This window comes from Solea senegalensis, linkage group LG7, assembly GCF_019176455.1.
Source record: "Solea senegalensis isolate Sse05_10M linkage group LG7, IFAPA_SoseM_1, whole genome shotgun sequence".
NCBI classification, from domain to species: Eukaryota; Metazoa; Chordata; class Actinopteri; order Pleuronectiformes; family Soleidae; genus Solea; species Solea senegalensis.
Window position 1 is genome coordinate 17266388 of NC_058027.1, and position 72089 is coordinate 17338476.

The 72089-nt window shown below is 40.2% G+C and overlaps 1 protein-coding gene and 1 long non-coding RNA gene across 5 annotated transcripts; both read right to left on the reverse strand.

Annotated features, from left to right (window-relative positions):
- Nucleotides 1-3460: 3460 nt before the first annotated feature.
- LOC122772020 lies at nt 3461-31304 on the reverse strand. 3 transcript variants are annotated; one of them, XR_006360728.1, is made up of 4 exons: nt 31149-31304; nt 30278-30396; nt 6100-6286; nt 3461-3531 (listed from the first exon to the last, which is right to left on the reverse strand). It is a non-coding gene; the product is annotated as an uncharacterized LOC122772020 (long non-coding RNA). The 3 variants fall into 3 exon arrangements; XR_006360727.1 differs by having other exon boundaries at nt 6100-6339; XR_006360729.1 differs by lacking the exons at nt 3461-3531; nt 6100-6286 and adding an exon at nt 22250-22360.
- A 35401-nt stretch (nt 31305-66705) lies between these two features.
- On the reverse strand, nt 66706-71836 carry mrpl46 (mitochondrial ribosomal protein L46). Of its 2 annotated transcripts, none has more exons than XM_044029635.1 (4): nt 71550-71836; nt 70496-70697; nt 70105-70275; nt 66706-67103 (listed from the first exon to the last, which is right to left on the reverse strand). In XM_044029635.1, exons 1-4 carry the CDS (start codon nt 71808-71810, stop codon nt 66859-66861), a joined length of 879 nt encoding a protein of 292 aa, XP_043885570.1. In that variant the 5' UTR covers nt 71811-71836; the 3' UTR covers nt 66706-66858. The 2 variants fall into 2 exon arrangements, with proteins under 2 accessions (XP_043885570.1, XP_043885569.1); XM_044029634.1 differs by having other exon boundaries at nt 66706-67106.
- Nucleotides 71837-72089: the final 253 nt, after the last annotated feature.

The following is a 72089-nucleotide window of genomic DNA, read 5'->3' on the forward strand; positions in this document are numbered from 1 at the left end:
ATCCAGGCCAGTTCATTTTTTAAAATGAAAGAGGAGACCGAGTTCATGCTTTTCTGCCAGCTCAAAGAATTGAATATTTCATGTTCATAGATGGCAGGAAGACTAAGAACAACACTAAATAGGTTTACAATTAGTTGCCAGGAATCGCCTAAACCAGGAATCACCTAATGTGGAGGTGGACACACAGTTCAATAAATCAATTCCCCACCAGCAGTAGTCTTACCAAGCAGGTTCAAGCTTCAGCCATAGCTTGATTTAACTGTGTGTGGGTTAAACTCCGTGAGCAGAGTCCCGGTACAGACCCCTGCTGAACTCTGCTGTTGGTAAAATGGGGACAGCATTGTCCATAAACATGAAAAACAGCCATGCACACTAATGTAAGTATGTGTGCCTATGCTTGAAATAGCCCATCACCCAAAGATGGCAGCCATTTTCATTCTAATCTCGTTGTCACCGACTGGATAAACTAATCAGCTCTCGCCTCAGGGATTATATTCCTTATCATATCTCTGCCACCAGTCAGGTTAAGCATGCTGCCACATTGTAAGTCTTTTTAATAAAATTCATTTTGAATCAAGATTAGGGTAAAGCCACCCACTCACTTAATTGGTTTCTATTATTTTTGGAGGGATTGCATGGCAGTCAACTCCGTGTGGGACTGGTTTGGCCTAAAGTGTGTGCAGCACTGCTGACTCACATGAAGAGACCTTACACCTCTTATTTACACCATCATTGAAAAGTACTTGGAGACTACTTTAATGTGCATCTGATAAGTGCTGGGGAAAGTGTCGAGGGCTTGGATTTGTGTGTATGTCATTACTTGGGTCATGGTGACTGTGTTGATGGATGCTTTCAGCTCGGCTTCTAATATCTAGCCCAGAAGATTGCAGAACTATGTAATGGCATATGTCTCAAGGTGTCGGTGTCTCTAACAAGATGTTTTGTGGGTTCAGATTTTGAAGGACTGTTGAACGTAATGCAGGAATGAGCTCACAGACACACATCTGAGACCAGAAGTTCCTTCTACTCACTAAAATACAGTTGTAGAACTTTAGTGTTAATGGAGGGGACTGTCTGTGCATACACGCGCCTTGCAGAGCTAAGTTTAACTTCTGTTGCCCCCCTGAGGAATTCTGAGTAATTAGCAAAACACAGCAAAAACATCTCAATGTCTACATGTGATCCTGTACCATCTCCACCCGTCCCCTATCCAATCACAATAAGCCTTTATCCGTCAAACAGATTTTTCTCATTTCTAGCTAAAACAAATCACTTCCTGTGTGTCCCTGCATGGTGACCAGTGTTTGGAATAACGCTGTTTAAAAGAGCGGCGTTAGGTAACGGGGTAATCTAACTAATTATTTTTCCCGTCGTTACAGCGCCGTTAACGTTACTGGACGTAAAATGCGGTACGTTACTATGCATTGATTGAATAAAATGTGTAATCCCAACGCACCCCTGGCTCACAGCTAGTGAGGAGGCGGGTTAATAACGAGGTAAGCAATTATGATTAACCAAGGCAGAGTCACGTTTCAAGCATTCCAGCATACGCCGACACACACACACACCCACACCCACACCCCCACACCCACACCCACACACACCAGCTAAACAGAGAATCAATGAAGCAGCAGAGATGGCGAGTCAGGACTCCGATGTAAAGTTGGCATTTTCATTGTTTGTGGCGATATAATCACTTCTTCAAGTTCATTGTGATCAAAGGCAAGAACACACATGTAATGTGCACATTATGTCCCGCATCTACAAAGTTACTTGCCAAAAACACAGATTGAGAGTTTCATTTATTTAATTAAGAATAAGACGACAGAGCTAAACACACTTTTTTGTTGTTTAAAAGTTTACTTTTGTTGTCTCAGGTTGAGAGAGTTTGATTTAATTTGCTAGAGTTAAATGCACTTTATATGGTGTAACTGTTTACTTTTCTTACAAAGATAATACTTGCAGTGCAGGATAAACATCTTGCCGTCTGTCGACGTGCAATAAATATAGAAAGTTATGTACAAACATCTGTCTGTTCTACTCATTTCAACTGACTTGTGAAAACTACACAAAAAAATCCAAATTCTTTGACATATAGCAACTTTTTTTTAACAGTAACGCAAATAGTTACTTTCCCTGGTAACGAGTTACTTTTATTATAGAGTAATTCAGTTACTAACTCAGTTACTTTTTGGAACAAGTAGTGAGTAACTATTATAATTACTTTTTAAAAGTAAAGTTCCCAACACTGATGGTGACAAAGACAAAAACACTGCAACATTGAGAAAGAGTCTTGTGAACCACAAATTATATATTATATTTTCCATATTTCTATTTTCATGCATGACTTTTTTGTCACCTAAGGGACACACAATTATAGAATTATAAGCCTTAACATTTTCAATGAAATTATTAATAAAAAGTATTTAACACAAGTTTGTCAAAAAACATTATTTAAATACAGTATATCTTACTAGATTTGTGAAGTAATGCATATTTGTATTCATTTAATACAGCGTATGAAGTATAATATGCTTAACCAAGGTTTTGGCACGTTTTAGATTGGGACCATTTCATACTTCCCGTTCTAGCTTTGAGACAAGTTGCACCCTGGGAGTCCTTTAATCTTTTCATTTGGCTGTCTGAATGTGGGCTGTACCAAGAAACTTCAGAGTAAAGATCTGCATATGTTGCAATAAATCCATATATTCACATTCTTTGTCATTAATCGACAAAAAACAACAAGAAAGATTGTTCAAGTCTACCATTTCTTTTAGCAGCATGGCCTAATATCACTGTCGTGGGTATTCAGATTCTGCTGTAGCAAAGTTGGAACAAATGAACACATACTGAAAAGATACTGATAAGTCATACTTCTACTTTACATAAAACAGAAAAGGGATTTGTCCCCATCACGCAGAGTAAGTGTCTGGCACATTCATTAACTAAGTACTCTAGGAAATACAGTCTTCCATTTTCTACAGAAATTATGGCCACTATAAGAGATATATTTTATTAAATACAGCATTAAATCTGTGTTACTGTGTGCTACTTTTGTCAAGTGACACATTTCAAATCTAAAAAGTGGAATGCACCACTGCACTGACTCGAGATGCGGTTCTGCGTGTGCTGTGTGAACCGACTTGCTAGATTATTCTGTTCCTCTGAGGGGTGAAGTGGCAGGAATGATCCAATATTAAAGAGACTTCTACACAAATTAAAAGAGGCCCATCAATGAACGCTCCCTAAGTAGCTTTTGATGGTTTGGCGAGAAGAAAAGCAATGAAAAGAATAATCAGCATTATTACCACATGTACAGTACTCGCGCTAAACAAAAGTGCACAATTTCTGTGCAGTAAACACTTGTTTATGTGTCAGTCATGTTCAGTGTTTAAGGTGCCATTACTGTGGCTAGCTGCAGTTCTTTGAAGCAACCATGAAGATTAAAACTCACCCGATGACTCCCAGGAAATGAGTGCTCCACCTCCCACTCATCAGCGTCACCGTCCTTACCGGAGATTAACTGTTTGCCTGCAGTGAAAAAAATGAAATCAAAATCAAAACCTCTGAGCAAAACACACTCTTGTGTTGAGATGCAGTCATACAAGGCCAGATCTTGGCAGGGCCCTGACCCTGACACTGAACATGATAGTACCACCAACTATTGAACATTTCAGACATCATGAGCTCAGGGCATCAAAAGCGTTTTCTTCTTTCTTATCTTGTCAGTGTAAATGCTGCTCTAAGGCCCTTACAACATTTTTAGGAGCACTTCAGAAACCTGTGTCTGCTTTTACTTTTAAATCCAACATACTGGATTAGAAATGTCAAAATGGGTCTTTAAATTTTGTAAAAAAAAAAAAACACGAAACAATGGGTTTAGACTTGAGACATATGGACCTGCTGCTAAAAACTATTTTAGCAGTCCCAACCACACCTTCCCAAATGTCAGTAAAGAGGGTGGTAACAAAAGACAGGTCTCAGTCCCATCACCGGTCTTTAGGCCCACTCTGAACAGCTGAGACATGTCGGGTGCCAGGAAAACAAGCTGTTGGTGCTTTTATCTCAGTCTACAGCTCCTGCTGTCTGTGGATGCTCTGTGCAGGAGCCATCTGCTACAAACAAAGTGGAGTATTGGAGTAACGCAACTTGAAGCAAAAGTGGACAACATCATTTTCACTGAGCCAGATGAGTCGTATACACATTATTATCTTTGTAAGCAGGGTTGAAGTGCTCGACCCGACGTCATCTTTTGACCCACTGTCATTCATGGTGTTGTGAGGGCAGCTCCGGGGAGCAAACAAAATATCTAACAATAGCTGTACCTCTCTGCAGAAAGAACGCTCTGGCTTGTCCCCTGCACACATCCTTGATACTGCGGCAGTGGAAGCGTCACTCGTGGGGATAAACAAATGCTGGGAGATCAGAGAACAACTAAATGGGGTTCAGACTAAGCCGTCTTTGGCTAAATTTGTTTTTCTGAAGAGTTGGTAATTGTCCGTATTTATATAGCACTTTTCTAGTCCTGACACTATAATTTTACCATTCACCTAATTAATACTTCGAAAAGTTTACATTTTGTATGAGAAAATTACTTTTGATACTTAAGTACAGTAACTGGCATATACTTTAAGTAACTTCAACCAAAGTGATATTCTGGTAAGATACTTGTACTTTTACTCAAGTAAAAGGTACTGGACTGGAAATCTGTCACATTACAAGCAAAATAAAAGGGGCCATACGGGAGGCACCTACAGAGAATTATTCCCCAAATCTGCAGTTCCCCTCAGCTCTGCTGAGCTTTATAGTTACTGTTATTTAAGTGTTAATTTCTATAGCTGGTAACCTCACTGTTTTGGTTCAGTTCCCTGCTCTCATTACTTCGAGGAGCAGCAGGCAGATGTTTCCAGCAGAAAAACTCTGATAAACCAACTGTGCGCTACCTGCCTAAGCCCCCGCACAGCAGACAAAATGGCACATTTAGCTGCTAAAAGCCAGATATGTCCCTCAGCAGAGACCAACGCGGCTTAAAATAGATTGAACATTTAACTAAATATTCACCAGGAATGCTAATTACTCAAAACTTTGCAAGTTTTCAAAATGAGATATGAAGAGAGATTTTTTTTTAAATGACAAAACAGCAATGCATCCATATAAATACAATCATTTTAGCTTTGGCTTAGTTAAAAAGAGAATTATATCCATGACATGAGGCGCCGCAGGTTTACCCTGTTGCATGTGATTTTATAATTCAGAAAAGCACTGGGCTGGTTTTACAAATTTTTTTTTGCAGGGTTTTCAGGCCAGACCATCTGGTCACCAAAATGCTGGGAAGGTGATTCATGAAAAATGCCATCTGCCCCTCTGGCACTTCAGTCAGACAGTGTATCATTGCATTTTCTGAAAGCAGCACAAAACATGACAGATTCCTGAGGAAACGTGCGAGTTAGTTCTCCACCACCTCCTCACTTGAGCTCTGCTCATGATAATTCTGACAGTTCAGTGAACTTATGGGCCAGCACGGAAACCAATATGGTATGCGTTATAAATGCTGGCTATGAAGAAATAATTTGATAAGTATTCATTTAGAAGCAAAGAAATCTGCGCCAAGGCAGGCTCCTGACCAACAAGGCAACTTTTGAGTTTATGTTTCATGTTTTTAGAGCATGATCAAATTGTCTTAATGAGAGCCACGTCTTCCCTTCCTCTTCATCTTTTAAAGAGTGTTTCATCTTTTTCATCAGCTCAATGTTATTTTGTCCTTGAGACCATTACATTCCCTTTATTGTGCCTGATTCCTCACTGTGCTTAATCTGTTACATACAGTTCCTGTAGTCTCTCTTTTATGGACCTACATGTGCACTTTTCTTCCTTTTCTTTATTCTAATTAAACTCATGCTGGGTCTTTAAATGTCTGCTCAGAGCCATAAATGTAACAGCAAAAATTAATCAAATTTGAGAACTAGTTCAGTGGGTATGGTCCTATTTGATACCTGCCGAGTTGACGCTTCCTCCACAACAGAGACATGTTTCAGTTTTGTTTCGTTTTCATCATACAGAAGGCACTAGTTTACAACATCTAAAGAAACATTTGCATACCGTGGCTTATCGTGGCTCAGGTCATCTCCACCATCAGTAAGGACACTGAGCTGAGGAACTCCATGGTGGTGTAGCCTGAGGTTGAGATGGAATAACGGAGTGGTAGACCCAGTCTTCTCCACAGCAACTGTCAAGGTTCCCCATAAGTTCTTTGATGTGGGCCGCTCTGAATAAGCGTGTGGGTGGACTGGAAAAATGTTCATTAAACAGTGGCATGATCACTACAGCAACTACTTTGATCTGGAAAGAGAGAAAAGTGCACAGAAAGAGGGGGACAGTGGGAAGAGGATCTTCTCGATCATTAAAAAAAAAAAAAAGTTCACTTTGTTGTGGTTTAGATAGTTTTAGTTATTACTTTTATTTTTATTTTTTTTGCTGCGTTACTTTGATTGATTTTAATGCTTTAAATGTCACACACTCATTGCACTTTATATCGCTCGCATTATCAACGTGGAAGTCCTTTTTATGTAATATTCTGAAATCGTGACATGGAATTAAAAGTGACTTTGATATAAGCTTGGTGGACTGGACTGCACATCCCTGTACTTCAAACAGTGACAATAATACTGCTATGCAGGATGCCAAAAAGAAAAAGTCTTTGTTTAAACAAACTAAACACAAAAAGCGGAAATAATAAAAAAAAAGTACAGAAAAATTACTTACAATACAAGTAGATGAAAACAAGGTAAACAGAATGTAAGGAAGCAGCAACCAGACTGAGACTAAATAGACTCAGCAATAATCAAACACAGATGAAACTAAAAATGACCCAGGTGTATCCAATCAGGGCAATCAGGCCAGAAGACAGGACAGGAAGTAAAACTAAACATCTTCTGCAAAAAGGTGCAGAAGTACAAAATAAAACAGGAAACAAGGGAAAACGGAAAACCAGACACAAACATCTAAAAACCCATGGTTAAGTAAGCAGAGAGAACGCCACAATAACAAAAGTCCAAACTCAATAACAGTTCAATATTAACAAAATAAAAAAAAACACCTGGAGAACCCACAGGGGTCATGGAGGGTTTAAGGGTTTAACACACATTGAAACTTGAATCATTAGTGAGCCCTGGCTCACTGCACATTGCAATTCAACATAGATGGCTGGCCAAGTGATTAAATTGCCCACTTACATGGCTGTCCCTAATTGGTGCTGCTGAACAAGACACTAAACTCTTGCTGATCACTAATTTAATTGAGATAGCGTTTGTGAAACTGAGGACTGCGATATGACCTTCAACAAAGCGCCGACTAAGTTTGGAAAGATGCAGTATGTCTCAGTTTAATTATGCACCTAGATAGGGCATTATCTTCGTCTTCCCCTGAGTTACCTTGTAGTCTAAAAAACATTGTATTTGTATCTTTTGTACAAAATGAGACATTGAAGTGTTCTACCAATTCTATGTGCAGTGGTTGAGCAGTTTTCCTTTTTGAATCTTTGTTGTAGGGGCCAAAATGCATATTTGGTCTGTTTGTTTATTGTTTATTTTGAAAGGTCACTCATACTGTGTTTTGGTCATGTCACTTCCGTTTTTGATTGACACATGGGTGTGGTTTAATCTATACACCTGGGCACTCGGATCGGCGGTGGGTAAGGGAGAAAGGGGGTTAGTGGCGTTCCTGATTTATATTTTCTGTTTACCGTCAAATCGTCAAATAACCAAGAATAAATCGTCAAACAATAAACATCACTGGACTTGGATTCATTTGAATGACGCGTAACTGCCTGGAGCCCACCTAAGCCTCTTAGCGACCTTTTATAGGAAAACTGTCGCTACATTTGTATTTCATCTATTTTACTGTATGTCTTCCAAGTGCGGTTTATAGCTCACCCTCACGTGTGCGTTTAATTTGCTTAATGTTTAATTTCTGGATCATGACTGCAAAGCAAACAATTAAGTACAGGAAACGTGTCACTCATAGAAAAGAATGTGTGGGATCAATAATAGGTCTACTGTATTTATTTCTTCTGAATTTAGCACACCAGACTTGCAGCTTCCTGGTCTTCAGATAAGGGGAGACTTAAGGGAAACTAAACTTGATGGATGATCACAAAATTAACTTTGTCAAATAAATAAAGGTTTTACTGATTTCATTGTGAGTATCAAAATAAAGTGGTGCTTTACATACATGCACTTTAACATTAGTAAGAAATGTAAAAATATGATGATCATTGTAAATTTCTCCTCCGTTCTGGTGAAATTCTCTTAAATTCGCCTGTCTCTGACTGCTTCCACACACTGGTGCACAACAGCTATCCACCATCTTCGTTCTTTACGAAAACAGCCGGTGAAGAGACAAATTGCCTGACACATTGCCAGGTATATGGTGCCAGTTATATACTGTAATGTCTACGGATGTGAACGCCAACATCATTGCCTACCAAAATGACAATGCCTTAGTTGCATGACATCAGCTACCAGAGCCCTATTACATTATCGATCCCTTTAAATAGACCAATATCCTATTAACGGCACCTAAATGCATGTATTTGGTCATAATTTTATAGTATTTAACACGTGTATGTTTTCATTAACACATGTATAAAATGAAGTTGTAATTTATTTATGGAACACACATAGTTAGCACTGTTGCCTTTTCAGCAAAAAAGTCTGGGGTTCATAAACCATGTTCTTCCCATGTACAGAGGATACTTTGACATTCTAAATTGCCCGGAGGTGTAGTTGTTTGTATCTATGTGTTGGACCTGTGATGGACTGGCAACCTGTACAGGGTGAACCCCACCTTTTGCTCTACGTCAGCTGGCATTAGCCTCAGCAGCCCCCCGAACCTCATGTGGTAGAAGATGAATGGACGGATACGTCTCCTCAAAATGGCTGGTTCATATTATTAAGTGTTACAGAAATGGCACTATCATATATTAAGTGTTAGACATACTAAGAAATGTAAGTCTCAGACTTAACAGCACACATTTTCTTTTGAACTGAATTTGAAATTCTTTTGTGAATTGGGTCATGACAGTTTGTCATCCTTTTTAAAGTGGGTTGCCACATCCCATATAAAAAAACTGAAAAACGCTGCTATACCAGTGTGCACACTTTCCTAATTTGGCTGTCTATAAACTGTGAGATTTCCCATCTCTCCCTCTGCTGTCACTGCCTTTGCTGCCCTGCAGCAGTGTTTTAAAGGTATAGTGTGTAAAATATAGCAACATTTAGTGGTGAATTTGTATGTTACAGCACCGTTCCCTGTCAAATGCGTTGGAGAACTTGTGTATAGCAGTCAGTTATCAAAAATTCAAATGATATTTGGTTTGTCCATTGTGGGCATTTATAAAAACCTGGTGTTCCAAAATGGTGGCCTGCATAGAGCAGACCTGGCTCCTTATATAAATACAAAAGGCTCATTCTGGGCTAATGAAAAACAACAATTCATACAACTATAGGTGATTTTACACCTTGAACAAAATAACTGTTTGATTTGCAATTCCTGCTAAATGAAATTAATTTCACTTAAGTTTTACACACTGGACCTTTAACTCTTACCTTGATTCAACCGTCCCAGCATCCATCCTAAGGCTCAGACAGTGGGTTAAGATATTTCTAATCACTCACACAGTATACGGCTGAGTGTTGACACTGGATACCCAGAGGCCAGATTCAAACTATGGTTTTCTGCAATAAACATTTCAATCATTTGTTGTCTGACTGAACATTTCTCCACATCCACAAAACACACATCAAACATTCATCGTACACACTGTCACAGATGGACCAGTACTATGAGCAGCATCAAACCTGAGAAGCAGGATTTCCATATGGAACTTTCCTCAGCATTATGTGTGTGGTGTCTGACAGAGGAAGCTATCATGTGACTAAGCTCGTCAACTACATGCTCCCCCTAGTAGACATTTAAAAAGAAAAAAAAAGTCTGAATAAAATGCTAGGAAACAAAGTGGTCTGACACTGGGTGTGAACTGCTTCTGTGACCTTGTGCTACTTCCTATTACCTTGTGCTAATTTCAGCTGATCTGTACCTGTGTCCCAAGGAGTATGTCACCTGCTCTGAAGAAGCAGAACTGCTGCTGAAGTTAAAGAAATGTTAAAAATCTTTGTGGGTATTTTTTGATTAATCATTAGGCAGCTGCAAACATAAACTCAATATAGTTTACAATACAGTTTCCATGTCATGATACTCACTCACTCATCTTCTACCGCTTTATCCTCCACATCAGGGCCGTGTGGGGGGGGTGCTCGTGCCAATCCCAGCTGACATAGGGCGAATGGTTTTAAGAGATTTTAAGAAAATCGGTTAATTCACAGCATAGGGGCCAGTGGGTGTTAATGTCTTTGTCTCTTTTTAATCATGCATGTTATGTTACTGCGGCATGAACTAGGGATTGCTTAATAAAAAGCTCTTGATTTAGTGTTGCATGAGAGAGAACTTGTGACCCTTTTCATTGCTTTCCAACTGCAAATGAGTGCTGTGCTGGAGCAAATTTTCAAAATGAACTTCAATGGCGTTTATGTCACTTAATAAATCTCACAGTGGGATAAGTATCCAGTAATTTCCATAAAAAACTGTTGTTGACAGTAGTTTCTACCGTGTTTGTAGAGTCTGCGGTGAAGGAACTGCCTTGGTGGGAAAGACTGTGCTCAGTAGGATGTGCATGCCTGAGTGCTGGAGGTCCCTGCTTGGTTGACTTTGATTTTCACAAATCAGTGATCAAGGGCACAGACAAAAAAGTGTTATAGGAAACATTTTATTACAGTTTGGGGGGTGGGGGGGATGGGGTATGTGGCAGATCTAGTTGACCTTCAGTGGAAAGGCATAATCTCCAGCTTGTGTGAGTCGTGAAGATTTGAGTCTTGAGTCTTGAAGAAATTCTACGCAAATACAGAACAAATTATAAGCAAAAGCAGCTTCGATTCAACTGAAAACTGCCAAACGTGATGAGACAGGGAGACAAAATGTGACTTTGACATGCAAGAAGGTAGAGGCAGTGATTTAGACACAGACAGAGGGAGAAGGGGGTGTTTGGCAGAGGCTGCATATTCTGAGCTCCAATTAGAGTAATGCAAAAGAGAGGAGGAGGTGGTGCAGTGTGTGTGTGTGTGTGTGTGTGTGTGTGTGTGTGTGTGTGTGTGTGTGTGTGTGTGTGGAAGATCAGGTAGAAAAGAGGTCACCCTCTCCTTCCTGAGATATTTACAACACAGCATGAATGCCTTGACCAAAAAATGAGCGAACATGAGCGGCATCTACCCATGATAAAAGAGAAAAGAAAAGAGAAAAAAGAAAAACATTCACCTGATTGATTTAGTGCTCCCTGACTTGACAAAATAAAAAGTGCCCCTCTGTCCACGCCCAATGTCAGAGAACATCATGGCATGTATCCATTATCGCCTGAGTGGGGGGAGATAATAAGTGTCACCTGCCCTCTCTTCATCCTCAAGACCATTATCATAATTCTGTATTAATTAGCACCACCTCCACTACTCAGCTGCAGAGATCTAAATATTACCCAAAACTCTCAGAGAGGGAGATGTGAAGGTTTGGGGGGTTGAAGGTGTAGGAAAAAAATCCCAAGGATTGTGATCCCACTCCTGGTAAAAAAAAAGGAAGCCTTTGATGTGTCTTTGAAATTGTGTCCTAATGAGTCTCGTTACACTGCGATCCGTCCCCACCAGACGAGAGGTGGCATCACAGAGCTGCAGCCAACCTTAAAGAAACCCACTCCTGCTGTTTCTGATTTGTTCGGCCGCGCTCTATCTCGGCCGTCCACTGCTACATTTTGTGGACGTGCATCCACAGTCTCAATTATTCATGGGCCTGCAGCACCTTCTAAACAGAGACGGGGTGCACGTCAGCCCTGGTTTGCACTCATCTTGTCTTTTCTTTTAAAACCAATTTTATTTCCAACCACAACAAAAACTGTGGACGTGCAAAAACTGCAATAAAAACCTTTAAATCCAGATGGTGACTTATCACGACAAGAAATATGCGCATTTTAATCTATTAGACAGTATATTTCCCAGTACAGCAAAGTAGCTGTGTCTCTACTGCAGACATCCAAGTACATTTATGTAATACAAACTGCAGCATTGATGCCTCATTAAAATGAACACTATCATGTATACACACAAATTTATACACATAGAATTTTAGGTTGTTTTACGGCCTAAAGCCAAGCTTTATGAAACTTAAAAGTAATCCCTTTTAGACCTCAGGAAGGCTTTTTTTTATTGGAAGATCCCATGTTGTAAGACTTTTGAGATATTAACATCAACTAAAAGCAGCAGAATCCCTTATTGAACCAAACAGTGACAAGTCAGGAGTGTTATTTATTGCGTGCCACATTTCAATTATATATGGATATGTTGGAGTGATAAGGCATGGTACATCTGTCACGCAATATCTTATGCAAATTGTCTTATGCAAATACCTGCTTATGGCTTCTTTTTTTTTTAGACATAGTATATGAGACACTACTGGCTTCATCTGTCTATGTGTCAATCTGAGGGCTTTTTGTCATTCAGGCTGTACGAATGTGTCTGTATAGTAAAATGTTTCTCGTCACATTATTAAGACATGACAGAACTGTCACAGGCATAGCTAAGAAATATTTAGTGAAATAACTTCATTGCTTATACGTTTGGGACTCTTAACCCTGAAACACACCTAGACACATTTTTGTGTTTTGGGCTTTTCATTTCTAGAATTTAGATTGTTTTTCATCCTTTTTTCATATTGTTAAAAAAAAAAAAGTGTGTTCTCAATTTTTTCTATTGTATACGGGGTCAACTAAAATACTCACACTAGCACACCGACGCACTTTTTTTTTTTTGATGCACCATGACAAAAAATTAGAGGTTAAAAACTTCAAAATTCAATAACAGTTGATACGTATGATGAAGACTGATGTTGGTTTAAAACAATGAAATAATTTTTTTTTATGAGCACATTTTGGTGCTCGTGGTGTGTTAACGTGATAATTTGGTTATAATTTCATTGTGTCTTTTAGAACATAAAATGAAGGTGCATTGTGACAAAAATACATGATATTGGTTTAAAAGAAAATTATCACATTTCGGTGTTTTAGGTGTGTAACATTTTTTACATATGTTGTTGCATGTGTTTTTACATAAACACATGCAACAAATATAAGTCAAAAGTCCTGTAGAATATTTCTATATTTTAGAATAAATATTTCTATATGTATATTTCATCGGATTCATATACATTTCATTTCTAAATGTACATCATATATTGACACATTATATACCATCTGTTTTACATAATTACTGTTTCCAGCACTGAGCCACTTACAGACACAACTTTCAGTACACCTTTTGTCATTGAAATAACACCATCCCAGAATGATGAATCAAGCATACACACCATCAAATGACTTGAGCCAGTTTTCGCTTGGACTATGCTGCTCTCCGTTTGTAGTGTTATTTTGTTGACATTTTGTGTTTTGTGTTGTGTGATTAACTGGCTGTCAGACACAATAAGGTGCAGTGATTTAAGTGGGTCTAGCGATTTAGTCTAAAGGAGACTGTTGTATACACTTCATCACACATGTCTATTGAGCAAAAGCATAATTCACACACACACTGGATGTACGGAATATAAAACAGGTGTTCAAATGCTGTGCCTGCTGTTTATGTAAACCTAAGTACATCTAGGTTATACATGTCTGGGTCTATGTAAGGGTGTTATTGGGTCGTGTTGTTTGTTCTGCTATCTGTGTGTGTATGGAGACACAACATGCAGCATGCATGACATTTTATTAGCACCGTCAACACATACATGTACACACTCAGCTTGAAGCTGAAAAGTGATGATATAGGTGGAAGCGAAAGGGTTATAGGGGACAGGATTTACCAGCAGGCTGACGACTACCTCCGCTATCACCTCTCTCACAAAACACACTCACGAAATCACTCCTACACGCCCATCTGTGGTGAGAATCCAGGACTGGATGCCAGCCCTGTGTGTGTGTGTTTAAGTGGGTATGTAGGCTGCAGTATTTTTGCATGTGCCCTCGTGTGGTGTGAACATGTGTGCGTCAAGCCTGCTACATGCTGCATGAGGAGACTCCAGATCTGTCATGCACCTCTTCAAAAATGTAACCGTCAGTCAGAGAAGTGTCAGTGGGGAACACTCCACATGACACTGTGACTGGTCAGTTCAGGCTGTTTGCGATGACACTATGGTGCCAGTTGGTGAAATACTGAGGGGCTGGTTACATTTTGGACGAATGCCGTATTCACACAGGACCACGTCTATCGCGCCCCAGAATCACTTCAGTGTATTTTTGTGCATCGTGTCACCAATGACGCCAGTCAGCGTATCTTGGCCAGAGGACATAAGGAACAGATGAGAACTTTTACCCTAACCCAAGATGAGGAGACACTTCATAGCTGGGATAAAAAGCCTGTAGTTGGTAAGTTTCTCATCCATTTTGAGCTGAGTCTAACCGCCAGGAAGTATGTGACATCATCCGGAGAATCTCAACACTGACTGGGCATTGCGTCAGCGATATTCTTCGTCAAAGTTGAAAAATTTGAAGCGATGGCATGATAGTCAACCCACTGAGGCCCAGCCGTCGCAAAAATCCCTTCTGCTCGCATCTGTGCAGTGACATTGTATGTAAACTCGTCGCACAACAAATTCATGTTGTGTCCTGCGTGAACACAGCATACGGTGATGTAAAAATCTCACCTCGATATGGCGTCTCTCGACAATGGTTACGCAGAGTGGTAATATGAATGACAAGAAATGCATTAGCAGTACAGTATTTCTATTGCAGGAAGACCAGCAGCAACAATGCTAGTTCTAACAAGCAGCTTGTTTCTCAAAACGAGCGTGTGCAGTCAGGTCCATGTTGTTGCTGCATTTCAAAGTTGAGGCCGGACGTGCTGTGAGCAATGTTGTTAACCAATAAAAACATGGTCTGAAGTCAATGACACACATTTATTGCCATCTAATTTTATAGGTAGTGATACTATATTAGCACCTGCACAATGTGCACACTGCATACTCTCACACCTGCTTCACCTTAAGGAGCTTTGGTGGAATCCTGCTGTTGCTGCAGATGGTTTGCTCTTGCTGGTTTGCTTTTATTTTGTGGATGGGTGAAAACCTTTTCCTCTGCAGAGCATTTATTCTTACTGCTGAGAAAATTAACCATTATAGTAGCAATCAGTCAAGGGGCAATTGCTTCTGGCTTTTAAAGGGAATAGGAGGTGGTACTCTGATTTGTTTGTTATATGTTACTCACCAGTGTTGTTAAGTAGCATATCAACAATAAAGCATGCTGGTGCATTTCAGACAGAGATGTACATTTATCGATGTGTTTTCTTGTGATTTTTTGCTGTTAAAAATGATGTGTTATGTGTTTTTTGCATTGATTATGTGATTGCCATTCCAACCACTAGATATCAAAGAGCCTATTTTTTCTTTGCATTGATGAAGCCCTTAATGGCTGAAATGTGTCAACGTGTTTTTACAGTTTCAATAGACATGAAATATTTAAAAAAAAAAAGATCACCCTCTTGAATGTTTGAGCTTTAGCTGTCTCAACTTTTGAACCAGGCATCTGGTGCTGTACCACGACCCTCATGTGGAGGATAAAGCAGTCAAAAATGAATGCCACTGCAACCTTCTTTTTTATTTCAACCAGTGTTAATCTAACATAAATGGATTTGACACATTGAAATTTCACTTGCACCATGCAAGCCATGAGTCCAATCTTTTTCTCTCCAGTTTTGAAAAAGATTCCCATACACACTGCATCATTTCAGGAAATGTATTCATCAACACGGGAATCTCCCAAAACAACTCAAAACACTGTAGTACATAAACCAGGCCTGTAAGTGGCGCTGTAATGCTACACGAAAACCAGAGGAGACAACGTTTTACATATTACAGATATAACAAGGCAATCGGAGATGGCAGACTTCACCCCATTCACGCAACAAGCCTCTGGCGCCCTTGGTTGGTCATAGTGGCAAGTGCAAGCAAATGCAGAAGCACACACAGACACACAGAACCACCAAAAACAATACTCCACTCCCACTCCATGGGGTGAAGTAATAACAGAAACAGACAGAATGAATCGAGACAGGTTAAGAAAGGGAAATATAAAGCAAATTGAACAACAGTGTTGACAACTTGGGGAGTGTCACTATATATATTTAAAAAAAAAAGCGGCTAGTGACAAATCTAGAGAGTCTACTACTTTTCGAGAAGGAAATTGCCAGTTCTGCCGCACGAGTGAGCTTCATCGAGCTGTATTTAGTGTGGGAAGAGAGTCGATTTGACTGTAGACAGAGCGGGAGAGAGTAACACTGTAACCACAAGACAACACAGTCACAGACAAGAACGAGCTGTGGATGTGCAGTGCAGCTGACTGTGTGTGGAACAATCACTTATTTGTTCATTCAAGTAAAAATAGTGTGTGCAAATAGGTTTCATTTTCTCCTCCCCTTATTTTACAATTCTATTTCACTGTTAATCTTCAACACTTTGTGTGAAATTGCTCGGTACGTGTTCTAGTGACATTTAGTTAATTTTTATTGGAAGTAGTTGGCGACACTGCCAAACAATCTTCACACACAAGAGAAGGATGCCTAAAACAATGACAAAGATAGACACAGTGACAAAGACAGACTCGATCAAAAGCGATCAAACTGTCCCCATTTATTCTTGAATTGAGTTTTAAGGTTTGCAGATGTTTCTTGTGTCATTTATTTGTTTTTGCAATTTAAATTTGCCAATCACTGTTGTTGAAAATGCTTCTTCCTGGCAACACATATACCTGCACTGCTCTACCGCATGACAACACTCTCTCAATTCAAGTCTGACTATGCCGTCTATTACAGGTGGAAACATCAGTTCCGCATGAGATGGGAGTTAGCAGCAACACAGCTGCTGCACGAGAAAAGATTCAGTATACTTCAGATGCATTTAACATTTTTGTTGCTCTAAGCCTTTTTAAATATCTTTTAGTCATTACTACACACAGATAGAGAAACATGATCACATAGACAGCAGCTGGCAGACAGGCATGGAATAAATGCAGCATAACAGCACACATTATTTATTTATTGTTGTGGAAAAACTTATCAGTGTCCCTGTAGAATGTTGCTATTGTACTCAATGCACTGTGTTGCGTAAGAAAAAGTCCCTTAACAACCTTTACGCTTTAACCCATTCTGAATATAAAGCTGTTCTCCTGCTGCTCATAAATAATGCAGGACGTGTAAAGCAGATACATTACGTACATTATGTCTTGTTGAGACACTGTTTTTAATGAATAAACACTGCTAACAGCCATTACTTGAGAGCAAAGCCTTCCCTGATGCCTCTCCTCCCCTGTGCATTGGTTGACCGGAGTTGTTGTGTTGGGAAGGCAGGGACTGTGGCCTGGTTCTGACAGTCTAATGTTCATGCTCAGTAAATTGTGTTGGAATTGGTCCCATGGGGCACATGAATGTGACAATGGTCTGTAGGTTGTAAAGACTTATTCACAGACAATGTCGTGAGTACGTGTGCCCTTTTCTTTTGAGTGACAAATTAATTATTCATCTCCCATTGTGGGATAAAGGGTGTGGGGAAGAGAAGAGCGGGGTAATTTTTGTACACAACAGATAGTGAAATCTGACGAGGGATCATCAAACCTGAAATGAAGATAAACGTGATTTGGAAACAGTCAGGGGAGCATATTTATTCCAAGTCTGAAAATGAACCAGATCAAAGCCAGCAAAGGAAATTAAAAATGCTGAGGATCAGCATTCATGGAATCATTGTCTCAATCTTCCTTCTGTAATAGTAATCAATAGCAGAGCCGGTCCCTGTCACCTGGTGACGCTTCATTAACCAGTGGGTGAAATTGTGTGAGTGCTGGTCACTGTCATGGCTGACTTTGTAACAAGAGTTGCTCTTGTCTCTTTTTTTGTAACCAGTTAGGTTGTTCTGCCGCCCTACCATTCCACAGCATCGTGCCAATGGGACCGGCATCGTAAATGCAAGGTGACTCTCTCCACCATATAGGACACCTGTCATTACTTCCGCTTCCTCTCATGCTGACATTCTTTTATGTGAGGCCGCATTTTTGCATGGCTGCAACTTGTTTGGCCTCGCCAAGATCAGGCCTCTGCAGGCAATCTCCCGGGGTCATAGGTAGGGAGTCTGACCATTGTCTCCTGCATTTGCGCAGCATTCTGTGCTTAGCAGTGACACCTGTCTTGCTCCATTTCAGGGCAGCATGCATAATTGTGGGTCAGGGGAGCTGGGTCGCTGTGATTGGGGCACAGCTGGGTGCAGTGTGACTCTCCTAAGGTAGCCTGCCGGTGTTTAATATGTGGCTATCACCCAGGTTTTTTTGCTGCAGTGTTGAGCCGCAGAATTTGCAGCTCTCGTCCTCCTGTTGTCTGGGAGGCTTAACCTATGCTCAACTTGTAATAATTGTGTTGGGATGTAGGGTAACTTCATTGTTTCCCCATTCCTAAAGGAAGAGGTTTTGATCCTTTGAGCTCATCTGAGGCAATGTTAGAGATCAATTGGAGTCATGTTTACAGATAACTTGACAATGTTACCTGAATGCAATACTGTCTCTCATATAACTTTGGCCTCCACCCACTCAAGAGAGATATACTTGGTTCTTAATCTGCCACGTTCCTTTTACAAGTAATACTACACTCCCAGAGGTCAAGAAAACTCTTCAAATGACCAAAAACAACTTGAGATCATTCAGATGAATTGATAGATGGACTGATGAGGAACTTAAATAAAATAGATAATTGGATACTGCCTTTGTCCCAGTATTATTGAATGAAGTGTGTACCTCCACTATGCTTGAGGGTGACAAGCCCCCTTTTAACTTGTATTTGAACAGAAGAGTAGTGCTGAGATCTCACTCGTCATTGAATAATAAATTGTTAATACATTAGTGAAAACTACATATTACCACCTCTAACGACATACTTGCCACAGTGCTGAACACACACCTTACTTGTCTGATCTTGACCCTCCATGTCTGTAACTCTCCCTCCGTGGGTCCCACAGCAACACATGGTGCACAGGCAGGTCAATTCTTGAGCTACCAGGAAGCGGTGAGTTGCCAGCAGTGCTAACCTTTAACGCCATGGATACCAGAAAGTGGGTGCAAGAGAGGAGGGCGAGCTGGATATGTGGGTGGCAGAATATCAGAAAAAGATCAGTGAGACCAAGGGTGGTGAAGAGGGATGGAAAAGATAAGGCTGAAGGGCAGGAGAAGGAGGTAGCGGTGCTGGCCCATATGTGTGTGGTATGGAAGCAGAGAAATTGCACAGTGAAGTGCAGGAGAGGACTATAAATACAAACCTGCTGCCAGCACAGTAGGCAAACTCCAGCCAGGTTGGAGTCGTTTCCATAGCAGTAAATGTCATTTATCTCATGTATTGGCCCATTACGACCTCTCCTTTATGTGTTCCTGCTCAGGGATCCCCTGCAGTCTCACAGCAGGGCCATCGATGCACAATTGATTGGGGAGTCATTCTATTTCTGCAAGCGGACCCTCACTCATGTGTCATCTTGCTTTTGCTCTTTCTTTACCCCAACATTTTCTCTATCTGCCTATTCTCTCCCCTCCCTCTGTCTATCTGTCTTCCTCTGCCTGTTCCTCTTTATCTGCCTCCCTGCCTTCCACTGCCACTTTGCCGTCTTCTGCCTCTGTCTCTCCACTCTCTGTGGACCGGCTACAGGGGCGTTTTCAGGCTGCTCTGGCAAAAATCAATAATATCATCCTAATTCAAACTGATATCAAAAGGAACAGGGCCAACAAAACATTTCTCTGTAGACTTATCATAAGCCGATGTTTTTCCATCCCGTTTATTTTATGTCATTTGGTCCCTTCAATCTGCTCTTTAGAGGCCTCCTCTGGGTTTCACTCACACCCCATGTCTCAACAGAGTTTAGATGTTACAGTTGATGCTGACAAATTCAGGATGGGTAGCCATGAGTATCTTTGAGCGCTCGTTTATAGATAGTGGCACACAAAAGCACTCCTGCAATAACAGAGGGAGATGCCTGCCTTAAACTTAATTTTAATCTTTAATAAGTGAGGCCAGGAATAAAACAAGTAATGAATTCTCAGAAGCCCAGTTTCTCAAGAAATACAGGGGAGATGAGAAGAATAATGTGGGGTGCATTAAGCCCTCATGTTTATTCAATTTGAAGTCAGATTAATGTAATTATTGCAAATCACTGATCTCACTCCCCCTCTGGCGATACCAAATCACTAATGGTATTATTCCACACCCCCTAAAAAATGCACATCAGCATATTTTCTGCAATCATAGACTACTCTGTGAAGCAGCTCTAGTCAGGTTGTCTGAGGAGATCTTTTTTTAACCTCCACATGCATTTACAGTTAAATATCAATGAGATAACGTGATTAAGTTAGCACCAAAATGGACATTTTGTGGTTGGTTGATTCACAGTCCATATGGCTTGCAGTTGGTATTACTGGAAGCCTTTTGGAAATGCAGTAAGCTGTTAGACAGTTTGTAGTGGGCAACACAGCAAAGGACAAATCATTAACAATCTAATCTTGTGTTTCTTAACTGCAAATGGAGTCTGACAGTTTTATATTCAACAAAAGAATTCAGCCTTTTTCATGCAGTTTCGGGTCTTTACAACTGATGAGATCCTTACGTTACACCACATTACTCCACCAGTTTCCAGATACTGTAATGTTTATCTTGAAAGCGGTGAACTCTGTTGCAAAATGATTTGCAGTTAACTGCTGCTGTTATTCAAAGAGTAGTTGAGTAGTGCTCACGGGCAGTCACGTATAATTCATTTTATATATGTGGGAGTATAGTGTGAATGGGCAACCCATTTGTCATTGTTTTATGTACTAAGACATCCTGACAGTCAGTCAGTAAAATTATGTCACACAGAGTTTTCAGTTTATATAAGACCTTGCTGGTAAAATGAAGATGTGATTTTAGGACGGGCTCCATCTGAGTATAATGATCAGTTTGTTCCCCATAATTGAAGAAAAATGTAATTGCCCCACTCTGGTTCTTGATGCTGGAGGTTGGCTGTCAGCATCAAACAGTTAGCACAGGTGCAGCTAATTTTATAAAGATGTCCTCTCATAAATGATTGGTTACTAACTGGTTTCTCTGATATAGTGTCAGCCAGGCATTATGTAAGATAATAATAGGTATGTAGAAAATTATATGGAGGGACAGCCAGCAGCCCAGAAGACACACTGAATTCAAAAGGGATAGGATGTTTTTTATGCATACAACAAAACAAGTTATAAGGAGGAGGTGGGAGATGCAGAACATCACCATTCCTGTATTTATGAACCAAAGCTGTCTTTTTTAGGTTATTAGGACCTTTGCACATAAACAGTGGTGTGAACAAACAGCAAAAATGTTATAATAATATCATTTTCGATTTTTTTTTTCGACAAAACAATCGACACATGCTCACATTGAAATGTTGAAATGTCGGGGGGGGGGGTTGTGGGATTTTCATGTGTATTTGTATATTGCATTTTGTCTTTCAAGTTATTAAATTGCCTATTCAAATAAACATCATTAAATGCGCTACACAAATGAAGACGGCACTCTGGTGGACACTTAACAAGAGCAGGTTAAAAAACTTGAGCCGCCTGGGGAAAGCCTACCTCTGCATCCCTGCCACATCCGTGCCAGCGGAGAGAGTTTCCTCTGCCACGGGATTAATACTGAATAGACTCCGAACTCGCCTTCTTCCCAAACACATGAACATGCTTGTTCTTGAACAAAAACTAGGCCGAAATGGTAAGATAATTTCACCTATTAGAGATGTGCGGTTGACGGTTACACCCACGGACATTGATAATCCGTGGAGTGGGTGGATTGCGTGCGGATGGGTCGCAGTTGAAATAAATAAACAAAATATATACATAGGTTAACATATTGACTAGATCTGCTGTGTTCCTTGTGTTTAGCAGACTTCTAATACAATGAATGATGATCGGGTGTGGGTATTAATTGTTAAAAAAAACATTGCTTAGGGTGGATGGCAGGTGGATTATTAATATTTAGCAGCAGGTGCGGATGACATTACAGCGCATCCGTGCATCTCTACTTTTTAATAATGATGTTGAATAAACATTTTAAATTTACAGAAGTCTCTAATTTTTATTATCACTGCCTTGATGGTCAATATTGGACATTACAGCCATGTTTTTGACCCAAAAATTAAGTAGTACAGTGTAGAACATTTTCCTCCCTCTGCATTGCTGCTGCTGCTGTAAAGCAAAAAAAATAATTAGACACGTGGGCCTCGACAATCGACTCTCAAAATGCCATGTCGTTCCCATCCCTAATAGAAAATTAACCACATAGAGCTTACATTTTCACTTTACCACTTCAGGACATACTTCACAATGTCTTATCAGTCAGTTTTGGGATTTAAAGAAGGTCCCATTTGTTTGTTAACAGTCCCAACTGTCCAACTGCTAAATTAAATTGTGTGTTTTATCTGATAAGGCTACTGTGTACCTAATAGAGTCATTCAGTATCTTTGAGTGTGTTTGTCCCACATGTACAGATATGAAAATCAATCAAGAAATGTGTGACCCAAAAAACAGTCTTGTGCTTTTTATTTTATTTGTTTGTCTGACCAGGTTGGCCTCTTCTTGGGGTAAAGTGTGGTAACTGCGATAGACTCCTCAGCAATAGACTCCTGAGTCTAAATGCTGTAGTACATATCCCAGGCCTGTATATGGTGCTAAAACGCTGCCACAAATACACCAAAAAAATGGTGAAGACTTTTGCATGGTTACATTACATTACATGTCATTCAGCAGACGCTTTTATCCAAGTGCATTTAAACATTTGTGTACAAATGCATAGTAATGTATGGATATATGTATTCATGAGGTCCAACCAATGCCTTGTTTTTTGTTTTTATTAATCTATCAATTTTTCTAGAGCTTTACACGAGGGTTGAGGGGGGGGAACTGGAGAAAATAGATAAAAGAAAGAAGCTGAAGTACAGGAGAGAACCTGTGCACACGCGGAGATGAACATGCCGTCTCCCTCTCTATTCATGAATGTTATCAAATTAACAAATCAGATAAATATATAACATTTAAAAATAAACAAATAAATAAATAAATACTTAGGGTTTATGAACATGCAATTGTGGCTTATTGTTTCTATAAGGACATTTATTAACTCAATGTCACAGCATGTTATGACCTAGAGAGAAGACAAATATTTTAAAATACTAAACAGCAGAGGGTTGAATAAGGTCAGTAAGTATTAAGAAGTTTGTTTTTTTTCCATTTCAGAGAGGTCAAAGATATTTCAGTCAAGCTAAGTCCAACCACGCCAACGCAGTCCTCACTCCAAAGTCTAATCAGGTAGGATAATTAAAATTACCTGTGTGGGTGGACCATAGGGCATTTAAGAAATTAATGTTTCTCATTTACATCAGATGAGTGCAGAGGGCCAGTAATATCCATTACTAGGTGCATCTCAATATCTCAACAACTACTGCACGAATTGTCATTAGATGTCACTTTTATTCACCTTTTCAGGCAAACTTAACCACAATGTCACACTTCGGGTTCTGTGTTGACTTTGCATCTAACAGAAGAGAAAACTACTTCATGAACATGTGTATTTTATCTCTTATGTGTGGCCAAAAAAAACAAAGACATGTCTTCTGGCTGTGCGAAAGTCAGCATTGTGTTTTCTTGAGCACAGAGCTGCTTTTGACAGTGTTCCCTGCAATTCAAGTGTGAATGAGAACACAAAACACTTTTCCATGTCACCAGTCTGCATATATTTTGATTCACTGACTGCATATTTGATACCATCTAAAATAGAGTGTCTTTATGCAAAAACACCAGTGATGTGTGTGTTCATTTAATATGTGCCAATGATTATATTTAAATTAAGACCAATACCTTGCATTATATTACAGCTGTTTCCTCTAACGAGCACTCGGTAGTAAAAGGTTAAATAAGAGATTAGGGAGCATTTACTCAGTAGTAAACAACTAATTAATCTTACCACCTCCATACAAGATTATCGTATCTGTATAAATTGTTGGCATTAAATAGGTTTTTATTTTCCACTTCCAGGAAAAAATCCATCCATATTGGTGGATATGGGTAAGATTACAGAGGTAATAAAAGTGAGTCAAATTCAACCAAGCAGCCTTCATCCCAATTACCATTTGATAAAACCAGCAGAAACATGTGTGGCCCCTGCTATTAACATGGAAGCCAAGTTTACTACTGGTGACATTGTCTAGACTATGAGGAGTTGGAAGATAAATTTATCAAAAACCAAGAGCCTGTCTTTACCTCAGATTGGTCCAGGACAGGCTTGATGCAAATTAAAAGAAGGTTACCAATTATCCAGGAAAATGAAGGAGAAAACATGTCTCAGACATCCAGGAGATGACAATTGAAAAGGAAACAATGTACAAACAACTTGTCAGATTGTTTTCTGTGGGTCACCTATTGAGAAAATGAGCTACAGTATAGGTCATAAAACTGATTTTCATATCTCAGCCAAACTGATGGCACAGTAAGTCTTTGAGAAAAGATATAACTTGAATTTACCATGTCAACTGTCAGGCACAATTACTTGAATTACTTTCCTGAAAGATGCATGGACTCTTTCATCATCGACATGAAGACTGAGCCACAATGACAGAATGGACAACACCAAAGGCAGCATATCTGTTCCATCAAACAACAATAACAAACATTTTATTATGACAACTTAATAATAATAATAGCCACTAAAAGGTTCCACTAACTTTCGCACTTGATTTCATTTTAAATACAATAAAAATAAAACATAATCAAGTAGCACACCTTCTCCTATGTCGCACTAATTTGGCACCGCTGCTCGTAAACTCAAATGCAGACGGGCTTCCGCCTCCACTGAATCACGTGGTGTATGAGGTGTTTCATATGTTGAGAGAAGGTAGCGACAAGACTGCGTTTGGGGAGAGAAACTCCGAGAGGAAAGTAGGATAGTATAACTGTGAAATGAGATTGTGACTTTAACGTTTTATTGTGCAGCCCTATAATCAAGCAATAATGTACATGTACTGGTTTTCAATTAACCCACCATATAACAAAAAAAAAGTAATTGTTAGTTTAAACAATATATTCTTGATGAAAACACAGTGCACAAAATATACAATGGTAAAATTATAATATAAAAAACACGTTTGTGGTCATATTCATGACCATTGCAGATATTTTAATAGTTTAATATAGAGTGTCTTGGAGTTTACTTTGACTGTGTTTCTACAGGTTTCCCATCCAGAGAGCACCTCTTATCAACCTAATGTGCGTCCAGGAAGCTCTCCTCCCAAAAGCATTTTCAGAATATAATTCCATTTGATCCGTCCAAATGTACAGACCTCACCCACTATGAGGTTTTAATCCACTATGAATCATCACACTACCTCCATCCCTAATCCAGAAAGACGAGTTATTATTCCCATGGCCACCAGTGGTCCTTAAAGATAAAATGTTCAGGTAAATGTAAGCATTTGGTGCTGTAAGCATTTTAACAGCAACAAATGTTGACGATTTTCCTGTTTGTGCACTCATCCCTGATGGGTGTAAATGATAACGCACAATATGGGGGCGAAAAAAGGTGGATCACTGAAGACAGATGTCAATATCAGCTTCACCTCATCCACAAGCTGCTTAGCATCACAATCAGACCAGCAGCACTGATGTGGTGATTCAGCATAAAAAAAAACAATGATCAGCTGGTGCGTTCAACATTCAGCAGCTGCTTTGCATTAACTGTTTATGGTCGAATGTGAATCTGTTGAGGGCGGGATATGAGGCTGATCTAAATATGCACACATCTATGGGTTGTGATTTATAAGGGAAATTTATTCTAAACTGTACATACACATTTTATCATTTTGTTTTCCCCCACATGCCATTTGTACCTTTTATACGCACATAAACTTAACATATGGATTTCACACACTTTCATATAAATGAGGCCCCAGATGTCTCTAGATTGTAGCCTTAAGCATCAGGGTGAAGCTCATTTCAGACATGAACTTTGGCTGAACAGTCTTAAAGATTTGGTCCAGACATACTCCAGAGTTTGATGTTCATATATGGCAGACGGAAGGATACTGTTGGTGTGAGATGCACTTACACCAGCTAGAGAATCTCCATAGGATCCAGGCAAATGAGTGGCACCCATGGCCTGAGAATGCAGGAAGGAACACGATTGCCCATTAACTTGCTGTGGATTGTCTGAAGTTTTTCCTGCTATGTTCTCATATGATCTCTCAGACATAAAATTGACACTGTACAAGGGAGATGGCAGGAGAATCCCTGTGGAGTCGCTAGGGCAATATCTGCCGACATTCTCATTCAGCCGCTCTGGACAGTCTCCGTGCATGTCTGAAAGCAGCTTTATTAACTGGTGACTTAATTTGTAGCCAGACCACAATTTCTACAGATCATTAAATATCCCAGGGACATGGATCATTATAAATTCAGATGTTTTTTTATTATTATTATGAATACGAGTTCATTTTTCTTACACTCTCTTCTCAGAGCAGCCACCTGTGGGTTTCGGTTAGTGATGATGATACACATCACATCATCAGCACACAGCCTGAATGTGCCATCCCTCTGCATGGTGTCTGTGGGATTATCTCTGCTTGCAGCCTCCTCACATCAGCATATATATTTCCTATGAGTTATTCTACTCCATTTCATTAGTTTACCAACATTTGATGCTTTCAGACTGGAAGTACACTGAGGGATTAGATGTGACTTCAAATTCTTCTTTTCATTCGGTAAAAACAAACCGCTTCATCATATTGTTGTACAGCCATCTGTGCTATCAAGTGCACAAATATGACAAATTCAGGAATGACTAGTGCAAAAGTCTAACATTTCAAGCTTTTTAGCACAGTCTCTTTGTTAGCCACACAAAGATGCTCACTGTCAGGTCTTATGAGTTATTCAAGATATTGGGGTATATTATTAGAAAATACAACATCGGATTAAACACAGACTGCTGTGTTGATACCTTCAAGTATCCTGCCACCTCTGTCAGATATATGAAAAGCATTAACATGAAAAAGACTCCCATCTGCACAACAAAGTGTGCTGCTGTGACACAGCACTGGCTCTGATCACACCTGGTATTAACATGCACCTTGAGTGATCCCATCACAAGTGGACATCTCTAAGTGCCTTACTTCACACGGGCATTAGAATGCGTCGCCACATTTGTCCTGAGTGACCACTTGTGATTGCATCTCACCTCCCCGCTCTGTATGCAAATTAATATCATTCCACTTGCAATGACCAAATACGCTGTTGTTTTTAACCAGCAGGAGGCTGCTTAAGGACAGCCCTCTTCTGACGATCCTACTGAAATAAGGTTTTGGCCATGTGCAGTCCAGACCACTTCTTCTTTTCCAAATTGTTTATTGGGCTTTCATCAGAGTAAACAAAAAGCAGTTGTATGTGTGAAGAATATAAATTGTTAGTCACACATTTTGAAAAACAAAAATACCTCAACAAAAATCAAATCAACCTGCACAGCCATACCCCCTACATTGCATGAACCCAACCTTTTAGTAGCCTTTAGCTCAATGTGAGGGTATTTAATTTGTCATCAAATTTACAAAATAAGCCCCTAAAGCAAAGCTGAATCAGTGAGTATGTGAGAGAGATGTCACTGCCAGGTGGTCAGAATTAGCCACCTGGCTAATAAGGCTGTAAAGACTACAATTGTTTGGTGCTTGTGGAGAAAAGTATAGCAAAAGGAGAGGAGATGCCAAACAGTGTAATATCAGCATTCAATTTTCTCCCCTGAATCTCATACATGCAGAGCAACTTGATGATCTGATCAAGGTGCATTAAACAACTTTTGTGTCCTTAGCAGTACCAGGTGTTATTAATATTTGGTCCACCATCTTAAAGATAGAGGGGCCTGTGTGACATTAATGTTGTCATTCACCCATGTCAGTGGTGGTGCAGAAGAACTCGGTTACGTCAGCCTGCATGGTGACTGCACATGCTCTCTGTTGCAAAAGACTTTCCAATCCAATTGATGGTTGTTTTACTCTATTGTTTTAGTCAAAAGAGACAACAAAGATGGTAATCATGGGCACTTGGAAATAAGTTATGCAAAGAGCTCTGACAGATACCAAACAAGTACAACATAGTGCTCAAACAATACAAGTGTGGACCAATGAAAAATAAACATAGGCTCTAGAATGTAGCGTTAAATGGATTTTTTTTACAATGTTGTACCGAATAGCTATTGTAACAGATGTGAATGGATGAAACATAGCTGGAGTAATGTTATTGCTTCTCACAGATGCAAAACTGCATTCTGGTAGAACAAGAGAACAACATAGGGAAGGTTGCTAGGGCATCTGTGTAAGCACTACATGTATGTACCTACACTTGCTCTGTGAGTTCTCCGGGTTTGAGTCCAATGAATAAAATGAAATTGTGAGGCCAAACTATAACAGAAAATTGTCAGGCAGAAATAAAATTAAAATAAAATGGCAGCATGCACAGTCTACATGGAGGGTGTAATTCTGGACACAGTTCAAGCCTAATGCTCTCACTGAAGATGTAAATCTTAAAACCACCCTAAAGTTGCTTCACTTTTACAAAGACCACAGGTTTGTAGTAAACATTACAGCAAATAAGAGATCAATACTTCATTAAGAAAGTATCTTCAGTCCCCACATCCATTTAAGGACCATAAAAACATACCATATTTGTCATTTTTGATCATATTGCTGAATTGTGTCCTTTTTGGCTTGTAAAGGATTAAAACAAAATGATGTTTTGTGGTATATTTACTTACATGCCTAGGTTGTTCCTCTTTTCCACAAAAGGTAACACTGTAAGAAGAGTATCACTAGAAATCCATTAAAACAAAATCCAAAGATAAAAGGTATCATAATACCACCCACGTGGTTTATTTGGTTAGTAATTTATGGGTTGTGCAGAGCACAGCACTGCAGCACTGACTACTTTACATTAAAAGTGCTGTTAGAGCACAGGAACAGTTCAACTACAAAAAAAAAACAACTACAGAATAAACAGGAAGAGAATTATTCATTCATTCATTCCCCATCACTTTTTCATCCACATGAGGGTCGCAGGGGGCACTGGTGCCAATCCCAGCTGACATCAGGTGAAAGGCGTGGTACGAAAGAGAATTAAAACACTTAGAAAATGTTCTTCCACACCATCATTGTGTGGCTCCTGGTATGCCTGGTATGATATAATCAATTACATCAACCAATTGATCTGACACTTACAGTCCCTGACCATACTAAAATTGCTTTGCTCAACATCCTTCAGGAGTTGTTGATTTTTTTACTTAAGTACAGTTGCTCTTTTTGAGGGAATATGTGAGATGCTTGAAATGTGAAAGTAAAATTCAAGGAATGCAGCAAAGTCAAACAAGAGACTCACTTAGTGGATTTTAATGCCTGCCACAATTTAGCTTCCATGTAAGTGCTGTGTTTATGTGGTGATTACAATACATAGATTACACACCTTTTGCACCCCTAGTGGCGATTTGTATTTGATGGAGAAACGGAAATTATTATCCGACATTAATTCAGGTTTATTACTTCAGCATTCAGCATCAACTACCTTATTATAGCATTTATTGGCATTTGGAGTGTATGAAAACTCAAAATGAAGGCCTGCAGAAATGGATCCATGCTCCAGTTTACACCCGCCCTGTTTACAAGTCTAACCACCACAACTTCAAGAGTCTGTATTTACATTTAATGCACTAAATCAGTGTGAGTGCCAATCAACAAAGTGCAAAAGAAAAGTATAAGCATGCCAGGTTTACCCAATGAGTTATATGATGATTTTAGTTGTGTGAGTACGGATACTCATTATTCTTAATAATTAACTGAAATGCTCGTCTGGACATAGATTGTTTTTGTAGGGAAACACCATTTTCAAGTTAGCCTGATAAAAAAATGGGTCCTTTAAAATAAATGAGTTTTGTCAATTGTGTGCTTCATCATCTCTGTCAGTACAGTATTTGTACCCATCAATCCACTGGCTGTGGTTTCTTAATGTCTATGATGATTCCTTTTATTGTGATGTGCAATTCTTTGTGAGTGTGTGTGGTCCTGTCGACCGGCAGCCTACCACCAAGTGGAGACCACGATGAGTCGATTCTGTGGTTCAGTTGAATCACGCTGAGACGGTCCCCATCAACACGAAAGAATCTTCAAAAAGGTGGCCTCACTCTCTCCATAAGACCTGACCTGTTTTAACAAGCAAGATTTTAATGTTTTGTTTTGTCCACTTTTGATGTTGTACAACATTTACACACAAGCATACCAACCATGCAACCAAGAAAATCAAATACAAACAAATGCTCAATAACATGTTCAGGCCCTCATATAAACTCTAGTTCAATAACTTCTAAAGTCGCAATATCAAATTTTAATCTTTACAAGCATTCATCCTTGTATCAAACAGTACTAATAAAGCAACTAACATAGCCAGTATGACAATAGCATTTAGCTTTTCCTCAAATCAGAATTAGGCAAGCTGTGAAAGTATGCATGCTACATCTGGCAAATGTTAATATTTGCAATGACCAATCTCTAGGCAAAAGAACACGCTCATAATTAACATAAACTATCACATTCCCCCGCAGCAAAATGTTGACACCAAGGCTTAAACATCCTCAAATTTCAATTCAAAAATTATAAAATAATAATAATTGACAACAAAATGATATTTAAACATCTTTCTTCTCAGAATATGTAGTGTTTAATTCACCCGGTTATTGTTTGCAAAAGAAAACGAAAACAAACAGGCTGAATTGCATGTTAATTTGGTAAAATATCAGCAGTGTTGGCATTACTAATCAAGAGCTTAGCATTTTAAATCACAGTCATTGGTCAACAACCGCGGAACGAAGCTACAAACACTCCAGCCACACTCAATGAACATGCAGGCAACGTAGCATAGCTCAGCTAGCAACACTAGCACAACAATATTAGTTTACCTAGGCGAACAGCAGGGAGGAAACAGCGCTTTCCACGGTCCCAGTTGCTTCCTTGTCAGTTGTCCTCTGTTTGGATCTGTTAGCTTGTAGACAAACTGTGTTTTACTAACATTGTTAACTTTTCATGCTACTCTTCTCTATCACCTGAGCACGTCTCCTCTACTCTCACACAAACTTGACTACATACAGGTGCGTCATGAGCTGTCAATCAGTTCAGTTGGAGGAGGGACTTAAACCAATGTGACCTCTAATTAGCTGATTCTTCTCTGATTGTGATCAAATAAAAACAAAAATTCACCACATTGATGTAGTGGGGAGCATGATTGCCTTAGCACAAAGAAGACCCAGATTTTTCCTGTCCTCCCTGTGTGTGTGTGTGTGTGTGTGTGTGTGTTTGTCTTGGTATTAGGCAACTTTGACGCTCTAAATTGACCGTAGGTGCAGAGTGATGGTTATTATTTGTCTGTATTGACTGTTTTCAGTCAGTACAGTGGAACAGTACATATTTTTTGTGAATTTCCATTGGTAATAGTCCCAAAATAACCAGCCCCAACCGTTCCATTTTTCAATACCCTTCCCTTGTGGTACCAGGGTAATGGTACGATATGGACAGTAGACCCATGACAGTCAGCTGATTAAGTGGCAGTAAAGTGTCACTCCCTTGCGACCGGTGTTTACCGTTCCAAACTCTACCATGATGGAAACAGGATACATAATATTAATACACATTTTAACCCTCATTTGCCACTGGGTTACACCAGCATTAGTCAGTTCCCCCTGTCAACTGACACACAATATAATATGACACACACTGGTCAGCCTGTTGAGATAGTTATCAGAGATGTAGTGAGGTTTTCTGTCTGTGGGTTGTGATGATGGATCACGGTCAGGTTTTGAAACACACACAGTGTTTTACATAAAACAGAAAAGTTAAATATCCATTTTCCATTCAGGAGCTATTGCTATTGAGCCCCCTCAGCTCTGTGTAATGGTGAGCATAAACTTGTGGTCAAAAAGCGGTTCTATTTATTAGCATGTCTTAATGAAACAGGTGGTCCTGGAAGTTTGGTGATGTAGTGACTGCTCAGGGATATGTTGGCTCAGTCACTTTTAAGACAACAAATTAACAGAGATGTCTCATTCGTGATGGTATGGCCTAAGTCCATGGTTGGATGGATGAATGCCTGCCAGGCATAGGCAGGGGCCATAACATTTCTAAGTAGACAAAACAGTAAACAAAAGGTGGCACACCCAACTATGCGCATGCACAAGAAACAACCGTAAAGATTCACAAAACTGCTGCATAGTGATGCAAAGAGAGACACAAAATGATTTGCACACTGCACCAACATAACAAAAACATCAACAGACATAACACATTGCAGAGGTGGACATTTGGTCCAAATCAGCGGGATATATGCTTGTTTACAAAACTTAACTTGTGGTGACTATGAGGATATGCAAAAAAAATCCACCAAGAAATATAGAATGACCAGAAAGAGATGCACAAAGCTATATGCAGATGTTCAAAAAAGCATGGACAGAACTAAGAGGACTAAAAATAGACACAAAACAACCACATAGCAGCAAAAGGGGACTGGAAAGAGCTGCAGAAAGAATATAAAATGATAAAAGACACAATACAAGCAAAGGATTCAGTGCATTGCTTGTGTTGTGGCTAAGAGGATTCACATCAGTGGGTAAAAGTAATAAAAGCAAACAGAGAGGACTATGGTTTAATCAAAAGGAAAAGTGTCACTACAGAGTGAATCAGTGATTCAGGGTTAACAGTAATGGAGTTTTTTTTTCTTTCTGGCTCAGAAAATCATTCTCAGCAGCATGACATGTTGATGATGATCACCATTAAGAGATGCATTTTAAATATTAACTGCTAGATAAAGTAACTGCCTCAGTTTAATGATGAATTTGTATAGGGTAGTGGAAGCAACCATGTCTTCCACGTTTTAGCGGAAACCTACATGTTATGAGTAAATACATGCCAGGGACCTTAAAGCTGTAATCATTGATATTTCAAAAACAAATTAGCTGTTTCAAACTTTCTGAAAGGGTACGAAGAGGTCAGCTGTCTGCTTTTACCGGGAAAGCTCCACTCTCCAAGGGCCTCAGACATATAGTCTGTGTGATGCACTTTGGTTAACATTGTTTGATGTAAAAAGCAAGATAGGGGGGAAAGACAGAAGGTGACGCATAGCATAGAAGGATTAAAATGACCAGAGGAAAGAGAGAAAAAAAACATAATAGAAAGACTAGATTTGACAAAGTACAGATATGTGAGCATAAACAAAGGAGGGGAGATTGGGTCTGGGGGTTCTGGGGATTTGCAGAGCATTGTTTGCTCTCTCTTCCGTGAGGGCATGATAAAATATTGAAATATTGAATCACATATTTTGCATGGCCAACAGGCTTTCATCAGAGCAGAATCTGTTCCCTGTAATGAGGCCAGAGTTAGTCCTCCTATGGTGCAACAAAGACAGGGACACAAGATGGATAGAAATACACCAAGCATGGGATTCCTATTTGTTGGACACTATCTGCTGCTGCTCTTTCCAGGTGTCAGGGGGGTAAGTGAAGGACTCCTCAATTTAAAACCCTTCATAACTGCAGGCCCACCATTAGATGTCAATAATTCTCATATAATAAACCTTTAAGGTGAATATTTTGGATATACAATACATGTCCACCCCCTGCACTCACCTTGTCTCACTAATTCTGTATATGGTTATAGTCATTGTGGATTTGTTTGCTTAACATGTGTCTGTATAATTATGTCTGATCACAGGCAGAGATAAGGGGGAGGTCTGCATAATGGGATATTTGCATAATGTCCCAAAGCATGTAACACAGGTGAAGAAGCCAGTCATTTAAAATAGATGACACCACAGTTCACGCTGTTGGAGAGCTTGGTACTGTGGTTGCAGGCTGCATAACAAGAAAGATGGATGAGATCTCATTAAGACCTCACGATTCTGGCTACCATAATAAATGAACCATTTTCTGTCATAAAACAAATAATAATACTTTGTCCTTATCCTCCTACTTGAACTCTGTCATGTTTCAGAGGAAGGCTGAGTTCAGACTGTCTTGATAGAGGATTACTAATGATAGTGGTAAAATCACTCCACTATGGAATTATGGACTTATACATGTCATCATTAGGCGATTTCTGCTAAAGAGCTTGTGAAGGCCCATCTTTTCCCCTTAGGTGCTTTGCATGTCGTCATCATGTGTTGTAATTAGCCTGAATGCCAGGTGCAGTGGTGCAGTATATCTTATAATCACAATAAAACACAGTACAAGAGAATAAAAGTGGGTATTATGCATTATTTTGTTTGTTTAAGAGAGAGGTGGGTCATCTAAAGCTCTAGGGCTCAGAGGAGAGGCTAAAAACAGAAATATCCAAGAAGCCTTGCATTTTGCCTACGTTTTTGGACACACTGCAGCATGGGGAGCAATCTTTGATTTAACCTATGAAACTAAACACGATGGTATAAAAGTGTAAATACTGTAACTATACCATGGTTCTGCTGCAGAAAGGAAAACTACTGCACAACGTACATCAAACAGAGGCCACTAGTTGTCACAGATAAAACTAAAGCAACTGTGACAGCCATTATGCGTATGTAGCTGGTCACCAATGAAAACAGACAAGTTACAGGTTGTGTCAAAAAATATGCTTCTCTCATGAACACAGCAAACAACCATTTGTTTGCAAATGTCTTTTGACACACAATGGTGCACATTGCACATTTGAGAAAACTAACAAAGATCAAATCTGTGGAGTTGCTCATTTTAAGGGACATTGCAAAGCAGTTTGGAAAATATAACAAATGAAGCACGTTTTAAAATGGGATCAAAAATATCAGTTTAAGAAGACTGCTCACTGGGCACTGCTCACTGAACTCTACAACTCTGAAAGAAAACTAAAAAAAAGTTTAAAAATGTCACTTAATTAAAAACAAAAATTAACATTTGCAAGTTTGAAGTAATATGTGCTCACATACCTTGGCCAACAATCTTTTTTGTAACGTTAAAGAAAGCAAATAAATCCTGGTTATTTATCACCCAAATCTATACCTTTGTTAATTTCATGATGGCAACAGAGGAAAAAGTCAGTGAATCACATAAGTCAACTTTGTCTGGCAACCAAAATGTACAAAATGTCTGTGTTAAGAACTGTAATAAATGTTACCCAGATTATTGTTAAATTTGACAAGTGATGTTGTAAGAAAAGACTGAGGAATAATTAAGGTCATTACCCAGTGCTGGTGTGGACCAGAGTCTCTCAGGAACACTTTCAAATTGTGTACGACAGCAATCCAACTGACAGCTGTTCACTTACCAATTAAGAGACGCGCAGAATGTTACATTGCTTTCTACAGAATTCAATCCAGTGTCATAGCAAAAAGCATATAGGACATAAAAGCCAATATAGTGGCAGAACAAATAACCTCATTTTAATCATTTAAACCGAGATTGCGGTGTGTCTGTCACTGATTGCAGTGTCAATCATACGTGAAACTGACAATAACAAGGTCAAGTTGGTAAAAATGATAGAAAGAACTGGTTTAACAGCACAACACTATGACTGGTGGTTTGATATTGCGACAAAAAAATAACACAAACACACACAAGCATCATGACACCATTAGTATACAATCTTCTCCTCTGCTCCTCGGCACTGTGGCACTAACAACCTTCAGAATTTGTGAGTGCAATAAAGGAACCATAGATTCAAGGTAATTTGCTCCACAATGAGGTGAGACCCAAAGCACTTGCGGAAAGGCTCGCTACAATGCCATAGCCGTTAACCTATTCATCGGTCAAAACAAACAAGCCTCACTGTCAACTTTTATCAGCCCGTTATTTCATAACCCTGGTGCAGAAATGAGAGCCTGAGTGGTTTACAGGAGACGTGTTGAATGCTAGGAGATGTTAGCCTGTCTGAGCAGTAATCGCTCTGATCTACAACAATCTATTGATCCGGCAGGCCTGTCCAATCAATACAAAAGAAGAGGAGAACGGAAACAACATTAGAGGAGAAAATAGCCTGTTTAAAGAGCCTGAAGAGTTGAACAGAGGGGCACATACACATTCTGCATACACACATAGGGCAACACGAGAGAGAAAATGCTTTTTTCAACAGAACAATAGAAAAAAGCTCTTTATTATTTCCTTAGGAGTGCCGGCACTGTAATGAGAAAACAAGGAGATGGGGGGGTGTTGTAGGGACTGCTTGGGCCGAGATATGAGATGAGGCAATGAAGCATACTCGACACGCCGAGATTGAGTCGTCTGTTTTGGGTGGACATTCCAGAATACATTACTGCACTGAGTTGAACAAATCTCGTCTGTCAGGTCTACATGCAGATCTCTTCATACTGGGCAACGGGATGACCGAGGGGATACAAAGACCAAACAGCATTTCTATAAATAAACCATGTGTTCTTCTCTGTGACAGATCCTGTGCATCCTCTTCATTCACCTTCCATCACTCTGGAAAGAAGCATTGAGAGGCTGTGGATTGACTCAGGTACTGTTTATTGTATAGAAAGGGTGAAGGCACAAAAAAATAAATCCTCTATAGACATGAATGTAATCAGGGTAGATATTTGCCTCAGTGAAGGACAGTAAACAATGTCCCACAAAGTGTTATTCTGTCTTCATATCAAGCTGTGAACATTACACACAAGAAAAAAACAGTTTATTTTTGCTTCATTTTGGCAGTAATCATTTCAAAAATGGATGCTACTGACAATTGCCTGATTCATATTAGAAGACGCATGAGACGCTAAAGTGATTATTGAAGACTGAAGACAAAGGACAGGACAGATTCACCTCGTTAATCTCAGACTATATTTCTTCACAATTTAGAATTCGAAATGACCTCATAGCAGTTCCTGTGTGCAGTGTGTCCATGGATGGAGAGACAAAACTGGAATCATTTGCAAAGGAAATATGATGCTCCCAAGCGATCGCTTTCCGATCAATTTAAAGCAGCTTTATGGCCATTTATTTACAATTGACAAATGAGATAATAGCACCTTTTACTCGGCCTGTTCCTGGGGTGTGAACACAGAATTGAGGTCATTGCTCCTGCGTACCCTGCAGTGGAAGAAAATCAAAGAGCCGAATCAACGTCCGTACAAAAGGTTCAGTTGAACAAGCAAACGCAATACGGCTGGACCTCTGTTTAAAAGGGGCTAATTATATCCTTGGAAACCCTAAGTTACGCTGAATCCACATGCTGTGTGTTTGTCGTGGCTGTATATTGGGAATGAGGAATTATTGTTCCAATGTGCAGCACTCATGCACTAAGGGTTTCTATTTTGCCCTTGTTTTTAAATCTTTGTGAAATACATTTGACGCCCCCACGTCCCCCATTAAACCGTGTGCCTTACAGTATTAACTTGTAGAAATCTCTTAAAAATACACTGAACTAAACATGATCCTGAAATTGGGCCTGACCACTGCATTTAGGCGAAGTAACACTAGCGGAATTTCACTGTGTAATTGCTTCAACTCGAATCAGTGGAAATCACCCACGTCATTCTTAAATTAGGGGAACCTTGACTTTACAAATTTGCAATGTTTACTGATAGAAAACCATTCAGACAGTGCTGACTAATAAAAGCAGCCAAAGAATCCAAAAGCTGCAATGATTCATAGTTTCTTTTTGGGTTTTTTTGCAATTTATTGCAATGTTTTATATTGTATTAAATCCTTTTATGGCAGAAAGTTTGACGGCACTGCTAAGACATTTGCATTTGCTTCCCGACTATGGTAGTTCACCTATTAGTCGTAACAAGAATGTGTCAATACTAAGCTAAACCAGGTGCACCATGAGCTGACAACTGCCTGAGTCTGATCCTCATATCAGATGCAGTTGTAGACTGTCACAGGCTATTTGAATGTTATTTGTTATTTAATAGTGATTCAGTTTGCGTGGCTTGTTTTTTCAAGCCGGCTTATAGAACCTATCGCTCATTGTACGCACATTGTTTGAATCACTTTATGATTTATGAAAAAGATGGACGATAGGACGAGGCAATTTCAAGTTTACTGGACCAACAGTAACAGGACCAGGTCGCCCTCGGTCGGGTATCACTCACAGTCCTGCAGGGGGAGACTGTGACGCATGTCGTAAAGTAGGAGTTCCTTTTGTGGCATCGACTTAAAACATTCCATTGTGCCAATATAGGCAATGCTGACTCACTCAGGCTTGGACAGTGTTACTCAGTCTGTTGTAAGTTGATGTACCATCAAAATAATCTTGGGCACATCATTTGAGGGTTGAAATCCTACAATGTGTTGCTTTAAAGCAATAAGGTTCTGCCCTTTAGTAAAAGCCCTATTCATAACTAACTGTCTGTGGGGAAAAGAAGAGCCACTATGCCACTCTTGCTGATTCACTTTGTGTTCTTTTAAGTGGCAGACTGGTTTCTATTCCCCTGATTAAATGTGTTCTCAATAGTTGTGAAGCTCAAAAGCAAAAAGAAAAAAAGAAAAACGCAACATCTTCAAAACAGCTCTCTTGCAAGACATGGTGAGTTGTATCCTTTAAAGCCTAAATAAATTAAATAGATGTATAAGTGATGTGGCCATGCTTTAAATCATAACAACTGGCACACTTTGCCAATACACTATAAAATTAAATCCAGCATGCCTAGTGTCAAAATGAGATTTTGTCAGTTTCAATAATTTGATATTCCTCTCTGAAGAGAGCAGCAGTGTGGACAAGAGACAAGGCCTCTCAATTTCCTTGTGTCAGTACACTCATGAGGTGTTCCATATCCTGACCACAAGCAAATCATTTCTACCCTGGTCCAACACATACATCCCCAGAATTGATCTAAATCCATCCTTTAATACTTGTTATGACTATCATCAGACAGATAAACTGACAAAAAGAGGCAAATAATAAATCAACACTTCAAAATGTAAATAATAATAAATCATATAAAAATGTTTACTCTAAAATTCAAGCCATAGCGTAATTAATAATCAAATGACTGATGGCTGAGTTCCATTTAGCTTCCTCATTCACTGTCACCCTGTCCTGACGTATATGACAGGGCAGCACTTATTATACTGTATGTATCCACTCTTATTTCTTGCACTCAAAACATTTTATTTGTAAAGCACACTTTTTATTAAAACAGTTTACAACAAAAGGATGCATAAACTGATATTAGATATGTGTAGTAGCCATGTCCCCCTCATCACATGGGGGTTGTATTTTCATTTCTTTTTTTCTGCCTGAGGCATGCTGGGTTATTTGAGGTTACCTGTCATTTGACTCAGGTGTTGCCGATTGAAAGGGGCAAACAGTTTTCTACTGTGCTCGCTTTTAAGTTTCGCCTTGATTTGTTTAACGGAAATGTAATAATTAGCGGACATTGGAAGAAAATAAATCGTTGATATAATTTCAGACACTAAGCAAGCAATCTGGTCGTGATTTAAACCCGAGTACACACGTAAAAACAATACCAACAGTCAGCAGCCAGTAGCACCACAGGACTTAGTCGCTAAAATATGTATACACACACAAAAACAAGTCAGTCGCACATTTACATGACACATTAACAGTGCATCATTCACCCACCCATCCAAAGACACCCATGGGCAACAGGCAAATGAGTTAGTCATAAGCCGAAGATGACAGGTAGATATTTAATTTGCATTTAAAGGCCACTACACGTTTGCGGTACATCCGTATCTGTTCCGGAAAATAAGACGGCAGTGACTCATTGTGATTCATTTGTGATTTGAGGTATGTTTGAGATGCCAGAGTTCATAGATAGAGGGTTGAGGGGGGTTTGTACAAATTGAGCAGGTCAGAGATGTATCCTGGGGCCAGACCCTTTCGTTCTTTGTCGACAGGGAGTAGTATTTTGAAATGTATTCTGAATTTGACTGGGAGCCAGAGAAAAGAGTGTGCCAGTGCCTGTAAGTCCTTTGGCTGCATTTTCCAGTTTTTGGGAGCCAAGTAAAAAGGGTATTACAGTAGTCTAATCATGTGGAAATGAATGCATGAACTAACGTTTCAGTGTCTGTCTGTCATGATGATTGCCTACGGGCCACTGCATTCACGATGTGCCCGATGATGTCATCAACAAGATCTGCTCGGTTATAGCATGTGTGTGAGTTCCAGTAAATACTCCTACTGTTCATGACACTGACTAAAACGGAAAAGATCTAACTTAGGAGTTCATTTAAAATGCTGTTTAAAATGAAAGTCAATCTGAACATGGATTTTAGTGTCAACTCTCATCCACAGCAGCATGAAAAGTATCTCTGTTGTCACTGGATTCACATGACCTCCGAGAAAAGACTCTCTGAAAAGACTGAAAATGTTCTCTCTCGTTGAACACACTCAGTGAAACGCTGTATTTTACATTCCATCATGTAAAAGACACAATAATTTACCACTGAGTCCACTGAATGTTTAAATGCTCTACAACCTCAAAAAATAACGGGACTGAAAATGTCACCCATAAAAGTTTAAAGTATTACATGTAAATTTACAGCAATTTCCTCTCATTCTATGACGACGGCCTCCATATTTTTACATGAGAAGCAGACTATTGTATGAGGTGCTCATTGCGCTACTTAGACTTTCCCCTAAATAAATCATGCTGCTCACACATCTAATAGGGTCCAAATAAAGTCGGGTAATTTATGAAGCAGTTAATGTTTTCAGCAGAACTCTACTTTTCGATCTGTGTTTACAACCATTATGCTATTTAAGACAATGTTTCTCATTTTTCAACATGCTTTGGCTAAAATTTTTCTTACAGTCTAGTGTTTGTGGAATAAAAATGGAGCAGGGTCTCAGAGTACATTTCAACATGCATTAGGATAAAATATTTCATGGCAACTATAGTATTTATTTAGAAGATATATTATTAGACATATTAGCATAATCTGAGAATTGCAGCCGACAGCAACAGCAATTTACGACATTCATTTCACTCTCGTCATTTCCTGCAAACAGAGAAGCGGGGCAAATAATTAAAAAACCTTATTTGTTTTCATATGAGCTTTACAACAGAGGAATTACTTGCAATAAGCTCTCTACATTAAAATAAAGTGAACACAAAAATGTTAACCAACTGCTATAATGTATGAAACCTAAGATGGAAATTACATGAAATTCAAAAAAGCCATAACAATGAAATTATAAGTAAGATGAAGTTCAGGGAAGAGCAACCGTGCATGAAAACAAAAGCTGGAGAAGGAAAGACAATATTTTGTTCCTTAGCTTCATAGCATACTTCAAAGATTTTCTTATGCCTATTTCTGGAAACCTCAAATCAACCAGCTGATGATCGCCGTGTTCTTCAAGGTAACAAGGGAGTCAGCAGTGGAGCTTGGTACGGGCCCTCTGGTAAGGGTTGTGTGCATAAGGGGAAGAATCTTAAAATCCTGGTTAATACTTGAGCTGTTTTGTATGTTTACATTTTAAGGGGACATTTGCAAGATTATTTATGCATTAATCTCTTTTCATGCCAAGAATAAACAGATTATAACGCAGTACATCTCAACAAAGGCCTTCTGCAGACCCTTCCATTGCCTACAACGGCCGGTTGAGTGACAAATTGGATTTGGGTCTGTTTTTCTACCGTATGCCACAGCAAGAACATCAGTAATGACGTGTTTCCACTGAGAGGAAGGTTCAGTTTGGTACGGTATGTGTCTTTTCAGCCACAAACTGAGCAGAAAAAAGCTGGATGTCCTCCGTTGTTGTCCGTTGTGTCACGTTCTATGTCATTGTTGGTGTTTGGTAAAACATCATGCTACACGTCTCGTCTTAAATGACTTCAAGCCACCATTACTGCAGCAGTGAGTAGTAAGTAGCGAGTGATTTGATGTGGTTTGTGTGGGAATTGAATCTCTAATAACAACAACTGACCGACTCCCAGCACAGCACGATCTCCAACAGAAACCACACACAGGCAAAAAAAGCAGAAAAAAGTTTTATCAAGCACAGCGCACTGGGCCAAACTGGAAAGGGACCAACAACGTGCAAGACTTGAGTGTTGCTGTTGCTACCTCATCAGTGTGCATCTTATCTGGGAGAAAAATACTGCAGTCTCTTCTGTCAGCACTCATGTTGCTGGGAACATCTGTTTTTGAAATGTATGCCCCTCTAGGCATGAAATGAATCCATTTTTCTAAATGGCTACACATCAGTTATGTTTCCTATAGACAAATTATGTGGCAACACTTGATTTAGATAGAACTACAGGTTACTGATTACTGATTGTTGGCTGGTTACAAACAAACTCTGTAGGTCTGATTAGATATCTGTTCAGTGCCTTATGCACTCTTAAGCTTTGGCCGCCTTCCTTTTGCATGAGAGGTCACGATTCTCAAGTCCATTCTCCTGCACGTTACTCCTCCAGTACATGGACTCAGAGAGTGCATTTACAGTATGTGAAGCTCTGCATCAACAGCAGCTTTCTCCCGGCTTACAACAGGGGAGGTCAGCCAGTGCCTTGAGGTGTCAGGGAACATTTAACCTGGGGCATGGCAATGTCATGGGTATTGTTTAAATGGACCTTTGGCTGGATGATGCGGTGGACCCATGTTTATATGACCAGGTTGGTCCTCACATATACCATCATAGGTAGGCCAGTGTTGTCTGGAGAGGCCTGAAGACCACCACAGGGCCTAAGGAACCAGGCTCCCAGGCTGAGAGGGACAAGAGGTTTTCAACCCTTCACCTGGAACCAGTCACCTCTGCTGCAACCTTCCTCTTCAGCCCCAATCCACATTGACCTGCTACTCCACGCTTGCCCAACCCAGGTACGCCTGCCCAACCCAGGTACGAAAAGAGCTGAAGAGGATGAAGGCAAAAAAAAAACTCTTGCTTCTCAAATCCTGTGCAGAACAGCTGTGCGGGATGGTGGCACACCTTTTCAACCTGAGCCTGAACCTGAGGAGAGTGCCACAGCTGTGGAAATCTGGTGCCGGTGCCAAAGACACCCAAAAGACCTCAGCAGCTACAGATCTGTACCACTAATAAGACATCTGATGAAGACACTAGAGAGGCTAGTTCTCATCTATCTCAGCCCTCTTTTCCTTCCAGTCAGGTGGATGATGCCATCATCTCCCTCTATACTGTGGACTTCACGTTCAGGTCACTTCATTGCCACCTGCAGAAGTTCCTTGATGACTCAATCGTCAGTCTTAAGAACTGGTGGTGGAATTCATCAGGTAGAGACACTGCCCACAACACCAAATGGACACTGAAATAGTGGACTCTTATAAGTACCTGGGTGTTCACCTCAATAACAAACTGGACTGGACTGTGATGCACTTTATGAAAAGGACAGAGCAGGCTGTACCAGCTGAGGACAATGAGGTATTTGGGTCCGTGGGACACCATTGAGGACCTTTTAAGACTCAGTGGGGGCATTTTTTTGCCACTGTAACACTGAAAATGTCCCCATGTGAGATGAATAAAGGAATATCTTACCTTATATAGCAGGTCTTGAATGAACCTGGCATAATAGACTTCTTTCACAGCCGATATTTGTTGACATGAAATAGTAGGACAAAGGTTTTTTTACACTTTAATCTGTAGAAAATGTGTCTTTATTGAACTCCATTCATGTTAACCATATTATCTGGATGTGTTCCTATAAAGTGATTGAGAAATAATTATACTGTATGGTCACTATAACATTGTAAAAACAACAAATGAGATAGCAAAATCGGATGATTTAAATTTAATTTTTGCACAGTATTGTATATTTAGAATATTTAATATTTGTATATTATGCCATACTAACACTTTTTTTTCTATTATAAATGTAGTCTGAGATGATTGTTGTCACTTACCTTTATGTAATGTGTGGATTTGTTGTTAATGTATATCCACTACAGAAATTGCTTCAAATTCATTTTCAAGAATGTTATATTATTTGTTATTTCTCTTTCTTGTCCATTTGTTTGCTGTCAAAAAAAACAAGACAGACCTTGTAACATGTCAAAGGAATACACCAGAGTGTTGTGTCATTATTTGTCTTAGCTTGGCAATTTAAAAAAAAATAAACCTCACCATGAGCTGATGCACACTTTATGTGTAGTGTTCTAAAATGGTTTTGGTGACCTGTTGTCACTCATGATCAAACAGCTGAGACAATCTCACATTTTATCAGATACAAAGCTTCCAGGACACCTTTCTCTGCGCTTACCCCTCACTTTTATAGAACCTCATGAGGCAAAAATAGTCCAAGAGAAGAAGTTATTACATCTCAGTGTCTCCTTTCATTTTATTTTTACTCAAACAAGTAAAATAATGCTGGCTTGAGGTGTGATGATTTTTCTTCTTTCTAACTCTGCTGCTAATATTAAGAAAGTTGGCGTGAATTGACAATTTTGTGAGAATTCCCTTTCTCTCAGTTGAGGCAAATTATCGAAATGAGCTCATGTGCCTGGAGGCCGGTGGAATCATTACACTCCGAGCCCCAACGTTTTTTCATTTATTTTAAGAAAAATATGATTTTCAAGTCTTACAATAAGACTGGATTTGTTCTGTAGTCACTTCTTTGTGGGTTCTTCTACTTATTCTCAGCCTCCTCTCACCAACACCATGCAGTTTTACACTCTATAGAGCCCCAACCTTTGGGGCCCAGCGCTCCATCCTAATCCATCATCCTGAAAGGGGAAAGAGGGAGATTCACGTTTCCTTAGGGCGGGAGCAATAGCTGCAGCTGTCATGTAATGGTGATTGATGGGTGGGGTTACGACGGGGCACCTAGGCCAATGCACATGGCTGGTTCAGGGAGTGTGTTGGCTCTTCAACACCAGCTGGCCAACACTATTCCCCCCACAGTACAGAGAGTCTGGAGCAAAATATGTAGCCGGGCAGTCAAATCACCTATACGAACAGCTTTGTGTAAAAGATGTTTGACAGATCGCCATTTTTGCCGACAGCAGTTTCAAGGCAGCAAACATGGTGGCTATGGGGAGAGCACATCTGGCTGAGAGACTCACAGAGTGTGGAAATAAAGAAAAGGAGTCAAGCGTGAGTCTGGTTGGGGCGGTAAAGCACGAGAACGATATTTGCTAACTGTTAATAAAGCAAAAAAAGCAAAAAAGAGACCAGTCTTGTATGAAGTATCTAAAAGGGATGCTTGAGTAAAAGTACAAGCAACTTACCAGAAAATGACTGGGAGTCAATTTTTGTAATAGTACTTAAGTAAAAGCCTTAAAGTATATGACATTTACTGTACTTACTGTAAAAGTAATTTTGAGTAAGGATTGAGCCTTGGTAGCTCAGTGGTAGAGAAAGTTGTCTTTCAACTGGAAGGTTGTGGGTTCAATTCTTGGCCCTAGTCTATATGTGTCCTTGAGCAAGACACTTTACCCCATGTTGAAGCGTGTGAACGGCAAAACGATTGTGTAAAGCAGCTCATCAAGACAAGAAAAGCGCTATATAAATACAGACCAACTCTTCTTCCGATTCTATTTGGAAGTAATGAGTAACAAAGATTGTTATGGGAAATCCAGTGGAGTGTAAAGGTTGCTAGAAATATAAATAAAGTACACACACTGTACGTGAAATGTGTACTTAAGTACAGTAACAAAGTCAGATTACAGCACTGAAAGAGACTAATAGACTCCATTCAGACTTGGTATTACCATCTGTCCTGAGTCATCCAAACACAAGTGGACAACTCATAGCCAAATTAATTAGCCACTCCACCCTTTCACTTTCACACGTTCATTAATAAATCTTCACCAAAACTGATGCATTGTGTGTGTTGTGAGCTTTTGTGCACGCTCAGGCAATTCAAAAACATGATTCACTTCACGAAAACAATACAGTTTCAAATAGGCTCCTCACACTGTGTTTGCTCCGACTGTGTGTGCGCGCTCTAAAAAATAAATACATTCCCGAGAGCATCAACAGAACTACATAGCATTTATATGTGCACCAGATAAAGTCTAGAGGGGGAAAAAAGGGGGGACTATTGTGTACCAGTGCTGAATTCCAGGTTCTGCCACTGCTTCCCTTGCAATGTGAATGGTGCCCATCACAAAAGGTGACAGGAGTGGGAGAGTCGTGCAGACACCCACCACACAGAGGATGACACATACAAACACAGACACTGACGCTGCTGTTGCAACACAGTAACTAAGCAACAAGATACCTCATACACTGACCATTGACACATTGTATTAGAAATATGGGTTAGCATCTCTCTCTCTCCCTCTCTCTCTCTCGATCTGTGTGTGTGTGTGTGTGTTCTCTGCATCTCTCCTCTTTGTTTTTTCCTGTCAGACCCTGCAGACATAACTCTATTTCAGACTGAGAAACAGTTGAAGAGAGCCTCCTCTGCAGATTCCCCTTCCTCTACCTACTCCTTCTCTGCAGTATTAAAAAAACCTCCTCTTTATTCTGGTTCCTGTTCCTGTTCCTCCCTCCCCTCCTTCTCTGTAGTGTTCTACACCCTCTTCTCCGTGTCTACACAGTCTTATACCACCCCATGCTTCCATTTGCTCCCTCCAAATCTAAAAGATCTCTTCTGGCTCTTGTATGTTGCAGCATTCACCACGTACTTGTTGCCTTCCTCCTCCTCCTCCTCCACCTTCTTCTTTATCTCACTCCATGCACCACCACCTTATCCACCATGGCTGTGGGGGCCTACGGCACCCCTCCACCTCCCTCCTCAGAGTTTTCACCTCCTCCTTCACCTCCTCATCTGAGACTCCTGCCATTGCAGCAGACAGGTGTGCATTTCACACGCTATTTGTTTCCCTGTTTTGTCATTCTACGGAGCTCCAGCGGTCATCATTAACATCCCCAGTCCTCTTGCAGCCTGTTTCTGCGTCTCCAAGCTGCTGTTCCCTCCAACCTGTTGGCAGTGCTGCCTGGCTCTAAGCCTCTGCCTCACAGAGAGATGAAGGAGTTAGATCAGACCAGACACACCAAATTAGGAAGTGGTTTTGCACACAAGCCATTTAGTGATAGGGAATTTGATCTCTGCATTCAACCAGTCCTTTTTACACATACAAGCTGGACGTAGAAGCGGCCTTTGACCCATTCTGGGACCCATTCTTTGCACCAGTGAGCTGACAGAATCCTGACAATGATAATGGTTTTCGCATGATGTTATTCTATTTTGATATTTTAAGCAGTTAAATTAGAAATATATGAGCTTATTTCAAATTGTTTCATTTTTTAATAACCTCCGAACCCTGTCAGGTCATGTTGTCTTGGCAGGAAATATATGTTCTCCTACTGGCACTTTGACATGAGAAGGTATTTTTCACATTTGTCTGGGGCAAGAGTGAAATGTAAAGCTCTCATAGAGTCTCCGTGTAAGACATGTGATTTAGTGACATCACAACTAGTTCTGAAACAAACCACGGTCCAATATTTCACTTCCACAAGCGTGATGAGAAGATATAACGCTCTCACATCACACACATTTCATTTTGGGTGGTAGTGTCCGGGACACGGCCATGACAGACGGCCGGGCCTTCCTGACACACCGCAGACTCTGATATCATTTCTAGAATGCTGAAAATTTGATTGGAGTCTGTGATGGCTAAAGCCATTGAGAGACCAGGTCACAGTGATAACAGCAAAAAATCCAAAAAGGAATGGTTCATCACAGGAAGGAGGAGGAGGAGAAAATGAGAAATCTAAAAAATGTCTGAAAATGTCACATCACAGACAGCGGTGTTACAGTAAAAGCTCAGCAGTCGAGCTGTAGGCAAGAAACAAAGATAAATTAAACCTGGTTTCACACATCATTCCCCATGTGACTTCGATTACATTTTTTTTATGACCACATGTTTTCAGCACAAGATATCTGACGACAGTCCCACCTGGTGAGAGATCATTTAGTGAGTCGCCCTCCATCGACGGCCACTTAAATATTGCTTATACTTTAAATGTCGAATCAATCAATCAAACCCTGTTGCTAGTGTGGTGAGTGTGAGTGTGTGTGTGCAGTAGCCCAATAAGGTACTGACAGGTCATGAGGGTTGTTTTTATTTCCTCTGAACGCTGGAAGAGTCAATAGTCTGGTCCAACACTGAAATTTACTGCCAAACTTTGATTGTCTCTCTTAATATAATTTCCTGCACCGGCAACTGTTCCCCTACAGCCACGGCACAAACACAATCAACAACCTAAGTAGTTTATTTAAGGTACCATGTATGCACCCCTGGCAATTCTCTACCACCCACACAAGGACATTAGTTTCCTCTCAGGAGAGGCTTTTATAATGCTCTGGACTATTATATCCCTACATCCTGCGAGTCTAAAAGAAAGGAACGATGCTTATCTGATTGGTCATGACTAAAGCCAGATCCCCAGATAATGCATTTCTCAAAATCCAAACTCATTTTCCGCTGCACTGTTTGCCTCAAGCCAAAATCAATTGCCACACCCAGTGCATTCACAAGCCGCGCCGCTGATGCACGGGAACACAGCCCTCAGTGAGGTACAGAGCAAATACATATGTTTTCGTCTCTTTCTCATCTGTTTTAAGACAGCAGCAACTGCTGTAACCATACGTTCTTTTCTCCACTCTCTCCTCCTTCTCTTCCATCGCATCCTTTGCTTTCCTTCTTTCCTACTGCCTCTACTATTTTACTAATAATTCACCACAAGTCTCATTTCTTTTCTCACTTCTTAATCCTTTCGATCACACCTTGCCTCTCTCTTTATCTTTTCTGTTCCCTCACCACTATATGCTTGCGTCTGTATCCATGTCCCCTGGCCTCGGTGAGCCAGTGTCCAGTTGTTGTAATTATGATGGATGGAGTAATTTCCAGAGGCGCCTTTTGCCAAGAGGGTTGAGCCCACCATGGTTTCTCATACCTTTAATGACTTTTTAATAGAGCTCTCTCCCAAACCTACATCACGGAGTGCAAGCGAGAGTCACCGACAAATCACTGCTGTTAAAGCAGGTAATGGCACAGCAGGACATGGGTGGTCCAGCCCTTTTAAAAACAACTGCCCCCTTAGGTAACAGTAGTTCTGTAGCTGTGTGTAGTGCTCTCAATTACCAGCTCCACACTCGGCTGGAATCCTGAACTTTAGAACAACCTGCCCGAGGAACTGCCAACTCCAATTAAAAGCTAACTGCAAGAAACAATAGAACATTATAATGAATTATTATATAAGGCTTTTTTTTTACTTTCGAATCCTCAGATCTATGCTGTTAAGGGCAGATAAACAAGTACAGACTCCACTGTTTCTCGTCTACATACAATTCAAAGTTATGAATGAAGAGCTGGCAATAAGGACACATCTGGAGGCACCCACCTGTTTCATAATGAGAGGCGATTTCCCGACTCTCTACATATTTTAATATCTGTAATAGGGTGTATGAAGTACAGCCAAGGATTTTGAATGCTCTAGATTCAGAATGCTTTTATTTTTACAGTTAAACATAGATGCCGTCCCACTACAGGGATGAGATGCACCTTGAGTGTGTCCACTCATCCAGACATGACTGAAGTTGATGCATACTGTAATCTATTCTTCCACAATGACACAAACTTGAATTCTGCTATCATACTCCAATGTTCTTGGCCAGACTGTCTCTTTGTATATATAGATAATATATATATATATGTATTTGATTCATATATTCAAGTTAAGGACAACTGAACAGAGGCTCACTAAGTTTTTTCTTTTCTTTATTTGCCACTGTGAGTCACAGTTCATTCACACAAGTTTTATTCTTCATCAACGAGGACTGCGTGTCTGCAAATGGTTGCATTTTTATTAAATGATGAAGAAATCAATGTTGCTCAGTCCATCCAAAACACAAATCTTATCCAAGTATCAAAATGAGGGGGGTGGGGGGGATTTAAGCGACTGAATCTTAAAGTAGAAGACTACACCATAATCTGACACTTTATTATGTGTCCTGTGAACTCAATAAACTGGCTGGTGAGTGTCTATGTGTGCACCTTTCCTCTCACACATCATTCATACTCCTCCTCCTGGAGCAATTTGGGATTAGTGTCTTGCCCATGCACAGACACAATGACATGCAGACTGGGGGAGCTTGGGATCAAACCCAAACCTTTCGGTTTGGGAGGATGACCCATTTTGGTTTTGAGCCACGGCCGCCCATGAATATGTCCATCAAGAAGACAGAATACCACTGGAGACAATGTGTGTATTCACATGCAACAATAAACCGAGGCAAAGCAGAAAGACATGTCATTTGTCATCTCGCGCAGGTACAATGTCTTTGACAAGAAGCGATGACTATCTCAGGCATTCGTGCTGCTGCCACTCACACTGCAACAGCCACTCATATCACACTTTGGATATGATAGTAGATCCAAAGTGACTTAGTCACGAACACTCATCGCAGTGAGAGACAGCCAAACAGTTTTTTGTTTCCCTCAGCCAAGGGACCCCATGGAATCATAATTTGATTAGAAAGTAATCTTGTAAAACTGTCTCAGGTCACTAAATAAAAGTTCATTTAAACCATATGTCTCTAACATGATGATCTCAATCAATGAATCTGGTAACTTTGTCATGGAGAGAGAACCACTGACTTCTTGCAGCCACACAGAAGTGCTCAAAGAGCCCTGTATGCAGGTAAACTTACTGAATCGCTGCCGTTTCACACCTGTTGAATCCTTCAATATCGCTGACTAATGCTTCTGTGAGACGGGCCTTTAAACTCACTAATTGTGTAGACTAAATTAGGCTGAGACTGCGACATCAGCGTTTTTATTAAAAGGCCAAATTAACTACAAGAAGTCCCTAAATCGTTGGTTTGTTTTACGTTTTACATCTTGACACTGTAAATGTCCCCATTGCGGGACTAATAAAGGACTATCTTATCTTCCGTCTTAATCTCTAAATAAAGAGACGGGAAATGAAAAGGAGCAAACTAATTCAGTGGATTTATTTTTGCACTCCTTGTAGCTTTGGGGCTTGTTTGTTTTTTTACTTTGACTGCAATTTTTTTGAACATCTGACAGGGGTTATGCTTAATCTAAAGAGTGGTGTAAGTTGCCTTTTGAAAGAGAATTTGTTTTGATAGCAAACGGCAAGCAGAGCAAATTAACATAGCAAAAAAACGTTGTGAGCTTATTAGTAATGATGTAAAATAAAAAACAGAACTTGATGAAAAGAAAATGGAAATTTTAAATTAAAGCTGGATGTCATAAAGGCTTTTTTTTTTCTTTTCTTCAACCAAGGCGCACTGCAGCATAATGAAATATGCATTTGTTGCATTAATGCTGCCTCAAAAATGAGCCATCATTGTGTTACTGTATGTGGCAGAATGTGGAGACAAAGGAATAATGTGCTAAACAATGCATTTTAATATTTAGCTCTTGTTCTTATCAGTGACCGGAGAAACAGGTAAATACAGTGATAATATATAACAATGGAGACAACACTTGACAAAAAGCATAAATACAAGTTTCGTGGACACCAAGTGTTTGCTCATTGTGTAAACAGTTGGGTTTCTCTTTTCTTTCTATAACAGTGTAAGTTCACTGCCTTACTATGTAACATGCCTCGTTAGTGTGATTGCTATACTAATCACATTTGATTTGATTTGAATGTCAGGCTTGTGTGTCGCAGATGTTTTGTTTCCTCTCTGCTGCTATTAATAGATTAATATTTTTGAATATTGAGTTTCTTTTCTATCAAGGAAACAGTTGAACAGGTAATGAAGTTTTTAATTAGACCTTGTTTGTTTCAGTGTGTACAGCAATTACATGCACGCATATTCATATATATATACATATGTATATATATATATATATATATATATATATATATATATATATATATATATATATATATACATATATATATATATACACATATACACATATACACACACATATATACATATATACACACACATATATATATATATATATACATACATATACATATATACACACACACATATATATATATATATATATATATATATATACACATATAAAGTACGTATGTGTGATATTTGTAACTGGCATCGGGAACAGTTAACCTCACCTGAGCGTTGCAACATCAATAATGTGTACTCACCCCCGCTTTCAGTGACTTTATCTGAACTGCGATATTTACAACAAATAATATTTTATCCTCATTTAACACAAGTGGCACTGTGTGCTACATAAACAAAACATCGAGCCAAATACTGAAACAAAATCAGGTCAAAAGCCATTTCAAACGCAACTTAATGGAGTAACACTTACCAGAACAGTCAAGATGAAGTGGGAGAGAAGAGAGAGTAACACAAAGACTGTGTGTGTTTGAACAGAAGGTGAGATAATGTGACTCCAGTGATTAAACTGTTAAGAACAGGTGTGAGTAATTGAGTAATGGGGCAGGAAGGCAGGAAGTACACACATGAGGGAAGAAAATGACAAAGTAAAACAGGAAGTACACTGGACGATTTACACAAACACAGGAAAACCCAGGCAGAAGCATAGCAAATTAAAGCAAAGTCAAAACATTTGAAAGGAAAAGCCAATATCCACACAACACATAACAGCATATTTTGAAAATAAATAAATAAATAATAAGTAGAAAAAAAAAACCTCTTTATTACAATTTTACTCAGTTTGGAAGAAATCAGCGCAAGTTTTGTACAAAAATAATACAAATATTTAAATAAATAAAAAATAGTTAAGTGTGGTTCATAGTATATTTGAGTTGATTTTGAAGTTTGATATACAGTTTTATTTAGTTCCTTTAAGGTTTTGTCTTCTTTGGGAAGTGAAGCAAATGCCCCTGACCCTGGAACCTGTATTATTTTGTGTCTACTTCTCACTTATGGTCTCAGTTGCTACTGTCAAGTCTCCATTTTGTAAATTATGGAGCCATTTAGAGATAATTAACAATAAAGCAGGGGACGCTTTCTGGTATATTGACAGCAGATGCACAATTTCCCAGCTCTACCCTCTCATCAAAACATTGTCTCTTCTAGTTTCCAAAAGAAACGATGTGATGCTGGACAGACGCTCACAGAACAGTGGGTGACACAGTGGCTCGCCACTTAGGTTTGACACACCATGATTCAGCGGGCAGTCAAAGAGCAAACTCGGGCTTCATTCATAGACTCTGCAGCACATTGCAAGCCAGGTCTCCTTGTCAACACGGAGCGAGGTGACCTTGTGGTGCTCCAGCAATGTCTTTTGATGGCTCTCGCTCAGGTGGTGCAGTGACCCTGCCATCAGCTTTGAATGGAGGCATGATCAATCTGATGTCCCTCTCTCAAATGAAAAACATCACTGAAGCACAGATGATACCCATAAGTTAAGCAGCAGGTCAAGGAAAATACAATACAGACAACACGTATCTGTGTTTTGGGGTCAGAGGTTTGGCGAGAGGGATGACAGTTATATTCCTGACTAAATAACCTAATCAGTTTCAGTTCTCAGTTCTTACATCACAGCATCAAACACATCTTATAAGTATCTTTCATACGTGACTCGAGTCACGTCGTGACTTGACTCGAATCTGACTTAAGTCGCAGCAGAGTTGAGGACTTGAGACTTGCTTGACTAATGGGAGTAAATGACTCAAAATGACTTGACTTGCGGAAATTTTCTGAAATATTGATGTTTTTTTTAAAAAAAAACAACTAAAAAATTGGAAAACATTGGGTGTCTGCTTTTGTGGCCTTGTGTACAACCATGGCAACCGAGCGACACAAACATCACTATGGGAGATTTTATTTGACACTTCAAATCCCAACACTAGTTTATGTCTTGGTGGGAGAAAAGTTGGTGATGAAAAGCCTAATATAAATGTTAAATAACATAATTTTTTTAATTTTACTGATGTTAATTATGTTTTTTTTATTATTAACAATTCAGTTGTATGTGCCCATGAAGCAGTCCTTACAGTACTTACAGTAATACGTGTTTCTTTTACTGATAAAAATCTAACAGTTCAAAATGATGTCTTTTGTTTGGCATATTTAAATGTGTAATATCTGGGAAATCATCTTCATCTTCTATATTCATACGACTTGACTTAAAGCAGGGACTTGACATACTTGCTTGTGACTTTCTCCCATCTCTGGTAAGAACAATGTAATGTTCACTACTTTCCACGCTCCTCTAGAGTGGTGATGGGAGGATTGGAGGAGGATTTCAATAGTATATTTTCAATGCACAGCTGCTGGGCAATCTGACAAAAGTTCACTTTAAATACAAAAAAAAAGCAATGTTTGCCACCACTGTTCTCTTCCTCTTCAACAGCATTCCCTTTCTCATCTTCTGCCACTATCACTCCCCTCCACAGAATGTCTTCCATCTCCCCTGCTCTGCTCCTCCTCCTCCTCATGGATCTACATATTACATTTTGCTCAGCTGTCACAGGTTGGAGGCTGTGTGAAGTATTCTCATACCTCCCCCACAGCATATTCTTGTAACTATCGGGCCCTGTGTGGTGGCTTTATTGTGTCACCATCCGCCATCCTCTCCCTGACATAAATACCTCATGAGAGTGTTTGGTCGCCACCGCCATGACACAAATAAACCACAGCCATTAATTCACTGGTAACTTCGAGGTAGAGTTGCTCTTTAAAACCAGGCAAAGCCCCTCCCACCAAACCTTGGTATGGTCAAGCAGCCCAGCAACCCGAGACAGGAAAGAGGCTGATCAGCAGATTGAGCCCTCCTCCTCCTCCTCCTCCTCCTCCTCCTCACCACCACCACAGTGCTGAGCTGTGGACTTACAGCCTGTAAAGAGGTTTAGGTGCAAACAAACAGCCCATTTAGTAGCATCTCTCCTCCATTTAGGCCGTCATTATGGCCCTGAAGGCCCTGGCTCAGCACTGAATTATGAATTAAGTTGTCAGGAGAGCCTCTGCTTATGAGCTGAGGGGGTCATTTAAATTTAATTTGAAAAGGGATTCTGTTAAGAATGTATGCTCAGCAACCTCCTGTGGAACTTCTCCATCAGACTGAGGAGGAGTAAGTACTGACAAGGGCAAATTAAATAAAAATGGTTGGAAAAGCATTGACTCGCAATAATAATGCATAGTGTATGACGGGATGAAAGCTACAAGACGCTGACATCACCAGAGATGGTATTCGAAGCGCTTATCAAAGGCAGAGTAAACGCCTGGAGTTGATCTTCCGTCCTCACACCGTGGGTTGTTTCGCTGGCAGATGTCTTGCGTGAGGTGTTGCCTCACTTTGAGCAGTTAAAGTTCTGCGGAGGTGAATCGAATTCTCCAGTTGCTCCTGGATCACGCTGAGTTTTTGTGATTATTGCCACGCAGACTGGCAGAGTTTGCTGATGTGCAGCAGCTTTTTACAAGAGACTATTTTTCAGATTTACAGCCGTTTTTGTTCAAAATTACCCGAGCTTAGCTCACAAATTCAAATTCAGCTGTAGGCTGCAAACTCTTTGTGTTTGGTATTGAATTGGTTTTTGTTGTTTTTTTTCTGATGTACACATACATGCTCGATCATGAAAACAAAAAAGACATTTTTTCTTCTTTGGTGAAACTGAATTTGAATGTTTTATTCCACTTGTAATAACTTCATTTATACATACTTTATATGTGTTGCATATAGGATATATCATTTGCAATTTGCATGCACTAAAACACAGAAGCGGTGAAAGGGACTTTCTCAGCCTCTGTATATTTGACTATTTTTGGCCAAGATTTTGCCGAATTTGTGCATCTGCACTTGCAAATGCTAAATCCTCTGGGTATTGATTTACAACCAACGGCTCTTCTTTTTTTTTTTAAGTTATCAAGAGCATCATAAATATCTCCTTTTATGTAATAACAACACAAATGTATGCCACCGCATGGGAATTATGACTGAGAGCTGGAATTTCTTGCTGACTCCTCCTGGGAAAGAACTACAGCAGGAGTTCAGCAGACAAGCATGAGGAAAAAAAAGGGGGGCCTTCAACACCAGCTGCCACCATGTATACTGTATGCAACACAGTCAAACAAGCCGTAGTCCCTGAGGCCTTCAAACCTCTGCGCCTTTCATCATTACAGAAATGCATTGCAGCAATTTGAAGGAAAGACACAGATTACTCTTCCGTCGGGGGTGCCGTGTGCCGTGCGGCAGTCTCTGTTAATGATGACAGCGCCGTCGAAAACATGGTCCTCTGAGCCACTGTATCTCCCAACAACCTTCTGGCCAAGACTTTAACTTTGTCACCATTCTGCCAGATGTTTGGACTTGCTGCAGCAGCTGTTGTCCCTCCAATCCCAGGAGACCTGAGACATGAGCTGCTGCCAAAGCATAATAGTTCAGAAACCCCTCTGGGGACCATTGATCGTCATCGGAAAGGTCTTTGGAAGGGGACTCGTCCCTTCACAGGCCACTGCCAAGGACAAATCCACATCTATCAATGAACCTATAAAGTGTGAGTGTACAGGATGTGGGCAATTCCCATTTTGAGATTTATCTGATTTGATTCTTCATTTTTTTTTCCCCCCACAATCTGTATCTCCTTGAACCCACTGATTTCCAACACCTCTGCCCCCAATTGTTAAACATTATACAGTTATGAACCAGTGCACTTGTTCCACCCTTCTCTCCATATGCTACCAGTGACCTGGAGGTGTGATGACACTGTGCGCCAGCTGGTGACTGGTGGTGAACTGCTACCCCCCAACAGCCAATCAGATGGTCTGCAGGTTAGAAGATGAGGAGGAGGAGAAGCAGGAGGAGGAAGAGCACTGTGAGTGGGTGATTGATGGAGGGTGCCAAGGTCAGCTGAGGGGCTGTCCATCCTGACATGATGCCATCTTACTGCACAGTAGGCTGTGACCTTAACCCTCCTGCCGTCCATTCACACTCTTGTCTTCCCCTCCACCTCTAACTGCAACACTACGTTTGTCATCCTTCCATCCATCTCATCCCCCCACCACCACCACCACTACCCTGCTGGATTGACAGCTCCCAGCATAAGGAGGAAGGAGCTGGGTGACAAACAGGAGGTGGTGGATCCAGACAGTCAGAGGAAGGGAGGAGGACTTGCCCTGCAGGCCAGAACTCTGCCTGCCAGACACAGTATGAGCGGATCTGTGTGTTTGTGTGTGCTAATGCCAGTGAATGTGATGGAAGGGATGAGGAAGAGAGGGAGGAGGTCACATGGGTTTATGATAAGGAAAAGGAAGACAATAATTTCAAGTTATAGTCACGTTCAATTACCCGTGACATCGCACACCAACTAAAACAAACAGGTGAATTATGCAGGTTTTACAATATCAGGATGAAATGTAAAAATGTAATATGTATTCATGATGCAAATGTATGAGACGCAACTTTGGATGGAGGGATGCGAAGGAGTAGGGCAAGAAGGAAGGATAGATAGAGGTGTGGAGAACTAAACATTTCTGCAGCGTGAGACTGGGGCAGGAGGAAGTAGGAGGATCATCTGCCATCTCCAACTGTTCCCTCCCAACATCAGACTCAGAGTTGCACAAAACATAAACAGCAAAAAGGAGAATTATTTAATGTGTTCTTTCAAATTAAGACATGGGACCAGTGTTCTCTGTGACGTAGAATATATGGCTCAGCTGAAAATCTGACAGGAATTGAATGACACTGGATTGTTGTGAGTGCCGTTATCTCCAGCGAGACCATTTCCTCTAAACGTATTCACAATTTGCTTGTACAGAAAATGGAACTTCACTTCCAGGAACAAGTGGCCACAGGTGCAAATTAAAGGATCATGCCACGCTCAGTTTGCTTTTATTTGCCGAGATTCTCTCAAGACAGTTCCATTAAAGCCACCAGCAATATTTTACAATAACAATGAATAAAAAGACTGAGTGATTTGCCCACAGGTAATAATTACCTGACTCCACAATTGCCTCTTATTTTGGGTTATGACTGTTTAGGTTTGTTTGTTCTGTTCCCAAGTGAATAAAGTAGTAGTAAGATTACGCTCCATGTCCAGCAACAAATCAAGATTAAGATTAAGTTTGAGAGAGTTAGTTTAGTACAGATATGTTTCACATCCATTGTAAATTTCTGTAAACAACAGATGCATACATGTTTCGGAAGCAAAAATACTGTAATTAAAAATGTATTTACATTCTTACAGATGTGCTTATTATACATTTACCCTTTTTCCCAGCTTTTTCCCATTACTATGTAAAAACGTATATACAGAGGCGATAAGAATGTGTGTCCTATATCCTATATCCTTTTTTTCCAGCATAACCTGTAGGCAATCTGAAGGAAAAACTTTTTTTCATTTTTTTCATTTTCACCATATCTATAAACACACCTGAGCAAAAACTTCTAAAGAAAAGTTTGCTTGGCTCGTTTTTAGGAACAAAGATAAAAGAAAATCTATTGTCTATTTTGTGACTTTTGCACCATTATCGCTACTCCTTTAAAATTAACCGTAATTTGATTCAATAACACATAAGGAGACAAAAAAAAAGAAAAAGAGTTGTTTTTTATTCCTGCTGCAATTTACCCAGGATGCACCTGCGGCACGGATCTGTGCTGTGTGAGCACTAAGGGTTCAGCTACAAAACCCTCCCGATTAAGGCTAATGAAATATGTCTTTTACTCATTTAGTGTTGCAACATCTTTCAATACATGATCCATTTCTTACAGTGTTTGGTCCCAAACTACCATCTGCTGCTTGATGGATATCACGCCATGTTTCATGCCACAACTAACCCACTTTCCCTCCAGGTGAGAATTGTGCATCAAATACCAAAAATGTCAACGTTCCAACATTTGATTAGTTGACTTTAGAAACACTGAAATGCAACATGGGGGATCAAGCAGAACTCTATAACAGTAAAGAACACCAGATTAGTATAGCAACAGGCGCCTTATAGCTTAATTATGCATATTTAATGAAATAATTGTATTATATAAGATGTAGCAACTAAAATAACCATATCATCAGCACAGTTACTTGTTGATACCAGTTACCTAGTATCTACAATTAGCTGACATTGGCTAACAATGTCTTGCTTTGGCTTGGTAAATTAACTCAGTAGATTTGAATGACAAAGCTGTGTTGGTCTACAAACCAGCATTGGTCAGCACAGACCAGCCAGAGACAGGGACACACAAACAAAGCTGTACCAGGGTTCAGTGATTCTACACCATCTTGACAGCAAACCATATGGCATTTTTCCCAGCACGACTCGGCACACTGTTTTTTTTTTTTTGCTTTTCCATTAGTGATTGTGGATAGTGGAAGGGTCATGAGCAAGACGTCCGACACAAGAATCAAACCGAACAATGCCGAACTGTAGATCAGTTAAAAAGACTTAAAAATCCTGAAAACGTGTGTTAATCGCCAACATTGAGCAAGGAAATGTCTAAAATCTCAACATTTAACCAGAGGAGTCTGGTTAATTGGGAGCGGCGAGCCGCATCACAACCCCTTTCCGCTGTATTTCAGTTCAGTGACTGTGTCTGTGCTCCAGTCATGCAGGAAGTACTGAACGATTCTGTGAACAGATCCATTTAATTAACTGGTTCTAATGATTCAGTACACTGAAAATAACAAATAAAAGTCAGTTCATGTCACGAGAAAAATGGCAGGAGAAAAATAACGTAGTGTAAACACCTGTGCCGTCCTCGTCTTGGTTGTCTGCCGCTGCAGGTATGAGGCTCTTATGTCTTTGATCACGCATACAGGCATGAATGTGTTGCTGCGTGGTTGTCATACACGTTGGTGTGGAACAATGTCTGTGATATTTCCTTACATCTAACCCATGTCAGGGGATTTTCCTGCCTAAAATCCAACCAAAGTACCGTTTCATGGAAATATGTGAAAAAGGGTTTTCTGTGAGAGTTCAAGGGACCGTACTCTGAAGCCAGTTGAGTAGTAAGTGAGCACAAAGTCAGAGTTTTCAGTGTCAGGAAAGAGACTCTCTTTTAACCCGCATCAATTTAGGAGGAGGTTATGTTCAGAGATTGGGATTACAATGTCTCAAAACATCACTGTCATTTAAACGTTTCTCTTCTAAGTGATGTAGATTTCGATTCTCAGATAAAGATAACATACTGTGTGTCATTTAATTAACGATGATGTATGGCACGGTGATATTAATTCACAAAATCATTTTTCCTCAGTTTCAGGTGATATTAATGCAGCGTCTGAGGTGAACAGACACTGACATTCATGCTGAATATATCAGATCATCCAACACTGAAAGAGTGATGAATGAACAAAAGCATAAACTCTGAGGATGAAGATTTTTTAGTTATAGTCTTGTTTTTTGGCAGCTGGTGTTGTTAATAATAAAATATTGATTTGTTTTAACCGTGATTTGCCCCAAAAGTTTGGAATTACTTGGCATTCTTCCTTGGCAGTTATAATGTAATGTCTGTTTAACAAGGATTACAGTTGTCACATTCATAAACTCATCATTAAGTGATGAAATAAATGAAAATACACACCAATTAGTGATAGTAAGTTTGTCCTCTGCGTCCTTATTACACACCAGTAGTGAACACACACAATCCGGGCACAGCAGCAGTGGCTGACTTATCGGCACCCAGGGAGCAATGGTAGGATTGGCTGCCTTGCTGAGGGGCACTCCAGCACTTGGCCCATCCCAGGATTGAACCAGCGACCTTCCAGTTACAAGCCCAATTCATTTCCTCTTGGCCATGGGCTGCCGTGAGTCACAGCATTGAAAGAAAGCCTGGCTGTGTTGCACTTCATTCATAATTCACCCTCTAAATTAGCAGCAGCCACCTCTGCTCTAGCAGATGTTTTAAGGAAAATAACACTAATGGACACACTACTTTGCAAAGAAGGTCATTTGCTTATGTGCTATATATAAACAGATATAGATATTCTCCCCGCCAAATGACACCACAGCTTCTACCTTGTGGAAAATTCACTCTGTGTGACCATATGCTTGTGAATGGAGAGGAAGATGTTTTCCCGGCCAGTGAAGAGTCAGAAATCATCCCCCTGTGACAGGGCAGACCTTAACAAGAGCAATGGGTCACTGAAAAATACGTACACAACATTTGTTTGCCTCTTTTTTTGTACCTGCTCATGTTGGTGCTCCTGCTGGATGATGGACTATGAGTTCAGATGGCTGACATTAGCCCCACACACACCCCTCCCCCGCACAGTCACAGATACACCATCCTCACATCATATGACGCCTCATCCCGGCTCCTGCTCTAGTCTGCCAAACTGGCTGTTAGAAATTCCCCAGCTATGCAGCAGGCACTGCAATTGCTGCATTTCTTCTAAACACTGCACAGTGCCGTGTTATAAAAAGCTCCTCGCCTCTCATGAGGTCATGTCTTCTACTGTCAGAACTCAGACCTGGTTTAAGATTTTATTTTTTTCTTTCAGATTCTTGTTAAAGGTGGGAACAAGTTACTTATGTCGTGGCCACAAGTTACTTATGTCGTGGCCACGCGTTACTAAGGCGTGGGAACTAGTTATTTATGTCGTGGCCACGCGTTACTAAGGCGTGCAAACTAGTTATTTATGTCGTGGCCACGCGTTACTAAGGCGTGGGAACTAGTTATTTATGTCGTGGCCATGTGTTACTAAAGTAGAACTAGTTATTTATGGGTTTTGCGGAACGCGTGTTTTGTAAAAGGGGTGGGAACTTGTTACTTATGTCGTGGCCATGTGTTACTAAGCGTGGGAAGTTACTTATGTCATGGCCATGCGTTACAGCGGAACTAGTTACTCGTGGCCACGCGTGTTACTGGGAACTAGTTATTTATGCCGTGGCCACGGGTTACTAAGGCGTGGGAACTAGTTTTTTATGCTGTGGCCACGTGTTAGTAAGGGATGGGAACTTGTTTCTTATGTCGTGGCTACGCGTTACTAAGGGCTGGGAACGAGTTACTTATGCTGTGGCCACGTGTTACTGAAGTGTGGGAACAAGTTACTTGTGTCGTGGCCACGTGTTACAAAGGCGTGGGAACGAGTTACTTATGCTGTGGCCACGTGTTACTGAAGTGTGGGAACGAGTTACTTGTGTCGTGGCCATGCGTTACTAAGGCGTGGGAAGGAGTTACTTGTTGTTAGTCCTCTCCTATAAAGAGACATTTGGTGCTTCAGCAAATTCGAATTAATTTTGTTTTATTTTATCGTTTTAACTTAGTAACACATTCCCACGCCTTAGTAACGCGTGGCCACGACATAAGTATCTGGGTCCCATGTGTAACCAAGCCATTGGGAACGAGATAGTGGCCACGCATTAATATTTTTCTCACCTATGTCATCAGAGGGGCTCCGTTAGGTGTCAGAAAAATCATAATAACTATATCTAACTAAGTATTTAACATTTGTATGAGTTTTCATGCGACATAAAATGATGTGATTCATCATCATCATAAAATGCATCATCATAAAACATCACTTGTTTTATTGCAAATGGCTGGTTTATCTATTACATATAAACAGTACTAACATAACATAAGGTGTTCCAGTAATGGTAGTGAAAAAAAAACATCAGACATGAAATCATGCACCATTTATTTCATGAATTGGGTCATGACAGTCTGTCATCCTTAAAAAGTGGGTCCCCATACAAAATGTTTGGGAACACTAGGTTAGATATGCCTTTATACATTTTCCTACCGTTTGAAATAACAACGCTAAACTGCTTCATATTGTATTGGTATTGACAGTGCAGTGACAATAAAGTTGAATCGAATCTAATCTGTTGATAGGTGCTCGTGTAGTAGGAGCACTGTTGAGTGAATGCACTTGAAATGTGGTTTGCAAAAAAAAAGGCAAAACACCCACAGCAGATGTCTGCTTCAGTGTGTGTGCAGCTGTATAAAGGCAAACCAGGATGGGGCCGAAAGTGTGCGTGCTAAGCTGACTTGTCACTGTGTGATTAAGGGTAAGATACAGTATATAGTGCAGCGCTGGTAGCATTGCATGCTGGGAGACTAAAAGTAAAGGAGGGTGGTGGTTAAGGTGCTTAAGGTGGTCCAACTCAGTTGAGATCCAGCTCGTGTTAAGCTGCTGTGAATGACTGGCCTGCTTATGTCCCACTCAGTAAAGAGAGTTTTGCATGAAATAAAAAATAACAAAAAGAGCTGCAGTGTGCAAACACATTTGATTGGGAAGGGAGGTTGTTGCTGTATTTTTGTGGAGACATGTCAGGTTTGAGTCCAAACACAGCTGCCCTGTTTTCTACACATGGTTGCCGTCTCTTTTTTCTTTTTTTTTATAAGCAGACATGATGTTGACAGGTCAGAGTGGAGAAGTGAGTCTGCGTTGCTCTGGGATCCTTCTCACTGCCCTGTCAAACATAGTGTCTACGTTTCATCTACCCGGCGTATTCTCACAGGCATTTTAGATATGAAGTTATGATGCAACATACGAACATGGTGTTGAGGTATCACGGACGTGGTGAGGCGGTGCTGAAGGCTTTTACCCCCTGATATTACCCAACTCTGCCGTAAGTGAAGTATTATTAACATGAGTCACCCCAATGGAGTGCAGCCCGTGAGCCTGCCAGTGCCTCACTCTCTGTGCATTGAACATCAAAGGAGTGCAAGAATAACGTTGAAAAATTTCAGAGGCTGCTTTAAAAACTATTTGAAATCCACAGTGCGATCGGGGGGCCGGTGTAGCTCTGGTAACATCCTGCAGCGTGAGTTGAAAAGTGGCCATCAGCCACGTCCAATCTACGCGGCATTTCCCGTCTCTTTTACCCTTTCCAGTGGCAAAAAACTGCCAAGACCTTTCCTTTGACATTTGTTATCCTGGTGCTATCATCTGTTACCTAATTGGATGAAGAAGTAGACCAGGGCAGCATCTGGCAGGAAGAGGAGCTGAGATATTTTACTAGAGTGAAGTTGTGATCTTCCGCCTCTGACTAAGTTAACCTGTTCTTGAGCAGTGGTATTGTCTTTCCATAATGACAGCTGAGTGATGTTTGTCCATCTTACAGGAAAAACCTCGTCATAAATATAGATCCCATAGCCCAACTGTAGTCATACTTAAAATATGCCCTGCTAAAGTCCCCACTGACAGATCAAATAAAATATTATTAAAATATTATTAAAATATACAATTTTCTTTCATCTTTTACTTTGTTTCTCCACCAGTTTGACATGAAAATTCATAAATGGGGCGGGAATCACAGGATACCTTACGATACGATACGATGCGATACGATACGTTGCATTACGTTACGTTACGATACGTTGCGTTACGATGCGTACCAGTAATACCAGTAATATCACGATACAAGGATTCTGTAATAATCAATATAATAATCTCGATATCTGTCAAACTGAAGAAAACAAAACATCCATGAAAAGATAAAAGTGCAGGATTTCTCTATTTATTCACAACATAGAGAACAAAGTGCTTTGTTCTCTCTAACGTGGCTTTCGCCACCATTATCTCGCTGTAAACTCCCTCTTCTTCCAGGTAACTTCCACCCAAGATTCCCCTCATTCATTTGAGCAGCGCCACCACAAGGAGACATGAAGTCACGACACCCTGCGAGTGAAACTGCCTACTATACTTTACTATAGAGCGCTTTCATTTGTTAATTTAAAACATCTATATTTGTCCTGGAGTATTGATTATCACGTTGCACGGGGAAGGATATATCATCAAGTCAATATTTTGTCAATATTTTAATAATAAAGGATATAATGTTGCCCGTGGCTCCAGGGGAATCTTTCTAAAGAGACCCCTGGCGATGTTATAGTGATAGACAGATATCAGCACTACCTCAGACTGAGCACTGAAACATAATGTACGATGCGTTTTTGAGATGTAGGATACAGTGTTTATGAAACTTCTCCACCTCTGCAGATTCATCTGCAGATTTCTAATGTTTTGTGCTCACACAATTCTCGATGAAATACAAGAAGCGTAGCCTAACTCTGTGCGGTACGCCTCTCCCATTGCAATTCAGGACATGTTTTCCTTTTACCCCGGCCAAGTTATTCTTCATGATTACTCCCCGAGACGTGACCAAGCTTCTCCAGAGACATGGTAGACCATAAAGTTAACATCATGTGTCGTCTACTATCTGTGCAGTCTCCCCTTTAAAAAAGTAACCTTGAGATTTTGTGTTGCACTTCCCATGATGTTGAATTTTGAAACTCAAAGCAGCAGATGTAGAGGGACTAGTGCCTGGATCTAGGTAGTTATGATGATGCCGATGATGATGATGATGACGGTTTCAGGACTAAAGCAGACAGTGATTAAACAGGAGAGGACTGAGGGAAACAGCAAGCTGTTGTCAACTCTTGTCTGTGGCTTAATTGTCCAGCATTTAAAAATGACCTTTATCAGATCACCCTGACCTTCACATCTCATTGGACAAAGGAGGGCCGCACTTGCTCTGACAGTCTATAACAAATAGCTTGGGCCACATGTTTTTGAAAATGACGACCTCATGCCAATGTCTACAGCATTTATAACCTAGCAAATAGAAGGAACAGGCTGATCGCAGGCAGAGTCGAGAACATCAGAACGCTTTTACCCTAAGACGAATTATCGTAGCTACTGCGAAGGACCATTAGGCTGCTATGATGGATACTTTCAGGATGAGTAGGAGGAAGCCAAGTTGATCAGAAAAGCTCTTTCTGCAGCCCCCTTCTGAGGTCACACACATGCATAATTATACAGCGCCTGACAGTGCTCCTCTGTCACTGGTGTGCAAATACTGCCATCTACTGTTCAAGCACAGGGCCTGTCCACACTGTGCACTCTTACCACCAGCATTTTAGTGATGAGCGCTGCACTCTCTCCTTCAAACTTATCTGATGCCCACTGAATTCCTGATTGATGTTTTAGCAGGGCCAGTAAAAAAAACACGACCACCTACAACAGAGACATGAACGTGGTTGTAAACTTTGACTTACAGCTCAGAGTTTCTTAGTAAAACACAGAAATCTGAGTTTTGAGAAGAAGAATTCTGTTGATACAAATGTCGATTTAAATTCAAGTTTGTTTTTTGTATCCTTAAGGCCTGTACGTACTCCACAACAACAGAGAAATTTGTTCTCTCTCCCAGGGCTGTGAGACAAGAAGGACTTTTTTTTTTTTCTTGCAGCCCTCGTTTGACACATCATCTGCTCAGAACTTTTTTCTTGTGTGGTGTCCGTCAACTGTTGTGTGATTGGCCAGAAAATTGAAGCATAAAGGATTTCTGCGCTTGAGTTTCTAGTGAAGTATCTCTGTTGTATGTACAGGCCTTTAGAAAAAGCCTTTAGAATAAGGATGCTCTGTCATTTACAATCTCCAGTTTCAACATTAAATGTCACAAAAAAATGTACACACTGGACCTTTAAATTAAGTATTACTAGTGACAACTTCATCTACAAGTGTTGAGTAAAAACTACAATCATGTTTAACCTTTTTCAAGAAGTTCATTCAATGTCAAACCTCCATAAGTGCTCAATACATTAGTATAAAACAATATTCTTTGGTATATTTCGCTATTTTAATGGTATATGTCACCCACATGCATGTCTGTTTTTTTCTGGACTAAAAGACTAAGTGTTTGACATATAAATAAAACATAAACATATACAATCAGTGTTTTAAATTTGATGAACATCCACGATGCAAACACCATACATGAAAAAAATGGTTTATTTAGACAGTGAAACATACTGTACATGTCCTATTGACTGAAATAATTCTCTGTGACTCAAGACAACAGATAAGTGATGAAGGTAACCTTTTGAGCCGCATAAATATGAATGTCCCGAGTAACAGTTTTAGGCTTCACGGGTCAAGGATGAAGCGCTCAACCTTCATCGTGTATGCTGGTTTCACAAAGCGCTGCATCTCGCTTTTCTTCAGCCACATTAAAGGAGCGTTGGAGGCTGCAGAGGGGCTCATGGCTGACAGAACGGCTTTGAAGAAGAACACCTTTGTTCCCACCAAACTGTCCGTCCGAGCGGCTTTGGGCAGTTTGTACTTGTACACTCCGCAGGGAGCATTGCTGAGGAAAGTTGCACTGAAACCAGCTGCTGTGGGCAGAGAACACGCTGTGAGTTTTTGCAGCAGCAGACAAAAGGTGAGCTTAAGAGAAAACACTCTTAAACTTTAAGGCAGCGGTACAACTGAGGTCGTGCTGTCGATACATTTTGGGAGTAATCCTCTCGATTCACATTTGCTTTACTTGAATGTAAGGTCACCCTGACACTCTGTATCCTGCAACAGCACACTTTCCTCAATTAAGTTTTATTCTAATTTCATGTCTTCTAAATCCTATGACACCAGTGGGTTTAACATGCAGAGTAAGACATTATCATGGTCATGTTAGAAATTCAGCCCCCATTCAGTCCACCTTTATGAAAAATGGATCGACTCCTGCTACTATAAAACACTTAAAATACAAGCTCCTCCATCAAATGGTACATGTTAGTGTCGCAAGTGGAACGCGTTAATGGGTGGTGACTGATGGAGTTGTCACATTAATAGTTAATGAGCAATGTTGTGAAAGTTTAATTCTCAGTCACTGACGTTTGTTTTAATGTGAAGATCACTGCAAGGTCACCGGATAACTTATGCTACAACTCGAGCAATGCTCTAACTGAACTTACTTCAGCTTGCCCATCAGTAGCTTATATTGTGACTTATTCATGAACTGAACTGGAGCTGACGGCTTCATCATTCTGTCAGACAGAGACCACAAACAAGAATATGTAGCCTACTCGTCTAAGTGACCTTAGATTTCTCAGTTCATTATAGGTCATTAAGTACAAACCTATACTTGTGGATTTTCCACCAGTCTATCATTAATATGCATTTTTTTTAAAAAGTTGCTCAAAGATCATGACTTACATGATATGGGGAGGGAGAACTGGCTGCAGCATGCGATGAAATGAGGCGTTCACGTAACAATGCCAAAAGCTATTCTGTAATATGTGCTAATATGTATAATTCCACACGATGTCATTTTGTTGTTAATCATTTTACGTGACAGACATGTGGGACCTTGGATTGAATTGTATTTGCCCTATTTTCCCTAGTTTTTGTGGGTGTATAAGGGTGTGTCTCTCTTTCTGCTGTGACACACCACGGAAGAGGTAAGTGACTTTTTCCATCCCTTATATTTTTTGCTGTCGCTTCCTTATTTGTATTGCGTTGTCTTGTCTCTATTAAGCTGCTTTTCCACTACATGGTCCCGGCGCGACTCAACTCACCTCAGCACGGCACAGCTCGACTCGGTTTGGTTGGTTTCCCATTACAATTATAATTGTGCCTCCTTAACGTGGACGGGGTCTTCACAGTGACTTCGTTTTACACGCAACACACACAAACTAGTGACTTCAGTTAATTAAAAAGCTTTGTTCAGTACTTCCTCAATGATCGGAGCACAGACTCCGTCTGACACAGTCACTGAACTGAAATACAGCATTAGGGGTTGTGTTGCGGCTTGTCGCTCGTGATTGCAGGCTTTCAGCAGTGCTGTCACTAAAGATACCAAACTCCTCTGTCCTCTGCCAAAAAAAAAAAAGGTACCAGTTACTATCGCTAATGAAAAAGCAAAAAAAAAACATGCTGCGAAGAGTTGAGTCATGTTGGGACCATGTAGTGGAAAAGCTGCATTAGAGAGCCACATGTGGCTCTTCAGTCACTCTGAAGTGGCTCCATGTGGCTTTGAAATTGTATTTTACTTTTTTCTTTCAAAGTGGCCACCTCTTATTTAGAGATCATGGTGAGTAATAAAAGTCCTCTAAAAATATGAATCATATCCTATGCCTACATCAAATGCAGAATTTATAAACCTCCCCAAATCTGACAAACTTGAAATATGGAAAGCCATTGCCAACATTTGAATTAAAGTCATGTGTACATGAAGGAAGCACACATTTGGAATCCTGTCCATCTTTGCCACCACATTCTACACACATACAGCTTTCAAGCATTAACTACATACAATCTAAACACTGTGGATCAGCTTTTTATTTTATCAATTTACCACAAAACTCTTAGGACCAACTGACTCATGTTCAACTGCTGTTCACATAGAACCCTTCTCCACTTTGGCCTTCAAAGTTCTCATGTGAATATTTGCTAATACCACCAAGATCTGCATCCAAATAGATGTATAAAATTCTGTGGTTTACTTCAAGGTAGGCTTACATGTGCCGTGATGTATGGATTATTGTATTACACCAAGAAGGGGGGTGGAGTGGCTCAGTGGTTTAGACCGGTACCCCTGTGTGCAGAGACATCTTGGTCACCCCTGGCAGGTATAACTCAATTCCCTTGTAAGTCGCTTTGGATAAAAGCGTCTGCTAAATGACATGTAATGTAATGTAAAAGAAGGGTAACGATATATCACCGAATCGATATTTTGACTCACACACCTAGTAACATACGCACACATACAGATTAAACACTCATATACTTGTTTTAAGGGATGTGAAAACTCTCTGCACTTGCAGATGTATTTTAAGATACAGTGATTAGTGTGGATTTAATCTGAGTGAAAGTGGAGTTTGCTAGAGGAAGTGCCTCAGCTTGCTCTTACTGCCACTATTTCAGGCAGCTCCTGCTGTCAGGCTGTTTGAAACTTGACTCATACAACAGAATAAAATTCACACCTTCTCAGCTACAGCTGATTTTGACCATTTGTGAAAAAGAAATCTATCTCACAAGTCCCCACACTTTATGACTTTGCAGTCTCATTAGTAGATGTCACAAACAGAAGTGGCAGTATGTGTGCCACAGCGAGGTGCTGCTATTTTAACTTGCTGTCCCTCAAGCCTGACAGTGCCCATAATGAAACTCAGTAGCATTTCTTACTCTTAGCAGGAGTATAATAGACTTCTACAGAAATCATTGCAGTCGAAGACATTACAGTAATTTAAAAGAGAGAGATATTTCTGAAAGACGTTTTTTTCTTGACCACTTGAATCCAGTCACCTGCAGCTAACTACAGAAGATGACTACGACATGGATGACTGAGAAGCTTAACAGACAAATATAAGCAGCTTCTTTTGTAGTTTACATTACCTGGCAGGGAGGCGAGGGCTCTCTCAGCTGTCTGTCGCAGGGTATCTCCCTCCTGCCACTCAGCCTGGGGTAGAAGCCACAGCTTCTCACTGCCGACTTGCTGCTCGGCCAGAAGAACCAGTGAGTCAGCCAGGCAGCGCTCCACTGAAGTCAAGTCCTCATCTACGTCGGCTAAACAAGACACAAAGGACAAGTCATCAGTAGATTCACATCAGCCATGTCTCACTGTGGTGAATGTCAAGCTAAATTTCCACAAACTTTGAAACTTCACAAGTCTCTTCCTTCACTGGTGATTAATTAAAATAAATAATAGAGCCTAATTCTTTCCTATTCTGCTTTTAACAGCGGTATATTGCACCAGGTAAAGCCTTGATGTGTCTCCTACACTGACCTTTAACTCTCGGAGCTGGCTGGAACTTCTTCAGCTTCTGCTCCCAGGAATCTTCCAGGTCCTGAGCCAAGACGATATCCTGGCCCCTGTTGTCGTCCTCTTCATCAGAGTCATAGCTGCCTGTCTGTTTACGATTCATCCTCTCGGCGTCTTCCAGCAGCCGCAGCTCATGGTCTGAGAATAGACTTTTCTCCAGCTCCATCTGAAACCAAGTCAGCACAATTCTTCATCTCAAAGGACTCTGCACTGGAAGGACAAACTGCATCAACATCTTGCAGGATGTCATGTGATTAGTGTGCTGGAGAAATATGTCCGACACTGAGCCCTCATTTGGAGTTATACTGTGCAAATAAGAGGTGTCACCATAAATGGTCCACAGTAACATTAAATGATAATAAATTGCAGAAAAATACCATGTTACTTCATCACTAATGCAGACAGATGCCTGAATTAGGCTTCCACCAATTAATACTTGATATTTTATCTAGCAAGTAAGTACTCCAGGATTAACAGAAGTAGTAACCCCTAAGCTTTTGGATCCCATGGCGACCTAAACTTTATAACAGGATATTCACTACGAATATATCAGCAATGTCATTCTTACTGGTAAAACTACAGTTAGAGATATTGGCAATTCATTTATGTGTGTGAGGTTTGTCATTATAGACATCTTTAATTCAGTTACAGATATAGGACTAGTAATTCAAGTTTAAGTTATATTTAATTATCCTCAATTGAATATATCTACATTGCCCTTTTTTAGATATATTTCAGATGGTCAGAATGAAGTTGTAGATACCTGAAACTGGAATTATAGATATCTACAAATCAATTGTGGATATCTATAATTACTAAACCCATACACATGAATAACAAATGTCATTCTGACTAAAAACTGATTTCTGAAACTGTGGTTGATACTAGTATGAATGACGTCACAGATATCTGTAATGGCAATTCCAGACAGTCAAACTTGGCGATTAAATGTCAACAAGGCTTGCCATAAAGGCATTTAAAACGCTCCATCAACACTTTTCAGTGCAAACAGACGTACCTGCCGTGTCAACTCTCTGAACCGCTGCTCCACCGGGTGACAGTCCGCTGAAATGACCGGCAGCCTCTGCAGACACACCGCCGCCATCAAAGTCCACGGAGAACCTTCTCTCTCCGTTACACGCTGGGTCTGTAAAGTTGTTCGACAAAGCGACGTAGCAGAAAATTGACGACGCCATGTGTACCTAACGGCCGTTCTGCTCAAACATGACAGAAACTGACACAGTGGTCGGCCCACAGCACCTCCACACGGCGCAGCCATCTTTTTCTGCTACGTTCATGGTGTGCGAGGTTTTACGCCACCAACTGGTTTGGAGTGTAGCTCAAGACATTTCGTCACTATTCAACTCTGCGACCAACCAAAATACAAAACAAATATATAGATGTTCGTGTTTAATATACATTGTTCTATTGTGATTATCTGGAGCACAAGGTTGATTTTACAGCAGGCATTTAAGTGACTGGTCGAACGGTACTTGCCATTTATATATTTACGAGGGATTGATTCGGACGTGAAAGCAGCATTTACCCACAATCCTAT

Bases quoted from the DNA above. Each gene is read 5' to 3' on its own strand.
- mrpl46 (XM_044029634.1), bottom strand. From the start codon at position 71,810: ATGGCTGCGCCGTGTGGAGGTGCTGTGGGCCGACCACTGTGTCAGTTT. The intron at 70,698-71,549 runs GTACGTCTGTTT...ACTTGGTTTCAG, and splicing joins TCAGAGAGTTGACACGGCAG to ATGGAGCTGGAGAAAAGTCT. The intron at 67,107-70,104 runs GTAATGTAAACT...CTCTGCCCACAG, and splicing joins AGCCCTCGCCTCCCTGCCAG to CAGCTGGTTTCAGTGCAACT.